At 34.8% G+C, this 72,089-nt stretch overlaps 6 protein-coding genes across 7 annotated transcripts; 2 read left to right on the plus strand and 4 right to left on the minus strand.

Annotated features, from left to right (window-relative positions):
- Positions 1-10,964: 10,964 nt before the first annotated feature.
- On the minus strand, positions 10,965-17,024 carry LOC145165951 (ADP-ribosylation factor GTPase-activating protein AGD4-like). The gene is made up of 18 exons (XM_079084869.1): positions 16,701-17,024; positions 16,264-16,340; positions 16,049-16,149; positions 15,801-15,871; positions 15,601-15,663; positions 15,121-15,165; positions 14,847-14,912; positions 14,503-14,550; positions 14,305-14,400; positions 14,185-14,226; positions 13,471-13,689; positions 13,254-13,385; positions 12,958-13,176; positions 12,590-12,673; positions 12,195-12,470; positions 11,898-12,107; positions 11,358-11,800; positions 10,965-11,264 (listed from the first exon to the last, which is right to left on the minus strand). Exons 1-18 carry the CDS (start codon positions 16,860-16,862, stop codon positions 11,150-11,152), a joined length of 2,469 nt encoding a protein of 822 aa, XP_078940995.1. The 5' UTR covers positions 16,863-17,024; the 3' UTR covers positions 10,965-11,149.
- Positions 17,025-18,630: 1,606 nt separating this feature from the next.
- Positions 18,631-21,600, minus strand: LOC145162390 (proteasome subunit alpha type-2-B). The gene is made up of 12 exons (XM_079081550.1): positions 21,482-21,600; positions 21,070-21,134; positions 20,889-20,965; positions 20,552-20,616; positions 20,410-20,456; positions 20,243-20,318; positions 20,074-20,141; positions 19,923-19,992; positions 19,681-19,766; positions 19,264-19,326; positions 18,996-19,061; positions 18,631-18,873 (listed from the first exon to the last, which is right to left on the minus strand). The coding sequence occupies exons 2-12, from the start codon at positions 21,108-21,110 to the stop codon at positions 18,825-18,827; spliced, it is 708 nt and encodes a 235-aa protein (XP_078937676.1). The 5' UTR covers positions 21,111-21,134; positions 21,482-21,600; the 3' UTR covers positions 18,631-18,824.
- Positions 21,601-25,550: 3,950 nt separating this feature from the next.
- On the minus strand, positions 25,551-27,827 carry LOC145165952 (Transducin/WD40 repeat-like superfamily protein). Of its 2 annotated transcripts, none has more exons than XM_079084870.1 (2): positions 27,704-27,827; positions 25,551-26,858 (listed from the first exon to the last, which is right to left on the minus strand). In XM_079084870.1, the coding sequence occupies exon 2, from the start codon at positions 26,831-26,833 to the stop codon at positions 25,826-25,828; it is 1,008 nt and encodes a 335-aa protein (XP_078940996.1). In that variant the 5' UTR covers positions 26,834-26,858; positions 27,704-27,827; the 3' UTR covers positions 25,551-25,825. The 2 variants fall into 2 exon arrangements, with proteins under 2 accessions (XP_078940996.1, XP_078940997.1); XM_079084871.1 differs by having other exon boundaries at positions 25,551-26,864; positions 27,704-27,800.
- Positions 27,828-30,004: 2,177 nt separating this feature from the next.
- NTMC2T5.2 (Calcium-dependent lipid-binding (CaLB domain) family protein) lies at positions 30,005-34,875 on the minus strand. Its single transcript, XM_079084872.1, has 9 exons — positions 33,689-34,875; positions 33,300-33,541; positions 33,185-33,203; positions 32,350-32,555; positions 32,101-32,210; positions 31,639-31,737; positions 30,957-31,398; positions 30,748-30,858; positions 30,005-30,266 (listed from the first exon to the last, which is right to left on the minus strand). Exons 1-8 carry the CDS (start codon positions 34,492-34,494, stop codon positions 30,770-30,772), a joined length of 2,013 nt encoding a protein of 670 aa, XP_078940998.1. The 5' UTR covers positions 34,495-34,875; the 3' UTR covers positions 30,005-30,266; positions 30,748-30,769.
- A 21,225-nt stretch (positions 34,876-56,100) lies between these two features.
- On the plus strand, positions 56,101-57,128 carry LOC145163667 (uncharacterized). The gene is made up of 2 exons (XM_079082470.1): positions 56,101-56,452; positions 56,758-57,128. Exons 1-2 carry the CDS (start codon positions 56,101-56,103, stop codon positions 57,126-57,128), a joined length of 723 nt encoding a protein of 240 aa, XP_078938596.1.
- Positions 57,129-65,578: 8,450 nt separating this feature from the next.
- Positions 65,579-71,710, plus strand: PRP40C (pre-mRNA-processing protein 40C). Its single transcript, XM_079084874.1, has 16 exons — positions 65,579-65,786; positions 66,802-67,028; positions 67,184-67,327; positions 67,587-68,202; positions 68,294-68,436; positions 68,577-68,614; positions 68,730-68,808; positions 68,906-69,349; positions 69,836-69,919; positions 69,998-70,138; positions 70,244-70,350; positions 70,422-70,545; positions 70,629-70,772; positions 70,838-70,984; positions 71,046-71,168; positions 71,278-71,710. Exons 2-16 carry the CDS (start codon positions 66,810-66,812, stop codon positions 71,596-71,598), a joined length of 2,874 nt encoding a protein of 957 aa, XP_078941000.1. The 5' UTR covers positions 65,579-65,786; positions 66,802-66,809; the 3' UTR covers positions 71,599-71,710.
- The last annotated feature ends 379 nt before the right edge of the window (positions 71,711-72,089 follow it).

The raw sequence follows: 72,089 nt of genomic DNA on the forward strand, positions 1-72,089 counted from the left end.
AGAAAGAGAACACGAACACCAGATCTATAATGTTACTGCTTGCATCGTCTTCAATGCATCTAGGTTCAAAGGGTTCAACTGTGATGATATTCTTCCCAAAATCAGTCCTAACCTCCCTTTTCCAATGATTATTCTTTTGTTGAATCCATCTGTGGCAACATCAATGTCCGATGGCTACTAGAAGAAAGGCTAGAACTAGGTGGTATGCGACACTTTCACCACGCCTCATGTTAGAGACTAAATTAATTAAGAAGTGTTCTAAACTCTTTGTGGTGGATACAGATCAAATATTTTTGTTGAATTTTCTTTTGGTTTGATGAGGGAGGGGTACAAGATGAGAAAAATCAATCCGAGATATATATTTTTTGGATTAGGTGTTTAAGCCCATAACTATTTTTAGTATGTGCTTGATTTGATTATTAGCATGGTCCTTTTGGGTTGTCTTCACTCATACAACTTGATAGGATGACAAATGGAGAGAGAGAAAGTAAGATTTATTATATGAATAATAAATTGGTACTCATAATGGTTTTATTAATATACTACAAGATTAATATATTATTTGTAAATCATAATATTAATTAGTAATTAATCAGAAATTAATTTAATATTAATTTTGAGATTAAAGGAACTGATTAATATATGAGGGACTGTTCTGCAAATCATTGATAGTTGCAGAATTGGGCTGATTGGACTCCTTAATTGTGGAGTGGACGAAATCCTATAGGAGGCCCTATAGATTTCGTCCAATGCCTCTAAAGGAGGTGTCCATGGGTTTCTTGTTGCCTAAGTAAGGTATTAGGGTTGCCACCTGAAAACCCTAGCAGCCACAGCTATTTAAAGACCCTTATACATGAGGAATTCAGCCCTATGCTTCTTGGAGTTACTTTAGCCGAATTCCACCTCTCTTCGAAGTCATCTTGTTGCATTGAGTATTTGTGACTCCATTAGAGGTGCAAAAATTGGGGCACTAGGCTTTCAGAAGTCAAGATCAAGAAGGATTATACTTGTTATTGCTACATAACAAGAAAGGTAACCTTCTAACCCTAGTTTATATGTCAATTTCGAATTGTGTATGCTAGTCCATAGGGTTATTGCTTTGGAGTTCATAATTGTATGTTCAGTAGAGAAAAACTTAGATCCAAAGCAATTAGGGTTGCATGTACACCATAGGAATGTTGTTATGCTCAAAACCCATTATATATATATATATATATATATACATATATATATATATAGAGAGAGAGAGAGAGGAAAAGTCTAGATGAGAGAGAGAGAGAGAGAAAAAAAAAAGAGATTCTTATTTTTAATTATTTAAATAAATAAATAAGTAGTATTAGATTTTATAAAATGAAAGAAAAATAGAAAATAAATACCCAATGGTATTAAAGTCATTTCAGTTTACCGAGAGACCAAATCCGCAACAAAACTAGCTCAAAATGACCATGAAGCCAAAAAAGTCGGGGTTTAGACCAAAACCCGTAAAAAATGCATACCATGGGGAACATTTTTGCAATTTTGTCATATATATATATATATATATATATATATATATATATATATTGTAACATCCAAAAAACATAAGTGAAAATTTCATTTTTTAATTCAACCCAAAACCATCAAATATTCATATCAACCATCCAGAAATATGTCAAAGTAAAAAATAGTTATCAGAGTATAATCCCAAAATCATAAAAGTGCGGAAAACATGGGTGGATGTGTTGCGATCAAGTCGAGCCCTTCCCCTTCGAACCAGAAGTACCTGAAACAAAACTTAAACCGTAAGCACAAAGCTTAGTGAGTTCTCCCCAAAATACCACATATCATACATACAAAGGGCCTCGCCCGGTATACAACGAGCCTCTCCTGACATTGGACCCCGCCCAGTACAGATCTATCAATAATATGTGATGGGCCCCACCCAACATACTCATCAGGCTCCGCCTGGCATCAGCCCCCCCCCCCCTCGGTATACATGCAAACACATACATACATGCAAGAGTCACACAAACAACTAGCCTTCCAATAACAATAATCCATGGGCCAGTATTGCTGCCTTCGACCCGCCAAAACACTGTGAGAAGACTCACCTCAATTAAATGATGAACAGACACACACACTCACACGTTGTTGCTATGATGGCTCCTCAACTGAACACATTCAAACTAACTCTAATAAATAATCAGGGTAATAACCCATAAAAGGTCCAGATTACCATCTAACATGCCAAGGGGTAAAAGACCATTTTACCCTTCCCTTAATAGGCCCCTCAACCCATTACTCAAGCCTAAAAGACCTAAGGACCAAAAAAGGCCCAAGAGACCTAAGGCCCAACAATGGCCCACAGGGCATAAGGCCCAACAATGGCCCAAACAACCTAAAGCTCACAAAAGGTTCCTGGTGAGTACGCTAAGCGTACCACCTAATTACGCCCAGCGTACGCATTTATTCGGTAAGGGATTATGGGTTGGAAATTTATACGAGGAGCGTACGCCTTAGTACCCCTCGTGTACTCCCCTGCTTGGCAAAAATCCATTAAGCACTAAATGCTTTAAGTCCAAACATCAAATTTTAAGAACTAGATCTAGGGAAATGTCTTAAACGATAAAGTCGTCAACTTGATGCCTTTGCATGGCTCAAAGAGACCCAACATGCATTTCTAACATTCTAACTTCATATTAAGACTATCAACTCATGCATGATTGAGCTTAACCCATCAAGATGTCATTTTTATGATTCTACAACTCCTTAAATACCAAGAAATGACCCATACATGTACTGGAGTAACTCGTACTCACAAGAACCAAACCAAGGGATGAAAACATGCCAATATAATCCTAAATCAAGATCTGAGCTAAGGAGTCATAAAGTTTGAAGCTTTATACCTCCAGAAGCTTGAAAATGTGAAGAGAGTGTTAGGTCTTCAAGCTGTAACACCCGATTCCTGGTATGTCTTTAATTCAAGAATTTTATGTATTTTCCTCTGGGACTCAACGAGTTGGTGGCCCAACTCGTCGAGTAGAGACGGGATCCGCGGGAAGTTTAAGTGACCTACTCGACGAGTCGGAGACTGACTCGGCGAGTAGGTGTTGTTTGAGTGAAACCCTAAATTTGAGGGTTTGCACCCTATTTAAACGTCTTATTGTAGCCTCCATTGTCCCTTATGCTCCCAGAACACCTCTTATCGAAACCCTAGCCGTTTTGAGTGATCTAAGGCCATTTTTGGTGCTTTTGGGTGGTTTGTGAAGCTTGAAAGAAAGGAAGAAGCTTGGGAATTCGATTTGGGGCTTGTAGATCCAGAGATCTTATTCCATCTTCAACTCAACCAAGGTAAATGCCCCCTGTTTTGGTCTTCCTTTTTGGTTGTTCATCTTTAGGGCTTAGATTTTGGGTGCATTTAGGGCTTTCTAAGCCATTTTCGGATTTGTGAAGTGATTCATGGGGTTCTACTTTCAGATCTGAGTCATTGGAGGGGTCTCATTGATGGGTTTTGGGTAAAACAAATAAACTAGAAAAACAATTCCTAAGTTCACACGCAACCTACTTTGGATCTATGTTTTAACTATTGAACATATAACTTTGAATTGCAACCAAGAACCCTAGAGGAGAGAGGCTAATTTCGAAATTAACAAACTAGGGTTTTAGAATTACATACCTTTCAATTATTATAGCAAACAATTGACAATCCTCTTGATCTTGATCTTGATCTTCTTGGAAGCTTAGCACCACAAATGTAATGCCTCTAATGGAATCACACCCAAGAGCTAGCAAGAAGGAAACTTATAAGGAGAGAGGGTAGGGTATGCACAAAATCGGCCTAGGATTTCTTCCAAGGTAGGAGTGGCCGATTTTAGGAGCTGGGAGGCTCCTTATATAGTTGAGGGATCTAGGGTTTAGGGAAAACCCGAATACTCCTTATCCAAAGCCCCTTGGACGAAATCCTTAGGGTTTCCCCTATAGATTTCGTCCACCTCCTTCCAAGGAGGTTCTGGAGCCTTCCACTCAACTATTAGATAATTGCAAACTAGTCCCTGCACTTTATAATTAATACTTTTAACCCCAAAATTAATTCTGATTAATTTCTGGCTAACTATTAATTAAACATAATGATTTCTAATTAATATATTAATCTTTTAACATATTAATAAATCATTTATATTAATTTATTAATCTTATAAATTAATATCTCTCCTTTCATAATTTCCTTGTCCAGTTGCTAGGTTGAGGGCAACCCAAAAGGACTATGCTGCTATCAATTCAAGTACATACCAATTATAGTTATGGGCTTAGACACCTAATCCAACACTCATGGCATAAATTTGCCAACTCTATGGCCATGAGAGCCCCATGCACATTGTAGAGCACCTTTTATGGACTTTTGAGCCAAAAACCCATGCATGTGCACCAAGTTTGGAACTTTACGTATAAAATGGACATTAGGGGGCCAGATCTATGGTTTTGACGTGTTAAGACCCATTTAAATCGACTGTATAGTAAGGTTCAAGAAGGGAATCGACGAGTTGTTCTTGGAACTCGGCGAGTCGGTGTGTAATGACCACCAAATCCCTTCTGTGGTTGGACCAGTGGTTCGGGAAGGAAGTCCCGTAAATGTTTAGACTCGTAAAGGGACCTGGAAATCATGGGACTCGACGAGTATATGAACAGACTCGACGAATCCAAGGCAATCTCCCAACCTTTGAATATGGACTCGACGAGTTGTTCTACAACTCGGCGAGTCATAGACTGGACACGTTCTTATGAGGGAGATGAACTCGCCGATTTGAAGGAAGAACTCGACGAGTTGGATAAAGATGGTCCCGATGGTTTGAATGAAGGAAAAGCTCGACAAGTTCTCGCTAGACTCGACGAGTGGTGTCGGGGTTGGATCGGGTTAGTGGGGCATGGACTCGACGAGTTGGTAGTCCAATGTTGACTTTGCCTGGTTTTGGTATTGACCCTGGTTGGGTTGAATGTTAAGTTGATGACTTGAAGGTTTTCGTGTAGGGATTGAGGAGTCGAGGAGAGCCGACCTTCACGTCGAGGACAGTTCAGACACTACACGACATCGAGGTGAGTTACCTTCCAGTAGAAATGGGTCTAAGGCACCAAGGCCGGCCTACTAGTAATTGTTAGTTAGGATGATTATCTTTGTGGTAATTGTCTGGTCTGTTATTGTTGGATATGCGAGTATGCTAGATTGCTATATATGTGAGTATGCTAGTTTGCTAGTGTTATGTTATGTGAGATAGTATCAGTAGTAGGGGACTAGTCCCCGATCCGGTCGCTAGGACCAATGGGTAGGTCGGACACCCCTGATATGTCTGACAGCATGATTATGATATGATATTATGTGTTAGTATTAGGGGTGAAATAGTCCCCGTGTTCGGTTGAGATAGACCGGAGGGTAGGTCGGCACCCCAGAATGGCTTGACATGGGTAGGTCAGCACTCCAGAATAGCTTGACATGGGTAGGTCAACACCCCAGAACAGCTTGACATGGGTAGGTCAGCACCCCAGAATGGCTTGACATGGGTAGGTCAGCACCCCAGAATGGCTTGGCATGGTAGGACGGGCGCCCCAGAATTGCTCGGTAGTATGTATGCTATGTGTTTGTATGGTATGTGGTATGATGGGGGAACTCACTAAGCTTTGTGCTTACAGTTTCAGTTTTGGTTTCAGGTACCTCTTCGTCCAAGGGGAAGGAGTCGGCGGTGTAGCAGCGCATCACACACACACATGGTTTCCGCATAGAGTTTTCTGGGAATGTACTCTGATTTATTTTACTTTTGACGATATGATTTTCAGACACTTTGTTATGTATCTTTTTACTATGAGATGGCATGGGAAATGTGTGGTAAACTGAGTTGTGAAATACTTAATTAAAAATGAAATTTTTGGGCTTGAATTTTGGGATGTTACACAAGCTCTAAGCAAACTAATTCTCTAATGAGCTCTTCTTCTTCAAGATGCACCAAACACACACCAAAACACACACAAGGATCAAATCTTTCTAAAATGGATTAGGGTTTCGAGACAATGCTTTTGGGGACAATGGAGGCTGGTAATGAGAGAGCCTTAGGGAATAAGGTGCTTAAATAGGGTCCAAACCCTAAAATTTAGGGTTTGCACCTGGCTTACGTATGCCCAGCGTACCAGGGGGTAACCTCATGTCCAAGTCTCACAAAGTACGCCATGCGTATCTTGATTACGCCCAACGTACTTAACATCAATGCACCATAATTAAATATTTTAAATTCAATAAATTTACTTGGGAACCCGGGCGTTACATATATAAAATTAAAAAAAGGTAAGTCAAGTGACCTACCTTTGTGATATGTAAACTTGCCTTTGACACCAAACTATAATAACAGTTCAACCATCACTTGATACCCGGATTCACATGCTACATGCAACAATGTGCACCCTTATAGACAATTTTTCAGGTTTCTAGAATCCTTTATTCTTTTACAGGATTTTTGATTCGAATCTTTAGTGGAATCAAGATCGTGAATCAAATCGTAAGGCTCCACGTCATCGTATGTGGTGTCATTCACAACATTTGAATTTGAATTTGATGTAGCAATCATGTGATATACCTCTTGTATGTTGTTTCCCTTAACTATTTCCCATATTCTTGTGGCATTTGAAGGGTTACCATTGGTGGTTTCTACAACCAACTTCTCCACATACTCGATTAAAAACAAACCAAAAAAACATGAAACATGATTAACGATTTATGAGTTTCAACCTATTAAGGTTCTAAATGTAAGAAATAGGAATGCATTTTCATTGATTTGTTAGTTATATCATATGATTTTCATTTATTTCTACTACAGCAATGTCAACGAAAGACAAAGTGGTTTTTCTAAGTATAAGCAAAGAAACTAAGAGTATAATGCTATAAAGGGGTAGATCTTTCATAGTACAATGCCTTAACAAGAAATTTTTTTGAAAGTACAATGTTGTAATAAAAGAAATGAAAGTGGGGAGATGCTATAATACAAAAAACAAATGGAAGTATGTTGCTATTTCTTGCATTTAGTTGTGTTTTGAAACAAAAATGTTTCATCGTTGATGTAGAAGAGAATCGAATGCAAGGGAAGTATCTATTGACAAACAAGGCTTAGTAAAAAGCTGATAGAGATGTTTTTAGGGTTGAATGAAATAAATAGCAATGTACTTCCATTGATATTTTATTATAGCATGATATTTTCACTCTTTCTTACTAAAGTAATGTCATCCAATTACGAAACAAATCCCACTGTTATAATCAAGTAGATTCTTCAAAGTGTAATGATCTAAATAATTAGAAGAAAAACTAAAAGTATAATGATATGATTTGGTTGATTTTTCAAAGTACAATGTCTTAAGAAAAAAATGAAACTACAATTTTGTAACAGAAAAAATAAAAATAGGATGCTATAATACATAATTAAATGAAAGTATGTTGCTATTTCTTGCATTTTGAAACATATAAGGTTTATCGCCAATGTAGAAGAGAATCCAATGGAGGAAACATCAAAAGAAAAACAAGATTATCTAAGTGAAAGGCTGATTGATGGCGCCTTAGATGTTTTTTCAAGTTAAATGTAAGAAATTAACAACCAACTTTCTATAAATAAGTAGTATATGAATAAAAGACGAAGTGTTTTGAAAATTCAAACTCCTTATTCATATATGAATAACAAATGAATTGTAACAAAAATCTGATAAATGTGTTATTTATATATGAATATGACTTGTGAGTAGAGCTAATACACGTTTTATTCATATGTGAATATAACATGTGACGAGAGCGGTTGTAAACTGTAAAAAGTTTATTACATGTTATATATTCATATATGAATGATACTTAAACTGTATAAAAATTAAGCATATTTTTTATTCATAAGTGATTAACGAATATACTGTAATAAAAATCTGATACATTTTATGCACTTACGAATAACGAAAGCTGAAACTATAAAAAAATAAATTTTTTATTTTATCTTAAAACTATATCGATATAGATTTCTATTTATAGAGAATAAAAAATTATGAATTTTGATATAATTAAAATAGTTTTTCGATAAAATTGCTCCTTAAAAAAAACTATATTTTTGTATATATTAAGGTAATGTTTAGCAAAGTTTAAGGGAAACATGTTTAGTTGGAAAACACACGTGTATTCCTTCTTCATTTCCGTAGGTACAATAGAGGGTTTTGCGGCAAAAATAAATGATTGTCTGAGAATTATTCCTTCATTCTCAACCATTTTTATTCTCTCTCTCTCTCTCTCTCTCTCTCTCTCTATATATATATATATATATATATATATATATATATATATATATATATATATATATATATATATATATATATATATATGAAAGACTTTGAACATGAGATTATGACGACAAAACTTTTATATATTAGCAAGTTTGGTCCCTATATAGAATAGAAATTACAAAAGATCAATGTGCAAAATTATATTTATAGAAATGGTGCATATACTTAAAATTTACATAAATGGTCATTCCCTGTAACAAATTTACAAAAATGGTTCCTAGGTTTCATATAATTATAGATATGGTCCTTATCCATAAGCAAATCTACATATATGGTCTCTCTGTGTTCTACAAAATTATAGAAATATTCACTACTTTTCACCAAAATACAGAAATAACCCTGTTAAAATCAAAATCTCAAAAAATTGTGCCTATGTTCATTTCTTTTACAAATTTGATACAAATCCTTTTTACAAGTTTTTCTCAACAGCCCAAAGGTTTCTAAATGTATTTTTTAATATATTAGCAATTTACAACACATCAACATTTGTTCTCTTTCGCAGCAACACGCGAATGGACAACACTCGTAATTATTATTACACATTATAAAAATAATAAACTTAAACCACCAATTCTTTCTTCTGTAATTTTAAATAACATGTATTCATAATCATCTTCCTCTTTGGGGAACTTATGATTTTGTGCTACTGCTACAAGCGGCGATCAACGTTGTTAATTCATTTGAGAGAATAATTGAAGAAGAAAAAAGCAAGAAGCAAAAAATGTGAGACTGAGATGAAGACGATACATACAAAGAGATCATGAAGCTACCCACTAACGTCTCATGCATGATTATTTTGATGAGCATGCGTTTTTTCGAGGATACTTAATCCAATGTCGATTCGAGATGCACAAACATTTGTTTCAGCGTATAGTCGAGGACGTGACGAAAGTGTGTTAATCTTTCAAACAACATCCGGATGCAAGAGGTACAGTTGGATTTGGTCCATTACAAAAACACACAATTGTACTTCATATTGACACCCCACCCAACGCACTAGATAAGAGTTTTAGAGTATCTTCACGTACCGCATGAGAAAGTCTTCACAAATTTTGCAAGTATATCATGAGGTTGTATGGTCCATGATATTTACGTCATCCTACTTCCAATGACATACAACAATTCTATGTTCACCACGTAAATATACATGTTTGTCCTTAAATGTTAGGAAGCTTGGATTGCCTTCATTGGCAATGTGCAAATTGTCCTACTGCATATCATGGGCAATATACACGAGGTAATCTAGGCTATCCAATCGTCATACTTGAAGTCATAACCTCACATGCTCTTTGGATTTGGCATGCCTTCTTTGGTTGTCCCAGTTCGCTTAATGACATCAATGTTATGAATAACTCACCAATATTCAATAATATTCAATAGAGTATGTAATGGTACTGCACCTATTCTTCATTTGAAGTACATGAAAAGGCAATACATATTCGGGTACTACCTTGTGGACGATATCTATCATGAGTGGTCGGTATTTGTTAAAACTTTGTTGTGTCATGATGATCATAAGATGAAAAAGTTTAAGAAACCTCAAGATAAAACAAGGAAATATGTAGAACGAGTGTGTGGAGTTCTTAAAAAGCGTTAGCAAATATCGAAAAATTCGGCAATTTTTCCTGAAAAAAAAAGATGATGGAAGTGATGTATACGTCAATCATATTACATAATATGATTTTAAAAGATGAAGAAAACGTAATATATGATTTTGACGAGCATGAAATCATTCCTAACACAACCACTAGAAATTTGTGGCGATGAGTTCATAGGAAGAAGAATGATAATAAATGATGTAAAAATCTATCACAACCATAATGATTTGAAATTTTTAACACAACACCTGTTAATAATTTGGAATGTCAATTTCAGACGAAGACTTCATTTAAATGATACTAGTTATGGATATTTATGTTCTTAAGTTTTAAGTTTTTAATTATTTTAGTTGTTATGATTTAATTTCTTGTTATGTAATTTTTTTTATATTTAATGGAGAATTTAGTTTTAGAAAAATTAATTGTAAAAAAAATTTATAATGTTAATCCACGCCACCTAAATGGCATGGTAAGATAGTGTGTGGCAAAACTCATAGGCATGGATGTGGTAGAAAATCTATATTCTAATAAAAAAATAATTTTATTCTCCTTTTGACATGTGTCACCTTCTTAGGCCTCCTAATTAATTTTATATTTTATTTTTTTACGTCTTCTAATTAAAACATGCAACTTGTCAACCTATTGATTCTCCATTTTAAATTTTAAATTTTAAATTTCTTACTCTAATTATATTAAATTAATAACATCAAAATAAAAATTAAAATAAACTCAATACAAATTATAAAGTGATATAATTTCACATATTTATTTAAATCAATGATTATAATTTTATATAACTAAAAAAATTCTTAATTAATAATTTATTTAAAATAATTGATTAATAATTTTAAATTTTTACTATAAAAATTTAATTAATTTTGTAACCGTGATTTCTATGGGTTATAAACTAGCAAATAAATAAATAAACAAATAACACGTTTCTTTTTTGTTTAGGTGGTTTACATTATAAAATTTTAAAATATAAATATGTCCCCTCCTATTTCCACATTTCCACACAGACACTCACGCCACATGACATGACAATAGAAACAGTATCGCCTTAAACAAGTGTACAACATACACACATCAATCTTTTTCCATACAAATCAAATCTAAACGACCAAAGCAAAAACGTATAAAGATATCAAACTTCCTCTATGAAACAACTCGCCAGTGTCAAAATGACTTATATACCCCCTCCTCTTGGATCTCCTGTCTCCACTTCACTTCCCATCAGAAAGCAATATTAGTAGCTCATCATCAGTAATCGCTCCCATCTCCATGGCTCTTTCTAGGGCACCCTGCCCACCCCCATCTTTAATTGACGGAATTGCCCCTCTGAAACCAAATTCAGATACACGTTACCAAAAGAAGTATGAATAATCATAAAAGCAAAGAAAACAGATATTTAAACATTTAAATATTTATTACCTTCTGAGCATATATTTGGCTAATTTGTTATTTCCAGAAAAGATACAATGATGAAGAGGCGTCCTGCCATGGTAGTCAGGCCTGTTTATATCAGCACCAAACTGTAGCAACAGTTCAACCATCACTTGATACCCGGACCCACATGCTAAATGCAACAACGTGCTCCCTTGAAGACAACTTTCCGGCCTTCTGGAATCCTTTATTCTTTTACACAATTTTGGATCCGAATCTTTAGTGGAATCAAGATCGTGAATCAAATCGGAAGACGCCACGTCATCGTATGTTGTGGCATTCACAATATTTGAATTTGAACTTGACGTAGCAATCAAGCGATATACCTCTTGTATATTGTTGCCCTTGACTGCTTCCCATATTCTTGTGGCATTTGAAGAAGGGTTAGGGTTACTACCATTACTGGTTTCTACAAACAGCTTCTCCACATACTGGTGGGATTAAAACAAACATGATTCACGTTTATTAGGGTTAAATGCAACGTGCTACTTTCATTGATTTGTTATAATTATAGATTTACTCATTTACCTTTGCATTGATATATTTCTCCCTCTGCTGAATTGCATCTTTAGGACTAGGCTTGCTAACCAAAACAGCATCTGTTTCATCCTCGATAAAAAATTTATTGGTTTGAGGTAGTTTCTCCCATATGGAATTGCAGTATTTATTCCCCAAATTTCTAAACAGTTCCATAACTGTAGGTTCCCAAACTTTCACATCTAGATTGATTGACCTCACCTGCACCGGTTGATGAATAATTTTAAATTTTTTTGGGGGAATGTAAGGGTAAAACGGTCATTTAGTCTTCCTTCAGACAACCTATACCTTTGATATGTGAACTCCAAGATTGCGGTGTACACCAGAGCATTCAATGCACATTAATATGCCAAGATTAAGAGACGCCCAATCAGGATCAAGTGCACCACATTCTGCACACAGATCATTTCCAGGAATCTCTCGAAGAATACTGGAGACAGAATCTGCTGGATTCATGTCCATGTTATCACCTGTAGATCCCCCCTCCTTATTAATACTCAACACAGTAAAATTGTCATCAACTGCTTCACTGATATTGCCCAAATTACTTCTTCCAAAATGTGTCTGTAGATAACACAATCACAATAAATAATATAATATAAGAATATATATATATATATATATATATATATATATATATATTAAAACTATTAATGAAATTTAACTATTTAAGAGAGTTTAACCTGGTTCAGGTGGGAGTTCAAAAGAGAGGCAATTACTCCTGTGATCTTGTTCATCCAGTCAGCCCTATCAGCTTCATTTTCAGCCTGCCCAAATCATTATATTACCAAAGATTTGATAATTCTTCACTTTATGGACTTAATGGGGACATGACTTATGGCTATTTCTGTTTTTACTTATTGGGCTTTTACATTAAGCCAAAGAACCTGGCTTCATGTATTCAGACACTAACCCTTTACCTATTTGTCTATTTGTCTGTCTTCTTTTTTCCTCTCACATTAAAATTAAAATTGATGAATAAAGTCAAATTAATGTGTATTGTGAAACTTGTTTGTTGGAATGCAAGGGTAAAACGGTCATTTAGTCTCACCTGCAGTGTGTAAGCTTTTAATGGAGAAATTATCCTGAAACATAAACGTAAATCCGAATCTTCAGCATCAAGTTTTATAATTGAAGTACGAAGATCAACAGTATGACAACTCAAATTTTCATCATCATGTGATGCTGCCCTTGTATGCCTTGATCTAAACCTCCCAAATACACGGCTTTGTTGTTCAGTAGATGCAAGTGAATTTGATGATTGTGAAGCCTATAAAACAAGATTCAACATAAAGATCATATAATTTATAAATTTTTATATAAAAAAGACCAAAAAATATTACTCACGATAGGTTTGTTAGGTGGAATCCGATGATAATATAAGTTCCCACGGCTATCAAGTACAAAAAATCGTCTCTTCCAATCTGCTCTTAAACTTGAAGACCTTTTTAAAAGATACCCTTGTTTGATTGTCTGGACCTAAAACAAATATTATAATTTTGTTATTATTTATTAATAGTAATTAGTAAATGGGATTTTTTTATTATTTATAAAATGTACTTACTGTTCCTTTTGTTGTGGACTGCATTATGGCGTCTATATTTTTATCAGAACTCATTCCGACACCATTTACAGTAACACCAGTTGTGGTTGTAGTGGGTCCCACATTAATAGGCAGTGGGACCTTTGTTTCTGCTTGTGTCCTAAATTCTTGAATTCTTTTTGCAAGTCTATCTTGTTCAATACTTGCTTGTTCCTTAGATTGTTGGGCATATGTCAACACCTGAAATCAAGTGGGATCCACATAAGTTGACAAAAGATAATTTTCTGTTATTCCACGAGTATTAAAGGAACTAAGGTCTAAGGGTTTGTTTCTTTTTTACTTAATGGGTTAAGCACTTAATCTGGACAGCTATACATGGTTGTTTCTTTTTTACTTGTTCTAGATAGAATTGACTTAATGGGTTAAGCCAAAAAAAACCTTCTCTTAATGAATTCAGACACCAACCCTTTACCTATTTTCCCTTCTTTTTCCTCCCAAATCCTCTCACTTTAAAACTGATGAATACTATTAAAATTTATGAATATTGTGAAAACTGTTTGTTTAATTGTAAGGGTAAAATGGTCATTTAGTCTCATGAAGATGGCTTATTCAATCTAGAAAAGAAACAGGCCTTATGGGGGAAAAAGACACAGCCCCTTAGGAAAAATAAAATCTATATAACAAAACGAAAAATATATGTCATAATTTACTAAAGGGAAATGGTGAAAGAAGAACCTGATGAATGAAAGGCTCCATTTGACTCAATAGTTCATACCCCTAAAAAGTCAACATTGTGGTTAGTCTAAAGACAGCACATCACATGCAAAATAAATTTGATGTTTAAAAGTAACACACCAGCTTAAAATATCTCAAATGAGCATCCATTATTGCACTAAGAGATTCCAAAAATGTGTATTTCTTTTTTGCTTCTATGTTCGTGAGAGAATTTACCTGCACTCCTTAAAAAACACCATGGAGAAAATCTTAAACCTCAAAAATGAATAATAGTCAATAGAGGAAATATAAAACGCACTACATATTTATTACACATACTAGATTGAATCTGCTTCTCTCAAATGTTGATTTTGAGTTCTGTAGGTCCTGCAAAAATAAGTAAAATTTAAGCTCATGTACATGTACTTTATACAGCAAGTCATAAGTGAATTTTGGTTTATGAATAAAAAAATATTCTCATGATTAATACAAGTATAAAGTATGTTTTAGTATATGAATTACTAGGATAATACTTTTGTGCTTCTATTTACACATATTGTATGTTATGTTTTTAGAAAATTCCATTCAACTCAAGCCATAATTCATGATTAAGGAAATTAATATAGTGAGCATAATGTCTGATGAGTCAACTCAGTTGAGAACCTCAATTGGTTATAAAATACCTCCTCCAATTCAGCAACAACTTCATCCCGTGTACTCTTTTTCAAAGATGCAACCTTTTCACGAGCCTGCAGTCATAATACAAAATCAATATGTTTTAAACTTTATGGATACTTCCAATATTTTAAAAGCGAACTACAAATGTGAACTAAATAAAGGAATTATAGCAACAGACATATCTTTCTACAAACACGCTATTATGTAATGTCCTAATTTGACTTATTAACTTTATAACTTTGTGCATAAAAATAAAGATATGTAAGCATATCCATATACCTGATCATACGAATGTGCAGCTTTGTCAAATCGTTTACGTGAGTCCTGAGCAAAATAAGATTGAATAGATTGACTATTATCAAGACAATTAAAAAAAAAGTATAATAATAAATATAACAAGAATCACATTAATTTGTTGAAAGGCGTTTAGGGTTTAGAGATTCTTGAAATTACAAAGACACGTGGCAAATCATAACTGGAGAAGTGCTTAACCGACTTAACTGTCACCACTATAAATAGGATTCTCTGTGTATAAATTTTGTTACTTACTTTTCACTAACAACTATTGTAACAGAATCTCTCATGATTTTTCTCATTATCAAATAAAAATCAAGCTGACATATTGGATACTAATGTCAGTGTGACCTGTGCGTAATTTGTTCATCTACATTCTTAATCCCACATCTAGTCATTTCTACTAAAAACAACACAAGTTTTTTTTTTAAATAAAAATATATATCTCTGAGAAGATAAGCACACCTTTGTATCTTGCAGATCCTCGGACAGAAACTGTGCTAAACGATCAACGAGTAAATGTTCAACCTGCAAATAGACACAAAGTTGTTTCTTAGATTTAAGAGTTTCAAGTTAATCTCACATAGAAAGAACAAGTAATTATCATAGAGAAGTTTAATTAGCCATAAATTACCATGAGCTTTAAATGCAATTTGTTCACTTACTTGGGAACGAAGAAGCTCTTTAAACGTTTCAATCTCGCGAAAAGCACTAACGAATTTAGTCATTATTGGACCTTACCAAATAAAAACCAAAAATAATCACATTATCACACACACACACACATATATATATATATATATATATATATATATATATATATATATATATATATATATATATAAGTTCTTTTCAGAAACAAAAACAAGATATGATTAACAGATTAAGCAAGATGGGTTACCATTAAACTAACCTCCAATCGATACACTGACAGGGTCATCTTGTCCACCACCAAAAGCCTCCACTGAGTCTGCAAATAGAAGGTCCATATTGCATGCTTCCCCAAGACCATCCCTGTGAAGAATGAGATAAGTGAGAGAATGACATTGACATTAATATCAGTCTATCATGTCCAGAAATGCCAGCAAAGAAGAATCAGATTGATGAAAATTGAACTGTGCCACTTACATATACTTTTTGCTTCCTTTGTGTAGTTTTTGACAACGAAGCTTGAGCTCATCTGTTGTCTGTTCAAGATAACGCACCTGTTTACAGAAAGTTGAAGCAATTTCAGATCATTCCAGATTTGGGAGATTTTATTAATGTACATTTGATTATTACTCCAACCAAAAGAGGTATCTATACGCAATTCCCAAAACGAACTACTCTTCAGATAGCGTTCAATTTTAGGTTTTCCCTAGATCACTAGTATCATCGACAAAATTGAACTCAGCAAACAATTGTCATTTCATAAGGAAGCACCACATGTGGTTCCATATCTATGGAAAATAGAAAACCAACTACATATATATAATCATGCGTGCAGGTAGATTAAGATGGAAGCAAAACCCCCCAAAGTTCAAGTTGAATTATAAAAAGAAAAAAACACAAAAAACACAAAGCACCTGCTTTTGGAACATCGGAGAATCATCGAGCTTGATGAAGGCAGTCATAGGGTTGTCCTTTTCTGTTGGGGAAGGAGGCAGATACTTAGCTAAATCTGGGAAGGCCAAACAATGGAGTACCTTGGGTTCTTGGACTATAGGTTCAGATCGCTTGAAGGTCATATTATTTTACTACTAAAAGAAAATTTAATAAAATAATAATGATTGATGACGATGACGATGACAACGAACGTGATTGTGCAATTAAAGGGGTAATTTGTGTTGGATGAACAGTGCGATGAGGATTGTTAAAAATTCCAGTTGCGATTTGATGCCAATCTTTCGACCTTTTTCATGTGTGATCTTGTTTTGGAGATTTTAGAGGCGAAAGGTTAAAAAAAACTTAATGAAATGTCAAAATTATGTTCTTCAAAAATCAAAATAGTTGTTGGGAAGTATCATTGGAATTTAAAGGTGATTTGGTTCTACTATTATGGTACCTGTTTATTTAGTGAAAAATGGTAATTTTACTTCATTTGTGAATGAATATAAATACTTTTGTCATAAAATAATAAGGTAAATAAGAAAAATAACCTAAATAATATACAAATATAATGTTATTATCGAAATAATTGTTTTATAAAAGAATGTTACTCCGGTTGGAGTGTATTTTGTAATGGTTATAAAGTTTTTATGGTTATATTGTAAAAGAATTTCTTAGGGGGTTAAACCAAAAGAAATACGAGGTTCCTATGGTTTTTATATAATTAATCAATAAAGAAAAAGTTAAAGTGATCGAATCATTTGTAAGTAGGTATATCTAAATGCATTAAACTTTTAATGTGTTTTAATAAATATAAAATTATCATTATTATAATGATAGTACTTTATAATCACACTAAATGGTTAATTAATTATAAACTTTCATGTTTTCTTTAACATAATAAACTTTAAATATATATATTCAATCTAAAAACCATTATAGATTTTTTGTTAAATATAATTAGTAAATTCTGATGTGGTAATATAGAAATAAAAGAGGATGATGATTGTAGATCCTTCAAGATTTCAAATTTATCCATCATTGATTACAATAATATATAAGTATTGATATCTTTGTAAGAAAAATAAGAGTTGTATTAAAATCAATAATAATATTACTTAAAATTTATATTTCATCGATTTGAACAAAAACCAAAAATATTATAAATTCCAATTCATTATAAATCTCTTCTCTCTATTTTAATAAATGAATAAGTTTATTCTCGTATTGACAAGTGTCACAATATTAGAAATCTTCATTAATATTATATGTCACATATCATGTCACATGTCAACCTATTAATTCTCCATTTTAAATTTTAAATTTTAAATTTCTCACACTAATTACATTAAATTAATAATTGATTTTTCATTTCAAATTTCAAATTTTAAATTTCACACTTTAATTACATTAAAATAAAAAATAAAATAAAGTTAATATATATTATAAGGTGAATAATTTCATGTATTTATTTAAATCAACGATTATAATTTTATATAACTAAAAATTATCCCTTAATTAATAATTTATTTCAAATAATTTATTTGAAATAATTTGATTAATAATTTTAAGTTTTTGCTATGAAAGTTTAATTAATTTTATAACCGTGGTTCTCACGGGTTATAAACTAGTATATAATATACCAATAAACAATAGATCCCATGAACCTCATTCCCGTTATATATATATATATATATATATATATATATATATATATATATATATATATATATATATATATATATATATATAATCTAAAAACCAAGCCAAAATTATTGATTTCAATACAAAACGATATTCAGGAAAGCATTTTCTAAGATTTGTCCACCTATAAAACACTTATGATTAATCATTAATATATGAAATCAAATATTCTGCCATGGTTTATCAACTTTTATTAAACTAAAAGGCCTACAACATGAAACTTTTGTAAGAGACACCCTGGAACCATGCATATTTAACAGCAAAGAACATTTAATCTATATTATAAATTCCAACACTTTTGAGAGAAAAGATCAGGAATTTTGCAACCAAAAAAGAAATCAAAAGTTCTCGGAAGATTTTGTAGAGGCTCAACCAAAAACAAAATAATAAGTTAATAACTATTCGACTTCTTGTAGGTAGTCTTCAATTTCTGCGGGTATCAACACTCTGAAACAAGGAAACAACACCATCTTTTATTAAAGGGTATTTTAGTAATTTGACAAATAGTTTCTAAAGTGCATGCCACATAAATATTAATCAAAATCGCATGTACAATAAATAAGACTTGCCTGAATACTTTGTCAGTGCCAATAATCCCAATCTCAATGTTTTTGCTAGATATTTGTCCTTCAAATCTACAATAAAACACATATTTACTAAATACTAAACTTAACATTACACGCTGACAATATATATAATATGGTGGATTATAAAAGTGTTGGGTATAAAGGTTATAAAACATTTCAAAACATTTGACGTGAAATAATACGAAACTAATTTGGTTTTATTATCTTTTGTATTGATTAGCAATAAGAATGAAGAAAGGACGATAATTACCCCTCCTTTAATGTCAAAATTGCGGTGTGTACTGCATCATCAAGTTCCATATCCTCGGTGTACCTAAAAAAAGCAACATACTTCTATTTATTTTTGTATAATAGCATCCTACTTTCATTTCTTTCTATTATAGCAATTTACTTTCATTTGTTTTTCTTATTAACACAATTCTTTGAAAAAACATACCATTATTAGCATTGTACTTTTGATTTTTTTTTTCTTATTAAGACATTATTATAGCAGTGAAAATTGCATTGTATTCGCTGGTATTATTGCTATAATTCGGTAGATTCTGTAGAGTACAATACTGTAATATGTATAAATAAAGTAGGATGCTATAAATTATAATAAATAAATAAAAAATACATTGTTATTTCTTGCATTTAACCCTATATATTAAAAACTATAATGGTATACCTCTTCTCTAGAAACGTCTTGGCATTAGATACATTCTTTCCCATGGCTGAAGCTTTCCAGGAAAAGTATGAACCTGAGGGATCCACCTGTGGGATACATATGTATTTGAATTTTTAGTGAAATAATAATATACTTGAAAAAGGGTGATTTTTTGGTTATATATCAATAAGGACAGGAATATACATTTTGAAACAATTAAAGCCATAAAATCATGAAAAAGAGCATCTCAATTTAGCTAATACCTGATATAGTTGAGGACCCTTGTCATCAAATCCAGCAACAAGAAGTGAAACACCAAAAGGTCTTACACCACTACAAGAAAAAGGCAACTATATATCAGTAGACTGAATTAAGTATTTGAATTACTTTTGTTAAATAAGTAACTCTACTTACCCTGACTGAGTAAATTCTTGCATAACAGCAGCAGTTTCCCTCACAAGTTGTGTAACTGGGATTGGTTCCTGCAAATACCAGAATCATAACCTTTTTAACCAACATAGAACATACTTTGTATAGTGTATGTGAAATGTGGTTCAAATTCATGCAGAAAATAGCCACATACTTTGTATAGTCTATGATACTGTTCAGCTTGCTTCCGACTTTTTCTAACCAAAACTCGAGAATCGGGCCCCATGCCACTGCAGTAGTAAAGAAAATAGCAACAAACTTTTTTATGTAGTGTTTTGCAGTGTCATGTTATTCCATGTTAATAGATATTATGAAACATACCTATATACCACCCCAATGTTAGGAGTTAATATCTGAATCTTTTGCACCTGAAGTCAACAAAATTGGATTTTAGAATCGAAGATTAACCTAACCCTCTTGTTATGGTTTTAGTAAAAAATAAAAGAAGGAAATTTGTACTCACAGATGTTTCGTCAACCAAAATGGATGGTAATTTCTTTTCTGTCGCAATTACAACACCATTGGCAGCTGCAATCAACAGGTAAAACATGTAAGCAATAGAACAATAAAGAATAGGAAACAATTTCAGCACAGCAGCCATGGCTAGATTCTAATAGTTGTAGAAAAATGATCCTAAATTTGAAGTCATCACTTAAATTATACCAGATGCAAATAGAGTTTTATACCACGAATTTCCAAATAGTAAACTTGTTGCTCAAGCCTCAAATGATATCCCATCATGGCATCATGCTATAGAAATTTATTATAACAAGAAATGCAAGCTTGTAAAGTGTAATCACCTTTAATTCCTAAAGAGGTTTGACCAGAGCCAACAGCTGTTAGGGCGTGTTCAATCTGAACAAGCTTCCCAGAAGGACTGCCAACAAGAAGTAGTGATAAGATGAAGGGTTCTAGCAATTTTGCAATTTCAAGTGAAATCAAAGTTGATCACCATTGGAGAAACTGGCATGTAGATTATACCTGAAAGTTGTTAGAGAGAAAGAGTACTGGCTATCACCCATAGTCTAACTGACTTCAAAATCGTCCTGTAGTGAGATCAAAAAAATGGTCACCATCGTCAGATTAACTGGTTGTCCTATCGTTCATGACGTCATAGATCAACAATTTAGTAAGGCCGAAGTTAACACATTGACTTGAAATCATGAGATACCATCCTAACTAGGGTTTCCAATCCAGTAATCTAAATAATCAGGATTTCAATTTTCAACGCTCACAATTTCTAGTCAAATGCGTCAAGCAACTAGATTATCAAATTAAAACGATCAACAACTAAACGTCTGCAGTTTCAAATTTCGAAGTGAAAGCAAATAAACTTTTGAACATAAAAGGTTCAGACATCTGAATGTACAGAAACGAATGCTATCATGCTTACCTCGTAAGTGCAATATCGGAGTGGGGTATCACGTCTAGTGATGGTGGAGTCTGAATTCTGATTGAGGGGAAGTGGCTTGGGTCGGAGGTTTGCCGTTGGTTGGGTCTACACTTTGGAAGTTTGGGACCATTTTTTTCTCTCGTTTCGTACAATTTAAAGTTTTTATATTCACAAAATGACCACTCAATTTTACAAAATTATAGTTTCTTCTCCAAATGACCCATTTTCTCTCATTTTGTACAATTTAAAATTTTTATGTTCACAAAATGACCACTCAACTTCCCAATTTACCTTTATTTAGATATCCACATTAAGCTTGTCAAAATCGAGATCCTATGTAGGATCGTTTTTAGGTTTGTAAGATTGGGATCGGGATCGAGATCCTAAGATCCCACAAAATAAAACATAATTTTAACTTATAATTTTAAAACATGAAAAATATCTCAGACATTCAGTTTTCCGTTCAAAAGCTATAAAAACTTCAAAACATTAGTTACAACTCATAACATAAAATAATAAACAGTAAACTGATAAAGGATAAAAAAACATAAAATGGTAAATTCATTTTTCTCCAAAAAAAACCAAGGGAAGGTAAAATCGGATTGGATCCCGATTCTACGATCCTACGATCTTACCCTAAATATAATTCGTATACGATCCGACTGGTTTTTTATAGCTAGGATTGTATGATCCTACGATCAAGATCGTGATTTGACAACCTTGATCCACATGGAAATACATATTTGTAAAGTTGAATAAAACAAATCCTAATATTTACGGTAATACTTTTATTTATTAAGAGGGATTCTCTTTTGTTTCCTTAAAGAAGAGGAAGAGCACGAAAGTCACGGTCGTATTGGCTATAAGTAGTTTCGAACCTTAACATTTGCTTTTCGTTATTGCATGACGATTTATTTAAGAATGGAATTAAACTTCAATGGTGTTTTTTGTCTGACAAGCTTTGTCTTATGTTGGTGGTGACCATCACTATATTACTAATGTGGAATTTACTTATGCATGTATCTTGAATGGCAATTTAGTTCATAATTCATAACTTATAAATATTTGACATAAATAGATGATTTATATTTATTTAATTTCTTACATACGATAGTATATCTCAAAACTTCTAACTCGGTCAGAATTTCTAACTCAGTCAGCTTCTAACACAGTCAGCTGTAACCCAGTTAGCAACTATCAAGTGACTTCTAAATTGAATTGAATAAATAAAATCAAAAGCATTTAAAGCAAACAAAAAAAACTTAAAAAATATCTGAACACAACATGATGACTACAACAAAAAAATGACCGTAAACATAAATCACCATTTGATTTAATTACAACAAAAAATGATTGTAAATATAAATCACCATTTGATTTACCCCAATGCAATGGAAAATAAGACCCACAAATTTAGATAAGACCAAAATTTGATCAATGTCATACTAAAAACAAAAAAAGTATAGGCATTTTTTAAAAATATAAGTAATTTTGTATAAATAAAGAAACTACAAACTATGTAACTTGTTATCTACCACAAACTAAATTGTGGATAAACATTTTTTAATTTCTAATTACAGACTATGAAATTAATAAATGTTATCAGGGGTTAGTACTATTTTAATATGTTACGATATATCCATAACAATTAGACACAAAGTACAATTATGTGTAATCTAAACAATGCGCATACTACATTTTTAAAATATGTAATTTTTATCTCTAAAAGAAATTATTATCCGGAATAAAATATAAATTTATACAAATTTATACTCCCTCCGTCCCAAAATTATTGTTCATCTTTCATTTTTGGGTTGTCCCAAAATAATAGTCCACTTCTAAAAATAAATAACATTTTTACCAAAATACCCCTTCATTATTACTTAACCAACTAAGCATTTAATGGAACATTAAATGCAAAGTAAGGACAAAACTGTCATTTTATTATATAAAGTTAGTGGTAATTAATGTTTTTCTTAATCTGTGTGTTTTTTGTCTGTGGACAATAATATTGGGACAAAGGGAGTATGTAAGTAAGCCATGCACACCCTCAAACTTCAAATCCTAAAGTTGTAAAGTGTAAACCTTAAACCTAAATCCTAAAGAAAACTGTAGAAAGTAATGATATTTGTTGATACATTGCATTTTTTTGAAATATAATATTTTCTGAAAGTAAACTATATTTCGATTGGAAACTAATCTCTTCATAAAGAAAACTAATGGCATGCCGAATAAACCCCTCAATCATCTCTATCTAGAATGAGTTTCATCTTTTTATTTTTAGCCTGCAACAAACTGCCGAAAGAAAATTAATCGCTGCCGGAAACTAATTGCCGAAAAAAACTACTTAGTGTCGCCACATCGTGTGGGTATCTTACTAGTAATAGAAATATTGTTATTTTGTTATTTATTTATAAAATAAAAAAATTATAAGTTAACACACACACACACACACACAGAGAGAGAGAGAGAGAGAGAGAGAGAGAGAGAGAGAGAGAGATTGTCGATTAAAACCTTGGTTGTAAAAAACGTTCAACAGTAGCTAGTTGGTCGAGTGGGGTCAAAAGATTAAACGGTATAGGGTGAATTAATCGGAGACCCTAAATTATAAAGGAAATTATTTAAAAATAAATCAATATTACATATATCCTAACAAAATAAATAAATAACCATAAAAATCATAATCTAGTGTTTAAGCATTTAAGTCGAGTATGATCGTAAACTAAATCCATGACCAATGTCGATATTGATATGAGGAGAGCAAAAAGTGTCTCAATCATATGAAAAGAAAAGAGACTTAGGTGGTGTTTGTTTTTTGTCTGCAGATCTGCGTGGCCTCTTCTGTCTGCGCCGCGCAGACCACGCGTAGACATTAGTCTTCGCAGACTGTTTGTTTTTTTGAAGACTGCAGACCTAAAAATGTCTGCGCACCCTTTTCTTGGCGCAGATGTGGACCAGAGTCTTCTAACATCTTCAGACATCTTCTAGACTAAAAAAACACATATATCTATATTTTTTTAATTTTTTTTTATTTATATTTTTCCAACTTTATTAATGATAAAAAATTTGAAAAAAAAAATTAGAAAACTTAAAAAAAAAATGTTCGACGATACAAACATGATATTTTTGACAAATTTATAAATAAAGATTTATTACAATAATAGTCGTTGAAGTTGTTTATATAAATACGAAAAAAAAATCATAATATATTCTTATATTTTTTTGCTAAATTTTGTAAAACATTATTTAATACATTATCGTCAATTTCTCAAGAAAATATTTATGCTACGTTTTTAATTGATTTAATTGAAAAAATCGAAGTTTATTTTCATCCATTTATGTATCAAATTCTTTGATCCTTAATTATAATGTTTAGTTATAACTTTGCAACCAAAGTTGTTGGTTTTTATCAAATATATACGTTAATTCATATCATTTTTATTTTTATTTTTTATACAATAATACATAAAAGTTGATATAGATTTGTTAATTATTTATAACAAAGTCATAAAAATATTAAAAAAACACTTTGAAGTTTAAAAAAATCAGTTTATTTAGATTTCAGTTTATTTTAGTAGCTCGCAGATGTTAAAAAAACAAACAGTCTTCTTTTTTCAGACTACAGACGTTTGGTCCACACCTTCTACTGCAGAGGTCTACAGATGTGGTCCGCAGACTGCAGACATTTTGCCTCAGAAAAAACAAACAATACCTTAGTGAGAAGTGGCAACTATTGCTTAATTTTATACTTTTTTCAAATCGATTTCTTGACTTTTTTTCTACTTTTGTTGACTATTTTTGTTAATTTTGAGCTTTTAATTTTGTTAGACAAATTTTGGCCGATTAAGGAGATTAGGATCAAGACCGACTAGCATTAATCGTAAGCGGTTAGAGACCGTTTAGCATTTTCGTGCCGATTAATCAGCTACCTAGATTGATGTTTTTTTACATCAGATTAAAACTAATAAATAACAGTTAAAAAGACATGTTCTATTTCATTTCATGATAGAACGTAAAAAGCACCCCTAGATTAAAATACTGAAAGTAAAAACTAAATGGATCGCATCGATTCCACAAAGAAAATAAACAATTTATTCTCCCTTGTAATGCAACAAATCATTCTATTTCATTCCTGATTCAATCATAACCACTGGAATAGAAAAAGATAATCCACCCCACATATACAACTAAGACAGATTTCCATCAATTCCTAAACTACAAAGAGTAAGCAAGTGAAACAGTACACAAAACAATACTCAGAGAAGCATAAAGTCATGGAGAGAATTCACATTGACAAACACAAACACAAACACATTGGTCCCATTGAAGTGAAGAAAAGAAAATTCAGATCTCCCCAAGATATATCTGTTTATCACTGCTGCAAGATCCAATGATGGGTTCAGTTGGGTGGAACACACATTCATTAACCGATCCAGTGTGACCAGGAAGCTTATAAAGTATCCGCCTTGAAGTGGTATCCCAAATATACACCATCCGATCAGAGCTTCCAGCCGTAACCTTACTCCCATCAGGGGACCACCCACATTTCAGAAGGTTCTGCTCCACATTATGCTGGTGTCCCTCCATTATCTTCACACACCTATTCTGTGGGGCGTAAGGGCGCATGTCCCAGATCCTAAGCGTAGAATCCATCCCATTGGTCAAAAGATAAGACCCATCAGGGCTTAGCTGCATACCCGTTATCATGTTCTGGTGACCTTCAAGCGTCATTGTCACCTCGTTTCTCCTCAGATCCCATATTTTCACGTCGTTGTCGATTCCACCCGTGTAGATCTTGTCCGAGGCATCAGAAAAACCAACCGCTGTGATCTGGTATTTATCTGGGAATGTCTGGATGGCGCCCCTTTGGCGGAGGTCCCACAGCTTGGCGGTGCCGTCGTCTGAGCCGCTCACAACCAGCGGAGGTCCTCTGCGCGAGGGACAGCATGAGTTCACGAAGGACGAGTGTTCCGCCATTTTCTTGATCTGCTTCCCGGTTTCCACATCCCATGCGCGTAAGGTTTTGTCTGGACTCGCGGAGATTATCTGGGACCCGTCTGTGGTCCACTGAAGATCCAAGATGGCGTTTTTGTGACCTTTTAGAACCATGAAGTTTTTGCATTCCCCACTTACGTGCCATAGAAAGATTTCTCTGTCGTGGGACCCTGAAGCCACCACTGTTCCTGATGGATTAAACTTCATGGTGTATATGCCACTCTGGTGACCTGTCAGCAGCATGATTGGTGATAATAAACTTGATGTTCTTTGTTTGCTCCCACTATACGGAGTAATGCTGAATAAATCCATTGGGCGTGGGCCCATCACAGATAGGGCACCTTCACCTGCTTGCATTCTTCACTCCACCGCTTTAATATTCCTGTTCCTCAAGACAAGTGCAAAATTGAATCACTTTAAATCATAAATAACAACTATATTGTCTAGGTTTATAATGTACTGTATGCCATGTCCTTCTTTCAACTTAAGTATTGTATGCAAACAATACTTTGTAGTGGGTATAAGTTGTATCATCAAAACCAAAAGTAGGAACTTAAGGGTTCATAGGCAGCTGCTCCAGAGTAGGTAAATCTTGACCAACTGACAGAGTGTTCAATCCTTGTTTTTCCATAAACAAGAAAAGAAATTCTCAAGTTTCAAGTACAATACACCCACACAATCCATGTTTAACAATTATAAAGTTACGGAAAAACCTAATAGTTTGCAGAAATCAAATCGTTGTAAACAACAACTTAACAGCAGACACAGTTTAAAAATTGGAATAATAGATAGAACACAAATACAAACATCTATTGGTAGGATGAATGTCATGCTAAGAAGAAAAAAATCAGGCATGTACACACGCGGATCAGTGGAAAACGGGAGAGGAAATGGAATTCCGTGGTTATTCGATTTTCTCCATCAGACTGCTAATGAAATAAGGTTTACAAAGTGCAGTGTATATGAAACGTATCTAGGTTTTCTAACAATAAATTGGGGGATTCTATTTAGTAAGCAATGGACAAAACTACTTCACATTTCGAAAATTTGCAAGGAAAAGTTCCTAGAAATCCGAAAGTATAGGCAATCAAGTCGAACAGATTAGAAATAACATAATTTTTCTCAGGCGGCGAGATCAGGAATACTTAAGCTGATAATCACTAGCTATGGCATCGTAACATACATATTGCTTAAGCAACGAGCTACACGAAGCAAGCATAAAGATACCTTGGAAAGAGGTGATGCCGACGAAGAATGAGAGAGATGCTGTTGGCGGCCACGACGGGAGCTAATTCGCACAGAGGACGGAATGGAGAGGGAGGGCGCAGTGGTTTACACTTTACAGAGAAAGACCATATTATTGGGCTTTAGTTAAATCTACAATAACTCAATTGGGCCTTTTAAGTTCCTACCTGTCCAAAGTTAGGTGCTCATTTAACAGGTTTCGGCTTTCTAAAAATAGGTCCAGATTTTGATTGGTTTTGGATAACTGTGTGGTATTGTTAAAGTGAAATTGAGTTTAAAAAATTTGATATTTTTCGGTTAAAGCTAGCTTGGTTTGGTTATAGTAAAAACTAGTATTTTAGCCCGTGTTTACCGCGGGTTCTTACGTGTGTTTTTCTTACGTATTAAGCAAGTGAATTGATTAAATTAATATAGCATATCACAACTTTAAAAAAACACTAATATTAAAAGAAATGAATGTATGGTGATTTATCAAGAGTTAGGAAGTGTTTAAAAACTATTTTTATAAGTTGGATGTATTTTGAATAATCCATAAGAATATATGGCCATAACTGTAAAAAGAAAAGTAGTTCAATGTGCATTATAAGTAAAGTGGAGAAGAGTTTATAGACTATTTTTGTAAGATGGATGGTTTTTGAATAATCCATAAAAATATAGGAGTCGTAAAAAAAATTGTATATTATGCATTGTAAGTAGTAGTACTTTTAGATATAAGTTGGATGATTTTTAAATAATTTATAAAAATATAAGGGCTGTAGCTGAAAAATATAAACGTTTGCACATTACTCTAATAGATAAAGATCTTTTTGTCACATGTCACATTCTCATTCATTTTGTCGCATGTAATTTTGTGGTAATTTTAAATTAATTTTTATTCCACATGTCATTTTATGGTTTTTCTATTTTATTAAATTCTACATAATATTACATGTACTAATAAATGCATATCAATTTCATTAATAAACTTTCCTTTTAATTTAAAAATTACCAATTTAAAGTTTTATTAATTCCTTTTATTTACTTATCTAAATTATTTGTTTAAATTTAAAAGAGAAAAAAACACTTTAATTTTTATAATTCAATATTTTTTTCACTTTTCTTATAAATTCAAACTTTTTAAATGTTTAGAATTTTATTTAATTTTTATTTTAAATAAACTCATGTAATACATGGGTATCACACCTAGTTTAGCTATTAGCTATAGTATTTTACACACACAAACCAAAAGTGGGTGTGTATATATATATATATATATATATATATATATATATATATATATATATATATATAATTTCTTCAACGATTATTTCTGTTTTAGGAACAAAGAATAAGTAATATAGCAAAAAATACCATTTACAACTAAATTTATATTTATAATGTACTAGTTTATAACCCGTGAGAACCACGGTTATAAAATTAATTAAAGTTTAATATTAAAAAATCAAAATTATTAATCAATTATTTTAAATAAATTATTACTTAAGAGATTTTTTTAGTTATAAAATTTTATTCGTTGATTTAAATAAATACATGAAGTTATATCACTTTATAATTTGTATTAATTTTCTTTTATTTTTAATAATGTTATTAATTTAATATAATTAAAATGAAAAATTTTAAAATTTAAATTTAAAATTAAGAATCAATTATTAATTTAATGTAGTTAGAGCAGGAAATTTAAAATTTAAAATTTAAAATGAATAATTAATAGGTTGACAAGTGGCGTGATAAGTAACAAAATATTAATGAGGAATTGCAATATTATGACTTGTCAATAGGATAATCAATCTATTTATTTATTAGAATAGGAATGTGTGGTTGTTTTAGGTTAAAATTTAAGCGATGTTGCTATTTTAGGTTAAATATAAAAGTTGTGGATGTTTTAGGTTAAAAATAAAACTACCTCGTTGATTTAGTTCACGGGATTCATGAATAATTCTTTTGCAAACAATCCAAGCAATTGGATTTCTTTATTTCTTTTTTTTAACAATAGTGAAACTAAAAACACACCAAATACCGGGTGACCCCTTCACTTTCTAGAAAATGGCCTTAAAAGTCGGTAAATGTGAATTCATACCCTTATAAAACCAAAAAATAACAATATGGAGCTTTTAAACCAAAATGTGTAAGTTCGTGAGGCAACAGTGACATTTTCCCATATATAAAAAGCCAAGCCAAGGGCATGTTATGCCAATTTTCAAGCCTATAAGGTTGGGAATCTACATAACCATACCAAATACCATATATGTAACAAAAAATGCTACAAGTTGATAAAAAATAATATGACAAAAAATAATCACTTTATGCTCTCGACAAATTACTCATTTTCAAGCCTATAAGGTTGGGAATCTACATAACCATACCAAATACCATATATGTAACAAAAAATGCTACAAGTTGATAAAAAAAATATGACAAAAAATAATCACTTTATGCTCTCGACAAATTACTCAATTCAAGCCGCCAAACAATAACAAACATTCTCTTCTTGATGAAGCAATTAAATTTTCAACTCCCACATTTGTGGAGAAGTCGTGGAGTTAACCTGCAAAAGAACTAATGTTACATTGTTGTTTTTTTTTTTTACTTAAAGGAGACACTACTTAATCCATAATGGCTAAGTATGAGTGTTTTATTTACTTAATGTAAAAAAAACGAGCACTTTTACTTAACACAAAAAGAATAACTTAATAGAAAAAGTCATGGTTTTTCCATTAACTCCTAACTTTTTATAAAATCAGCCTCATTTACTTTTTTCTTGGGCACATCCACAAATCTTCTTTAAACATTTACTATTTGTGACATTGACACCGGTCCCACCATTTTGGATGACACAAAAATTTTCAATTCTTGTCCCATTCACACGAATCTGACTTTTGGTCCACCTTTTCGGATGGCCTAGAAAATTTCAATTGTGTTCTTTTGACATCAGAGTCCCGGTCCCAGTCCAAACGCATGTCAAACACAATATCTTCATCTTTATCTTGTACATTCAAAAGTAGCCAAAAAGATAAAAAGATACTTACTATAAAACCCGAAGCTTTCACATCACGGGTTAAAAATACTTGAGCCACCCACATTGAGCGCTATAAGGATCGAAATACTCGTGATCACAGCAAGCCAAATCAACACCGACTCTGCAAAAAACATCCACAGTCAAATATTACAAAAAATAATTTATAAAGAAAAAGAAAAAAAAAAAAAAAAAAACATTTGAAAGACAACAAATTGCTACCTCTAGACCCACTCTGAGAATCAGAAACTTCGGGTGCTACAACTGCACCACGTGATCTCTCTTTTAACTCGGAGTTGATAAAATCATTAGAAGATTTAGCATTTGCTGTTTCAGAAGCCACAATGCCTTGAAACTCTTCACTAACAAGTAGAGCTGCTAAAACATCCATGAAAGGTTCTTTACTGGTTCCATTTGATATATCACTTACACGTTGCCCATATGTAAGAGCAGCTTGTTCTAAATCAGACAATTCATCATCCGATGCATCTGTATCTTTTTTTGTGGATTCAGTCTTTTCGTCTTCTTCATCTTCAACGTATGCTTTATATGTTAATCTAAGAAGAATCTCTCCAGCATATCCTTTTCTGAATAGGCCCCACCCTCCTCGAAGGGCTACAATTTTGTCTGTTGGAACCGTGTCTTTTAAAGATCCAAGATCAACCTGGAAACATGTTTAAATTTTAAATGTTCCATGTCAGCAAAAAAAGATAACGCCATAACGGTATGACTTATCCATTGATATGATGATCTTATCATGATTAAACACCAACTAATATCATCAAAAGAATTCGATAAAACTTCAGACCCATAATTGCATACGTGAAGTGTTAGATTTATGCCAAAACAAAATATAAATAAACAATGTTCAAATGGTAGCATAAATAAATAAATAAAATGTTACCTCTCCTGTGCCAACAGTCGTATCTGCAAATCCAAGAGCATCCTTCACTTGAATCGACAATTTTTGTCTTCTAGGGTTTGTAACTAGCATGTAAAAATCCTGTAATATAGTAAAGACATATTCATATCACTTTTAAATTTCAAAGGGGTAAACTCGCATTTACACAACATTTCACTTTTTTCCAAATTTATGCAAGAAAGTGATCTTTTATATGAAATACTCAACTATCAACTATGTGTCAGTTGCATAAATTGGTAAAAAGGTGAAACATTGTTGCACAAATAAGTATTAAACCAGTGTCACCTATTCCCGATTATAATGTTGCATATTTTGGTCTTAAAATGACACGTGATTGCATATTTTGTCTAAGAAACCACTTTGTTATATAATCTTATAAAAAAAAAATGGAACTTTTCCGCATTTATATCTACAAAAATTCAAACCAACATTTCAAAATCTCACCTGATTCCATATTGGCTCACCAGGAGGCCCAATGACAGTTGTTTGACTGTTCTTTTTGCTACGTATTACTTGATCTCCAAGCCTTAGAACAACATACGGATCCGTTTTTCCTGAATATGATAAGGATCCAGAAGTGAATATTTAGCAAATTATATGTAAAAAGTGAATTTGGATGTATTAGGGTTAAAGGTTTAATATACACAAAGGACTTTGTTGGGATAAAAAGGGTATATAAGAAAGAAAAGATACCAAAGAAGGCATAAGAGAGCTTTCGAGCATCAACAAGAGTAACTGATAATTCACCAACAAAATCTTTATTTCCTTCTTGCATTTCTCCTGTCTTGAAATCATTTCGAATGGGGCCCACTGCTTTTCCTTTTTGAAAGTCTAATACAATCTTGTTGGGGCGAACAAATAGCCGTGGCAAATCCTCAGTCAAAAGTTTTGTCAAAAACCTTAAATTTCACACAAGATCAGATTAAATATTATTAGAAAACCCAAAACTGAATTAAATAAATCATACATGTGACAAAGAAAATTCTGCAACAACAATTAACGAATACAGTTGTAACTGAAATACATCAATTAGAATTGAATTGGAGAGTCTCTCTTCCTCAACTGGATCATAAAAAACCCACAAAAGGGCAACTAGTTAGAAGGTGGAAGAGACAAAGAGTGAGATGCTTCAAGGGTAGTATGGGAAATTGTCACAGGTAAGTTCTAAATAACAAATGGCCTCCCTCCTTAAAAAATGCAACTTGTCCTTTCTGGGATTTCCCAAATAAATTGCAGCATCTCCTTTTTTGAAAAGATTCAAAACTAAACTTTCCCGTTGCACCTATCTTTATTACATATAAGCTTTTGGTCCACAAAGTTCCTCGTTTGTCTTAATTTGAGGATATTTTAGTTGATAATTTGGATAAACAGACAAAAAAAAAAATCCAAATACTTGATATACGAGGGATTACTTTTCAGTTTATTAAATAAATTACTAAGGTACAGAAGATTGTGATAGAATAAGATGGAACATAATTGCAAAGTCAATGAGAAATGATGATAGTCTCAAGAGAATAATATCACTCACATGGAGAGCACAGGGATGGCTGATGTGGCGTCAGGACATGCATGAAAGAAACAAGTTATATTCCATAAATTAATTTTAGGGTACTAAGATAAAAAAGTGTAAAGAAATGACATACCCATTAAATTAAACAAGCGAAAAGGTGACAATTCAAATTTAATTTTTGGAAGTGAAACAAAAGCCCATGAAACAGCTCCCACCCATGGCTCTGATGGAATCAACCTCAATTTAACCCAAAGTTCTCCATCAATGTCAAAATCTCTAACACCCACAGGGACCTTTATTGGAACTATGCCAAATTTTAGTGATAGCATTAAAAGCATACGGGCCCCACCAGTGTAACGAAGTCCTATTTGGTACCTTGACAACAAACATAATAACAAATCAGTCAAAAAGAATTAGATTAGTCTAAACTTAAACTAATAAAAGAAATAATAAGTTATCCTCATAGTTCATTACCCACTCATAACAATGAAAACTGCTTTGTTTCAACTGGGAAAAACTTACTGTAAATCATTGACACGACGAGAAGTTCTGCGTTCAACATTCCTAACAGATAATGGTTCATTCCCTAATGAGAATTGTTTTATTTCAACTCTCTCCACATAATCAGGTTTCTTTAGGTTATCAATAACTGGTTGAAGCAACCCAATTACCCAATTTTCAAGTCCACCTCTATAAACCTTCCATAACTTCCCCAACACCATGTTAACCCACTCTACTGACTCTTTTCTCTGCAAATCTTTCTCAAGGAACAAAGAAAAACTAGTGGGAACCTGTGGCCATATCCCTGGTGTCCCTTCATCCCTTGATTTGCTCTTTTTTCTTGATGTCCAAATTTTATCGAACACAACTCCGACAAAGAAAAAGAATACAAATAATCCAACAATGTTTCGATTTATAGGAGGTGAAGGGATAGGGTGTATGACCCCAAGTTGAGTTCTAAGCTTATCTACAATCGGGTCCTCTCTGAAGTTAGTAAAGCTATTTGAAGAGCTCAAAGGAATTGAACTTTCAGATGATGATGAATCATCCAAAATTTGCTTCACAACATAGTGTTTAGCACCACGTTTTGTGGAATTCACAAATTCTAAGTTTAGATTATGTTTCGTTCCATCATTGGGAACCACACAAGCCCGAATTAGCGAAAATTTTCTTCTCTTGGAGAGCCTCTTCCCGCTGATGAAGCAATTGAGCTTTATTGAACTACAAAAACTCGATTGGGTTCTTCTCTTACATGGGCAAATTGATGGTGAAGACACCCATAAAATCTGTGAGAATTCACAGCTTGTGGACGATGATTGAGAAGTCATTTATGCGTGCCCGATACTTGACGCATATGGAAATTGAAATGAAATGAAATGAGATACATACGTTCAAGAACCCTGAACAGACAGAAATTCCAGATGAATTTATCGTTTAGATTTCAAGAATTTGATATGGACGTTGCAGAAGGTTCAGGAAAGACATAACCTGGAATCCTGGATAGTTTCGGGAGCAGACAAATGGGATTGAAGTTAGGAGTTGTAATAATTTCCATGAAAACTTGAGGTCAGGAAGTTGAAGGAAGAGTATTTTGAGACGCTTTCGAAAGAAAGAGATTGGTCCACTGGGAATTCGGTAAGTCGGCGAGGAAGCATCATCACGAATTGGGATTCATGAGGATCATGTTCACAGTTCAAAAATAACAACCCCCAACCCACAAAATAAAATAATAAATTATATTTATTTCTAACCCTGTTTTGCAAGATTCGAAAAATAACAAAAAAGAATGAGGCGTGGTTTAAAGAAAAAATAACTGAGAGAAAACAGATTTCGGAAATTAACCAAAGGATCCGCAAAGCACCCTCTGCGGATCGTCTACAACTCTGCGGATTTTATGTGGCATCGACTTGTTATGCGGAATTACAGGGGTAAATTTGTAAATTAAAAAAAAATACCCCTTTACGTTACACAGCTCCGCAGAAGGAGGCTAGGGCATTCGATTCGCGAAGGAAATTGCGCGGACGTCGAACGGAAAATGTCGCGGCGATCTCGATTCCTGGAGCAGCTGCACTCCGATGTGTTATCGGATGGATATGGAACTCAAGTAATATTTCAATTTTTTTCCCTAATCTTTGTATAAACTTTGTAACACCGTAAATTTTCAAACAAATTTATTTTATTTAAAATCACATAATTTCTCATAACACGTTTCACAAAATCTCATTTATTTAATTTACAAAACGCAACTCCATAATTGTTTGATTAATAATCCAGGATCCTCAAAACATAACTCTTTCTCTGGTGTGTACAATCGAGCCAGTGCCTTCCCGCGATCCTGAGAAAAACCTGAAACACATATCACATAACACGGTAAGCACGAAGCTTAGTGAGTTCCCCAAAATATCACACATATCTCAATAGCCTCTCATGGCTATACTCAGATAAGACCCTCCGGTCAATGTGTATCAGTGGGACCCTCCGGTCCCAAAACTCGGGTGGACCCTCCAGTCCTAACTCAATAAGCTCATAATAATAATACTCGGCACAAATCACAAAGACATAATGCAGAATATCACAATACACAGGTAAGCACATAAGACATCTCAGTCACACAAAGATACCACTCATGGTAAGTATAGTGAGAAGACTCACCTCGGATGATGAACAACTCCTATAAATGCTGCTGCTGCACACCAGCCTCTAACACTGTGCCAAACCCACAGTTAACCCCATTAGGATCTAAGACCATACCCTCACTCATTAGGTCTAAAGATAGCCCACCAACTCGGTCCGCAAATAACCCAAACCCCTTGGGCCCACCAAGGCCCAATACTAAATGGGCCCACCCAAGGCCCAACCCTTAAAATTAAGTCAAAAAGGCAAGCCCAACACAAGGGCCCACTAATGGCCTAATCTTCCCAATTGGGCCCAACCTTAAATGGACCTAACCCTAAAGCCCAAAAATCCTTTACTAAATCCCAGGAAGGTGAAAAGAGCATTTTGCCCCTCAAAGTCCACATTTGCTCGAAACCCTAAAAGTCAACGGGTGGTCAACACTAGATGCGTACGTTGGGCGTACGTCCCTCTACGCTGGGCGTACATCTAGCCATGCATGCAACGGGGGGTGGCTCGGTGCTACGCTACGCGTAGCTGGGAGTACGCTCGACGTACGTCCCAGACTCGCTTATCCCACTCAATTGGTCTTAACCCAATAAGACAAAGGCTACCATCTCAGATCTCGGTCAAATGAAGTCTCTTATAGCATAAAGTTGGTGACTTTAATTCCTATCAAGGCTGAACAAGTCAATATCTCATAAACTCTCACTTTTTCACCATAAAATCCTCATATCTCATAGATGGGGAGATCTTGATGACCAAGACTCCATTTTTATGAACTCTACCGTCCAAAGACATCAAGGAGGACAGGTATAAGGCTCTGGGGTTAACTAACTCATAAAGCTTCAAGCTTTGGGGACATAAACCCTAAAATGGACCATTAAATGAACTATGCAAAATAAGAGCAAAGCTTTGAGCTAGATACCTCTGAATGATGCTCCATCCACAAGGAAATTCGGATCCAAAAGCTTGAACGTCAACTCTTCTTCCTTCAAAGTTCCTTCTTCTCAAAAGAATTCCACAAGATCACTCCATAAGCCTCCAATGCTCACACAAGCTAAGAAACGAGATTTAGGGTTTTGAGAGAGGTAAGATGCTGGAAATGGTGGCTGAATATGAAGACATATTGTTCCTTAAATAGGGATACTCCAAAATATTAGAGTTTTCTTTTAGGACCTAGTACGCCCAGCGTACTAGGTGGCCTTCGCGCCCCTTCCACGCATATGAGTACGCCGAGCGTACACATAATTACGCCCCGCGTACTCAACTGCCACACATTTCAAAATAAGTATTAAACTTGCCAAAACTTCAAACTGTCGTAGCTGTTGGATTAGTGTCTAAGCCCGTAACTATATTTGGTATGTACTTGACCCGGTTGTGCATGGTCCTTTTGGGTTGCCTTCACCAAAGCAACTTGACATGATGATTTATGGAGAGAGAGAGAGAGAGGTTATTATGGTTTATTAATATATTATATGAATAATATATTAAAAGAGAAATCATATAGTTTAATTAATATTGGACAATAATTAATTAAGAATTAATTATGTGGCTAAAAGAGATTAATTAAATAAAGGGGACTGGAACTGTCAATTGTGTGATAGTTGGTTTTGGGCTGTGAACTCTCTTGGATATAAAGGGGATGAAATTAGGACTGGAATCCCACTCTAATTTTGGCCAAGGAGGCCTTGTCACACCCCCAAACCAAGGATGGCGGAAACGTCCGGGGGTGGAGGACTTCATGTATAGTATCACAACAACGAGTATAATAGTGCTCAAAGTAAATACAACCATCATAAATATAATTGAAAATTTTATACCATAGTATGTTTTTACATGTTTCAAATCAATTACACTATGATGACAAAATGAAATGTTTGACGATTTAACGTCCCATCCTCAAAAGCGGTTGATTTCTTGTTTCACTGAATTCCTGAGAATACAAGTAGTTTGAAAATATGTCAACAATTAAGTTGGTGAGTTCATAAGAGATTTATTTGAGAAAAAAATCGTTTTCTTTGTAAAAAGCGATAGAGTATGATTCCAGAAAATTCAATATTTTCTTTATTAAACGCGAAATGAACTCTCCTATGTTTTGCAATAATGTACCCTAGAAAGACCTGTAGATTCCTTCTATAATCACCCAGTGTATATAAGTTATATAAAATTTAAGTTAAATAAACTGTCGAATATAATGGGTCTGCCCTAGGTCCACAACCAAACAAGGAACAGGAAGTCAGGCGGGCCCACCAATTCTAGGTCGATTGCGACTAAATTCATATATAACTCTAACATGCACTCTTAGCAAATTATAGCTGGAGTCTAACAATTCTAGATGAAACGTAGTTTTAATATCATGAAAGCCATTTAGTAATAAATCGGGTACTTTGTCATGTATACTTCAAGAAAAATCCCTTATTTCCTTATAAAAGTTATGTAGCCTTAACTCCCAAGACCGAGAATATGAGTGTGTGTTTTGTACTTATGATGTTTATAATCGTAATGCGTTTCCAAAGAAAATCCCATATTTTCCTTATAAAAAGTTATGTAGCCTTAAATCCCAAGACCGAGAATGTGTGTGTGACAACCATCAATTTTTTTTGGCCAAGTCAAAGTAACCTAAAGTCAACAAGTCAAACCGGTCAACTTATCTAACCCTTGTATATTAGGGTTTCCATTATATTTCTTATTGTACTCGCAATCTTAATACAAAGTATCACTTAGAGTTTTCACGTGTTCGGAAATTCTAAACCCTAATCAGGGCAAGTGATGAAACTACTCGATAAAACATTATTCCTTAACCCTCGGGGGCATATAACAACCATAACGAGACTTAACGGGAATGTACAAACCTTGCGTTACAAACCCAAACACTTAAAAAGGTCGCAATCGAGATCTCTCTCAAATCTCTCCCAAATCTCCCTAAGTATGCGAAATCTCTCCCAAATCTCTCTCTGTATGAGAAATCTCTCCAAGAATGTGAAATCTCTCCCAAATCTCTCCAAGAATGTGAAATATCTCCCAAATCTCTCTCTGTATGAGAAGTCTCTCCAAGAATATGAAATCTCTCCCAAATCTCTCCAAGAATATGAAATCTCTCCCAAATCTCTCTCTGTATGAGAAATCTCTCCAAGTGTGTGAAATCTCTCCCAAATCTCTCTCTGTATGAGAAATCTCTCCAAGTATGTGAAATCTCTCCCAAATCTCTCCAAGAATGTGAAATCTCTCCCAAATCTCTCTCTGTATGAGAAATCTCTCCAAGAATGTGAAATCTCTCCCAAATCTCTCCAAGAATGTGAAATCTCTTCCAAATCTCTCTCTGTATGAGAAATCTCTCCAAGTGTGTGAAATCTCTCCCAAATCTCTCTCTGTATGAGAAATCTCTCCAAGTGTGTAAAATCTCTCCAAAATCTCTCTCAAAATCTCTCTTAACTTTTTATAATCACTCGGGGCATCCCGACCCTCGAATTTGACGAAAACAGCTCGAAAACGGAAGTCTACGCGAAAAACAGCCTTAAGGAGTCGAACCCTCTTAAGGAGCCGAACCTCTTAAGGAGTCGAACCTCCCTTAAGGAACCGAAACCTCTTAGAGTCGAAACCCTAAGAAGCCTCCTGGACCGAACTTTACCTTCGCTTCTGACAAGAGTCGGTTCTGACAAGAATGACCTTCGGTCCGAGAATGCAACCTTCGGTTCCGAGAGGCAAAGCTGAGACCGAACCCTACTCTCGGTTCCAACACACAACCGAACCCTACCTTCGGTTCTATGCTCCTAAGGAGCCGAACCTTCGCACCTTCGGTCCCTATTGCCGGTTTTTGACCCAAACTTCGTTTTAAGCCCGTTTTTCGAGATTTTAACGCGGCATTTTCACCCAAACTCGTATTTTAACATAATAAACCCTAAATATTCATATTTTAACTATATTTTGGGGAAAATCCTTGCCTAAGAACAAAATCTATTTGGTGAGATATTTAGGTGGAGTGTTGACTTATCCTTTGGACAAGGACACAAGCAACCTCCCCATACCTTCATAGTACAATCCCTAGTCACTATCCACCCATACCTGGTCATTTCAATGTTCTTTCCCACCATTATTCCAGCCACATTCTTGGTCAAAGGCTGAAAACCCTTATCCCTCCTCACATTTCTCTCATTCTCCATCAAAGAACAAACTCCATTCTCTCTCACTTTCTCTCTCTAAAATTCGAGATTCAAAGGCTGGTCTTGAGCTTTTCCTCCACATTTGGTAAGTATCTTCCTCCTACACTTAGATATTCTAATATCCTTCATCCAAATCATGGATTTCTTACACAAATATCGTCATATTTGTTGCTAGATCTTCAAATCTTCAAGCATCTCCCGAGTGTTCTTGAGCTGAACACTTCTTTTCTCCACCATCCACCTTCTGAAATCACTCAAGGTGAGTTCATACCCCTACATTTTCATGTTTTCTTCAAGTTTTAGGGGGGAATACAAGTTAAAACACCAAGAACACAACTAAACTCAAACAATAGCTTTCATCAGAAAAGTTAAGTCTTATTCACGGACTGTTTTGACCATCTTAAACTTAATATCTTTCAAAACTGTATAATATGCAAATAGTTCAAGTTCATACCTTTAAAATGACTACTTGCACATGTCCATACGATTTTTCTACGATTTATGGTGATTTTTACAAAACTACCTATCATTTCAGAAATGAATTCGGACCAGTCTGTGAATATGAATATTTTAACACAAGTTAAAGACTTCTAAAAATCATAATAAAAATTATGAATAAACTAGACACATTTTATGAACTCTCAGAATTTAGGGATTCAGTTTTCGACTTCGTATGATTTTCTATGAATTTTCTAAAAACAGCGCAGAAAGGTTAAAAACTACTTAACAACTTATAACTTTCATAACACTTTGTATTATGTTGAGCAAAGTGTATAACACAATAAGTTCTAAATAATGAATGTATTTTATTGTTAGTTTATTATCATAAACTGAAATTTAGTCATTCATGATAAGGATTCTTCATTCATTTCAAACACATATAATAACCTATAATAAGCATAGTTTATGGATTTTTACTACATGAGAAAGGTTTTACTTACAAAAGAAATGGGTTTTTCATATACTACATAATGGTAATACTTTATGGACTCATAGCACTAATGTATTTTCATAAAAGGGGTTCTTTTACATTACCAACGTTTTGGATAAACTATAATAGGTATAGTTTATGTTTCATGTACATTTCAAACTCATTTACCAAAGGTTTTCAGTTCACGTAAATCTATTAATGAATAAATTTGTGAGACATTCGCTTCGCGTTACTACCAAAGTAACGAAATCAAAAGTCATGTAATTGTAACCAGAGTCTTTTGTAGGGAGAGCGTGATAGTTGTGTATAGATCTATATCGCGTCTGACAAACCCACACCTCGTTGCTAGCTACAGCCGGACCGGCAGGTCTGCGGGTGACAAGTGTCATTTAACGTTGCGACGCCTGAAGAACGTCGTATTACAAGGCCGTCTGAGTCATAGTATGGTTATAATAACTCACATGGAGTATTAACAAAACATAAGATTTACGGGTTTTACTTTTAAATTAAACGAGTTTATGTCGATTTAAACTCACATGAATTACTTTAAGTATGGAAAAATACTTGTATATTTCGGTCTGGACATTTAAGACTACATAACTTTTATAAGGAAAATATTGGATTTTCTTTGGAAACATATTTCTCTTAAAACTACATTTCATCTAGAATTGTTAGACTTCAGCTATGATTGCTAAGTGTATATGCTAGAGTTATATAAGAATCTAGTCACAATCGACTTAGAATTGGTGGGCCCGCCTTACTTCCTGTTCCTTGTTTGGTTGTGGACCTAGGGCAGACCCATTATATTTGACGGTTTATTTAACTTGAATTTTATATAACTTATATACACTGGGTGACTATAGAAGGAATCTACGGGTCTTTCTAGGGTTCATTATCGCATAACGTAGGAGCATTCATTTCACACTTATCTACGAAAATATTGGATTTTCTGTAAATCATACTTTATCGCTTTTACCAGGAAAACGGTTTCTTCCTCAAACAAAACTCTTATGAACTCACCAACTTAATTGTTGACACTTTTTCAAAACTACTTGTATTCTCAGGAAATCAGTGAAACAGGAAACCGACATCATTTTGAGGATGGGACGTTAAACCGTCAAACAGTTCATTTTGTCATCATAATGTAATTGATTTTGAAACATGTAAACATATACTATGGTGTAACCTTTTCAATTATATTTATGATGGTTGTATTTACTTTGAGCACTATTATACTCGTTGTTGTGATACTATACATGAAGTCCTCCACCCCCGGACTTTTCCGCCATCCTTGGTTTGGGGGTGTGACAGTGTGTGTGTTTTATACTATTAATGTTCAAGTAGTTTTAAATAGATAAAACCCCTTTTCAAAGTAGAATTTTCCCTGTAAACTTGAAAGATTGTTAACTCCTTATGTGAGTCGTTATAACCATACTACGACCGGATGACCTGCTGCGACGTTCTTCAGACGTCGGAAACGAAATGACATTTGTCACCCCCGATCGGCCGATCGGACTTATGCAAGCAGCATGGGTGTGGGTTGTCAATCCCAATATAGATTTGTACACAATTATCACGCTCTCCCTACAATAGACTCTGGTTATAACTAATTCAAGATTTTTAACCAGTACTCAAAGAGTACAATGAAGACATGTCTCACAATTTACGTTAACTAGTTTACATATAGTTTGAGTATTAAACCCCTTCCGTGGTGGAAGTGAAATCACCTTTTATGAAAATACATTAGTGATATGAATCCATAAATGTGACAATCCGAAATTTCTAGCTTATATAAACATTCAAATTTATCAGAGTTAGTCTTGTTTGTTAACTTTTAGCCCTATTTGGAGTCTATTCGAGTATTCTAAACTTAGTACATCAAAGGAATCAGTGTTAGGATGAATTGGTTGAAGTTCTAGTCATGAAGCAAACCGAAAACCTCCTCAAAAAAGAGTTTTCGGTCAAGATCTTTGGGTTTTCGGTCAAGGTGACCGAAAACTCCCTTATACATATATATTTCATGATCATTTTGATCATTCTTTCCTTTACAAGTCAAGAAAACTTTCATTCTCTCTCAAGTATCGTCGAGTTCTTCATTCCAATCTTCAAAATTATCTTCAAGAACACCAAGAACACACACTAGTGTTTTGGTCAAAAATCAACTCTATTAGCCTCTAAATCGTAAGTATTACTTCCCTATACTTGTTGTCTAGTTGAAACTCTTGATTTAGGGCCTTGAAATCATCATTTATCCAAGAACAAAAGGTGTTTTCGGTGTAGTGCATCTCCTTAGACCGAAAACCCTTATGAAGGGTGCAAAATGACTTTAAGCCTTTCCTAATACTTAGTATTGAGTCTAGAACGCTTCATTGATTTTGGAAAGCCCTTAAAAATCACCAAACATCATGAGTTTTCGGCCAACCATTTGGACCGAAAACCTCTTTGGACCGAAATCCCTTTGGGCCGAAAACCTCTTTGGACCGAAAACCCTTTGGGCCGAAAACCTCTTTGGACCGAAAACCCTTTGGGCCGAAAACCTCAAGAAACATACTACTTGGACCGAAAACTCCTTTAAGTGGCTATGCAACCCTTTTATGCAATCCTAAGTGATTGTAACACTTCCATTTAAGGATTTCTTAGTCCTTAAAGTGTTATTCTTTACCTTATTAGTTGAGTAAACACTAATTGTATTCATATATGTGTCTTTATATGCTAAATAGGATCCGTGTGTGCTCAAGTCTTCACTTGACACTTAGCATCCTTTTTCCGATCTTACATTCGCATCACTCACTTCAGGTGAGTTCATACCCCTTAATCAACCTTTTAAATGATTTTAAATGCTTTTATGGGGGGGAGGGAATACAAGTAGATACATTATAGTTATTATATCAATCACATGTGATTAATGACTATCAAACATATGGATTTTCTTACTTTTCAAATTGGTTTATCAAACAAACTACTTCAAAATGTTTATCAAACACTTTTACATGTTAAACTCTTTATCAAACTTGTTTCTTTATGCCAAACTGCTTTCAAATCGCTTTATGAAATGACATCAAGTCATCAATATTTATTAAAACTCTTCAAAAGGTTTTACAAAACTTCTTTGTCTTTTAAACCAATATATTTTGTTAAATGTGTATCTATGTAGATATAGTTATATAAGTAGGATTCAAAGGACTTAGGACTGATAACTCACCCTACCTCCTGTTCCTTGTTTGGTTGTGGTCTTAGGGTATCGGTTGTTTGTCCGAAGGTCGTTTGAATCTTAGTTATATATTATGTATATGTGTATAGATAAAAAAGTTCCTTCTTTCAGTCCAATACCTTTGGGTAGCAAAGGTATACAAACATGTTCATTTATACAAACAGCATTGCTAGTAAGCTATAACAGGTATAGTTTAGGAAGTTACAAATACTATTACTAGAACAATGAAACATACAATGAGTCAGTTCATTCATGAGTCATAACATATAGTGATGAGAAACAAACGATAACATACAGAGAGAACATACATACATACTAGACAGAGAGAGAGAACATACAATACAACTAGTACATACTATACATTATACAAGAGAACATACTATTATGAGAAACAGAGAGAACATACATACATACCAGACAGAGAGAGAACATACAATACAACTAGTACATACTATACATTATACAAGAGAACATACTATTATGAGAAACAGAGAGAACATACATACATACTAGACAGAGAGAGAACATACAATACAGCTAGTACATACAATACATATACAAGAACACTACAACAGTTATGTGAGCCACGTAACGGGGCATGGCATCACCTGCCATGGCTCGTTTTGTATCCAGAGTCTCCTAGAAGGAGAGCGTTGAATTTGTGTATAGATCTATACTGGATTGACTATCCTACACCTTGTTGCTAGCTACAGTGGGACTTGCAAGTCTACGGGTGCCAAATGTCATTTCTTCCGACGTCTTTCATCGTCGTGTTTTTAGTCGGTAGTATGGTACAGGCATATCACATGGTACTTTAAATAACAATTGGTTTAAGGTAGTTAGTACAACAGTAGTTACTTAATACAACACTACAGTACTATTTTATTTCCCCATTGCATTCACTTTGTGATCTTCTCACAATAAACAGTAATGTAAAAACTATATTTTTGGTTAATGATAGTCAGAATTGGGAAAATACATACTCTTACAAAAGATACACATACAAGCATTTGATGCCTTGGTAGAAGGCTACTTTTAGTAGAAAACATAGGGTTTTCTAGGAGATACAAACATTTACAAACATTTACAAACATTTACAAACTTATACATCAAGTACTTACAAACACTTTCATACAAACAATGACACTAAAATACTCATGATCTCACCAGCTTTAAAGCTGATAAACTCTTTCAAGATAACTTGTATTCTCATGTCACCAGTAGGCAGGTACCGGTGACAGGTTTTTCAGAAGATAGAGCTCGTTCAAGACTCATCTTTTATTTTGATTTACATTTTTAGTGTCTTATACACTTCACAGAACACACTTGTATTAAATTATATTATTAATGCAATGGATGATGTTGTTGCTTGTTTACTACTATTCATTGTTGTGATACTATACATGACGTCCTCCACCCCCGAACGTTTCCGCCGTTCTGGTTTTGGGGTGTGACAGATAAACTATTACTATTATAGTTTATCAAGTAGTATATGAAAAACCCATTTGTTTTGAGAGTAAAACCTTTTCCATGTAGTATGCTTTTATCGAAAATTCATAAACTATACTTAATGTAGTTTATTATATGTGTTCGAAATGAATGGAGGAAAAACCTTAACATGAATGACTAATTTCTGTTTATGATGGTAAACTAACAAGAATGCATCCAAACATTTAGAAACTTATTGTTATGCACTTTGCTCAACATGTTACAAAATGTTATGAAAGTTCTAAGCTGCTAACTAGTTTTTAACCTTTCTGCACTGTTTAAGAAAAAATCATATAAAAATCATACGAAGTCGAAAACTGAATTTGTAAACTCTGAGAGTTCATAAAATGTGTCTAGTTTATTCTTAATTTTTAGAAGTCTTTAACTTGAGTGAAAACGTTCATATTCACAGCCTGGTCCGAATTCATTTCTGAAATGATAGACAGTTTTGTAAAAATCACCTTAAATCGTAGAAAAATCGTATGGACATGTGAAAGTAGTCCTTTTAAAGGTATAAACTTGAACTAATTGCATATGAAACAGTTTTGAAAAACATTAAGTTTAAGTTGGGTAAAACAGTTCGTGAACATGTCATAACTTTTCTGTTGTAATCTGTCAAGTTAAGTTTTGAATATGTTTGGTGTTTTAGCTTGTATCCCCCCCCCCTCCCCTGAAAACTGAAGAAAACTAGAAAATGTAGGGGTATGAACTCACCTTATGTGATTCCTTGAAGGACGGGAGGTTGAAGATGATGAGTTTCAAGTCAAGAACACTTGATGAACACAAGAAGTCTTTTTTTTGGATGATCCTAAGAACGATTTCGTGTTAATATGTGTGTAGATGATCCAAGAGTGTTATGAAGACATGTTATAGCACTTGAGTTAGAAGTAAATACTTACCAATAAGTGAATAAATGACTCCAGAACACATCAAAAGTGTGGCTGAAAGTTGAGAGAAAAGAGGCTCTCTTGATGGCTTGAGAAGTGTATAAGTTTGGAGATGATCAAAGTAAATCAAGAAATCCTCCAGAGATTTCTTTATATATGAGGTTGCTGGAGCAAGTTGCAAAGATGAAAATATGTTTGCCTTGGTTTTTGTGATGTGGATATGGTTTGGCTAATGAGGAAGTGACACATGGAGGCAAGTGGGCACACTTGACCCACTTGTGGTGTAGGATACTCTTCTTAATGTAAAATAATGATTTATAATTAATAAATCCTTGAAAAATAATTAAAATGGGCTTTCCCAGTTCCCTCTATCAAGTTTACAGGACCTGATATTATATGTATGACTGTTTTTGTTGGTACTAATTCTGAATATTTATTTGATTTCAGAATAGTATGCGTACTACCATTATTTGCTATACAAAGATCTCTAACCTTTTCTTGGTGTTGTGCTCCAGTTGGACTCATATTAAACTTCACATATGAAAGAAATAATAAGTGAATAAACATAATCATAATAATTATTATAAAAAAAGTTCATTTATTTTAGGAAAGACATTACATGAAAAACAAATGAAGGAAAAACAGGTGTACTAGAACAATGAGGTTTGCTTCTTTTCCTTTTCCTTTAATGGACTCTTGATAAAATTGACAAAGATGTGCAGGTGTGCGACAGGTCCTTGACCAATGGTCTATGCTACCACATCTATAACATGAACCATCAGGTTTTTTGTGATGTTCCAGCATCATGCCTTGCCACTTTGTCATTGTCTTGTGTATGGACATTATTTCTTTGTGAAGATTGATAATTATTCCTTTTCTGGCCACGACCACGATTATTACCTTGTCCACGACCAAAATTATGGTTATGATTATGGATTTGGTTTCAATTAAAATAGTCATGGCCTCGTCCTCGACCACGACCACGCCCTCGTCCACGTGTATTGTTTCGATGACCATCAGTATTTGTAGCATTTGTTTCAGGAAGTGCTACTGATCCCGTTGGACGATATTCATGGTTTTTCATCAAGAGTTCATTGTTTTGCTATGCAACAAGCAGACATGCATTCAGTTCAGAATATCTTGTGAACTTTTGTGACATCCCCATTTTCACGGCCAGAAAAGACCGATTTTGTTTATGCTTTATATAAAAATCAGAGTAACCTTTTAAAGAAAGTGTTACGGAATTTGTTCCCAAAAGAATATGATAAGGATTTTATCAAAGCATTTCTGAGAAAATGTATTTCATTTTATTAAAACCTCGAGATGTCATTGTCAATACAGATAAAAAGACCGATTTTGTTTATGCTTTATATAAAAATCAGAGTAACCTTTTAAAGAAAAAGTGTTACAGAATTTGTTCCCAAAAGAATATGATAAGGATTTTATCAAAGCATTTCTGAGAAAATGTATTTCATTATATTAAAACCTCGAGATGTCATTGTCAATACAGTTCGTGAACAGGTCACAACTTTTCTGTTGTAATCTGTCAAGTTAAGTTTTGAATATGTTTGGTGTTTTAGCTTGTACCCCCCCTCCCCTGAAAACTGAAGAAAACTAGAAAATGTAGGGGTATGAACTCACCTTATGTGATTCCTTGAAGGATGGGAGGTTGAAGATGATGAGTTTCAAGTCAAGAACACTTGATGAACACAAGAAGTTTTTTTTTGGATGATCCTAAGAACGATTTCGTGTTAATATGTGTAGAGATGATCCAAGAGTGTTATGAAGACATGTAATAGCACTTGAGTTAGAAGTAAATACTTACCAATAAGTGAATAAATGACTCCAGAACACATCAAAAGTGTGGCTGAAAGTTGAGAGAAAAGAGGCTCTCTTGATGGCTTGAGAAGTGTATAAGTTTGGAGATGATCAAAGTAAATCAAGAAATCCTCCAGAGATTTCTTTATATATGAGGTTGCTGGAGCAAGTTGCAAAGATGAAAATATGTTTGCCTTGATTTTTGTGATGTGGATATGGTTTGGCTAATGAGGAAGTGACACATGGAGGCAAGTGGGCACACTTGACCCACTTGTGGTGTAGGATACTCTTCTTAATGTAAAATAATGATTTATAATTAATAAATCCTTGAAAAATAATTAAAATAAGAGTTCTGGGGGTTAAAAATGATAAAAATATGAATTTGGTGAAAAAATCTCGTCAAAAAGGGGCTTAGGAAGCGAAAGTGGTCGAAAACCGGGCAATATGGACCGAACCTGCGAGGTTCGGCTCTTAGAGGGTGAGAACCGAGAGGGGAGAAGGAAGGAACCGAGAGGAGGAGAAGGGACCGAAGTGTAACACCCAAATTTTCAAAACAATTTTTCACATTTTATAAAACACATTTTCATTCAAAATCGTTATAAAAACACCATTGGATCACATAGTCAATCATAACATCATATCCCAAGATCATAATAAAAATCTCCCCGTGTGTGTACTGATCAAGCCGGCGCCTTCCCGCGATCCTCGCTGGTACTTGAGACACATAACACAACACTGTAAGCATAAATGCTTAGTGAGTTCCCCAAAATACCACACACAACACATATTAGCCACTCGAGGCTATAACTCTGATGACCCTCTGGTCAAGGTGTCTCTGTGGGACCCTCCAGTCCCATAACTCTGTGGGCCCTCTAGCCCTAACTCTGTGGGCCCTCTGGCCCTAACTCTGTGGACCTTCCGGTCCTAACTCTGAAAACTCTGTAACATACATAGCATATAACACATAGAAATCACATCATGCAAAAGCATACATCATACTCTGTCTCATAGCTCTAATTACCACTCTAGGTAAAGTATAGTGAGAAGACTCACCTCGGGTAACTCGGTAAAGCTCGAACTCTGTAAAATCAGGTCTAGCCTCCGCCTAATCATGTAAAATAAATACTCTCAATCAATACATCTCTCAAGGCTAGACTATTCCTCCTCTTAGTACTCTCAGAAGGGTAAAAGACCATTTTACCCCTCTCATAACTCAAAGGCCCCACTATAGACCAAACCCTAAAAGTTAACCAAAAGTCAACCCTCCAGGTTACGCTGCGCGTACCAGATGTGTACGCTGGGCGTACCCGGCAGTCTCTCAGAATTGGGGAACGCCACCCCGTACGCCGCGCGTATTGGGATTACGCCCGGCGTAAATCCCAGTTTCAGTCCCTTAGCTCTTGAGGTCTTAAACAGTTAAGACTCACGTCCAGCTTTTAGATCTGACCATTTTTAAGCCTCTTAATCCATAAAGTCGATGACTTTAAGCCTTTGCATGGCTGAACAAGTCACTAACATCCAAAATATACCATTTCCTAACACTAGAAAGCCCAATACTCAAGCATGATCTCATATCCACGACCAAGATGGGAACTTTATGGATCTATAACACAAATACCACTGAAATGGGATAGATCTAGGTCCATGGAGCACATTACGCTCATAAAGTCTCCACCTTTGGGACTTTTAACCCTAAAATGGTCCATGAAGCAACAAACCAAATGAAGAGGAAAGTTTTGAACTTTATACCTCCAAATGCAGCTCCTTCCTCTGTAGATCTCAGATCCAAACTTGCACTTCAAACTCTAGTCTCCACAAACTCCTCTCCTTCTTCTTCACTAGCACACCAAGGCACTTTTAGCTCCAAAATCACACACACTCACTAAGAACGATGAAAAGTTCTCTCTTAGGGTTTTACTCACTGCTATGGAGGCTGAGTAATGAGCCTTAGCATCCAATATATAGGGCACAAGTCAGAAATCAGGGTTTGCACCTGGACACATTACGCCCAGCGTAACCCTGAGTACGCCCAGCGTACTCAGGCGAGTCCGCGTCCAAAATAAGCGCATGAGTACGCGTAGCGTACTCTTGAGTACGCCCAACGTACTCATTTGCTACCAATTCCTCTTAAGGGCTTAACTTGACACTTTGAATAAAAGAAGGGCTAAATAGTTGTACCTGAATTTCGGGATGTTACACGAAGGGTGCTTCGCTTCTGACAAGGGTGCTTCGCTTCTGACAAGCTCGCTTCTGACAAGTTCGGTTCCTAAGAAGAGTTTCGGCTCCTAAGAGGTTCGGTTCCTAAGAAGGGTTTCGGCCCTAATTAGCTGTTTTTCGATATAACTCTCCGTTTCAAGCGGTTTTTGGCCAAGTTAAGGGTCGGGATGACTAAAAAAAGTTTGAGAAAGATTTTGGGAGAAATTTCACATACTTGGAGAGATTTGGGAGAGATTTCACATACTTGGAGAGATTTCACATACTTGGAGAGATTTCACATACTTGGAGATATTTGGGAGAGATTTCACATATTTGGAGAGATTTGGGAGAGATTTCACATACTTGGAGAGATTTGGGAGAGATTTCACATACTTGGAGAGATTTCACATACTTGGAGAGATTTGGGAGAGATTTCACATACTTGGAGAGTTTTAGGAGAGATTTCACATACTTGGAGAGATTTGGGAGAGATTTCACATACTTGGAGAGATTTGGGAGAGATTTCACAAACTTGGAGAGATTTGGGAGAGATTTCACATACTTGGAGAGATTTGATCTTAGCCATTATTATCACATAATCTCGTAATGTAAGGTTCGTGAATCCCGTTATACTTTGTTTATGATTGTATTAAGTCCCAGAGAGGGTCCTCAGTCGTGTTTTGATGCGTTTAACTCCCTTTTTAGGGTTTTTACATTGTTAACACTTAGAATATCTGAAACACTTGAATCCTTGACATACAAATGCACATTTTATACATAGAATAACTTTTAGCATACAAGTACTAATTAAGTTTAACTTGTTGATTTTGACTTTGACTAGATGATTTTGACGGTTGTCACAGGCCTTATTCCAGAAGGTTCTCAAGCTGCTTAGGGCCTAAGTCATCCAATTAGGGTTTTGACTGAAACCCTAGCAGCTCAGCTATATAAGGAACCCCAGGGTTTCAATTTCGGCTACACCAAGAAACCCTAAGGTTACTATAGCCGAAATCTAGCCTCTCTCCTTCTCTCTTCTAGATCATCCTCTTGCTTGTGGTATTTGTAAGCCATTAGAGGTGTTACACTTGTGACACTAAGCTTCTTGAAGATCAAGGATTCTTGCAACCATTGAAATGTATTATCTAAACTTGTTTTGTTATAGATTTCGATTTCAATATATGCTAGATTAGGGTATTCAAGTCTTGGATGAATTTCATGTACAATAGAGAAACCTAGATCCAAGATTTACGGTTTTGCATGAGCACATAGGATTGTTCTTTTGTATAAAACTCATCAGTGGTATCAAAGCCTTGATTGGTTTCTGTTGTATTTGATGCTTTGTGTTTCATTCATGCTTGAAAAATCGAGTTTTTGGTCTTCTTCCTGATAGACTCGTCGAGTCCCAAAGTGGGCTCGCCGAGTCAGATGAACCCAACGAGTCCATAAGGGGACTCGACGAGTCGGGCTGTCAGACAGAGGGAATTTCGGGATTTCATGCCTATTTTGTTGTGGGATAATTACCAAAACGTTTTTAATTGATAAAATACGAATTTTATTGATATTGTGTGATTATCATTGCCAAAATAAAAAGATAATTTCAAATTAATTGAATAATTACTTCCTTATATGATAAATGTTAATTATTTGGATTATTTGATCATTATCTTGTATGAAATTGGATTAGGTCAAAATTTGATAATCACCATAATTAATTGTTTAATTATTTATTTGAATTTTGATCTAAATAGTTTTGAAATGTTTCAAAACTTGCCCTCAAGTTTTGGAATTTAATTTTTAGATTAAAAGTTTAATTTTGAAATAATTAAATTCCAAACCCTAGAATTTTACAAGTTTAAAATTCACCGTATACTGTTATAATATTATAAGAATAATTATTATATATGTATAACATAAATGCAATTCATTTTCGAAACAAATGTTCCCCAACAAAGTAGTCATTTGGGAGATTGCAGTGTTTTTGTTTGTATGTTTATGGAACAATTAGTTTCAGGCCAACCAATACGTGAACTTATTGACCCAAGGAACGCAGCTTTAGAGTTTCGCCAACGGATGGCAAAATTTTTTTGGGGGTCGAGTCTTGGTCCTATGTAGTTGGATTATATATTTCTATATGTAATTGAATGTTGGATTTAATGACCTACTAATAAATTCAATACTTACAACATAAGAACGACACCACCATTTGTTTTAAAGTAACAAGTACACTGCTCTAAACATAACAACAAATACAACAATTTATTGACGCAACAACTTCAAAACTATCAAAACAATATTAAAAAGCTTACAACTTGTAAACAATAATCGCCAAAAACAACAGCCAACTACAAACCAAGGCTATCTTTAACTTCTTATTTTCTGATTGAAAGTGCTTATTACAGTTAGCTATTTTAGCTATTACCATAGATGATTGGTCCTTCTCTTCATCAACCCAACTGATAAACCCGCATTATGGTCCCTGTAAATTTAAACATTGACAATAAGAATTGTTGTCGTATAATGATGAGGGTGTAAATATGAATGAAGTTAAGAACATGATACCATATATGGTGTGACATCCCCAATTTCACGGCCAGAAAATACCGATTTTGTTTATGCTTGTTTGAAAATCAGAGTAACATTTTAAATAAAAGAGTTGCGGAATTTGTCCCAAAACAAAATATGATAAAGATTTATCAAAAGCATTTCCAAAGAAATGTATTTCATTAAAAGACTCGGGATGTCATGTTCGATACAGATCAAAAGCATAAACAGTACAACATAAGCCTTACTACATTATTTCGTATTTACAGGCCTATAATCCCTTATCTCTCATCCAAACATCTATGCTCATGCGCCACTACCTGTAATACAAGAAAATGAGTGGGTCAGGCTTGGGAGCCTGGTGAGCACATAGGGTTTTCAACCCACAATAAATAAGTTTATTAACTTTATCAAACCAAACAAACCCGATTACCCGTTCCCGTTATCCTCACTTTACGTCCCTAAAACATCTAACACAAGGGACCTAGTCTAAGGACTTTCATCGAGGTGACAACACATGCTTCGGGGATTCCTCAGCAATTCATGTCAAAATAAGGCAACCATGTGGGGGATGGAGTACTGCTGGTGAGCACACAGTTCAAATAAACACCTACATGTTGCGAGCCTGCTAGCGTTCCACTGGACTGTCTAGAATAGTCCGTGGTCGTCATCTATACTCCGCTATATGACTGGATCATCAATAACATCTATAACGAGGCCTCTCATTATTTTATTTTGTAACACAATTTCTATTACATCTACCCATGTTTTACCCAACACATTTTGTAGATATAAAATACATATACAGTTTAAATCATTTAAAACATGTATAAAATCGTTCATCCAGCATAGATAGCAAGTATACAGATAATATGCACACGTAGCACGTAATTTATATAAAATACTTCATATCTATGTGTAAGATGAAAGTAACTATGCACTCACTTGAAAAGGTGGTGAATCCGAACTCAGACAGCGCTTCGCTTCTTAAAAATAATTTCCTTCGACGAAACCTAGTATTATTACCACTAGAGTTTAGTCTATTATTCGCCGAGACTAATTAATAGTCTAGCTATTATTACTATTATATAAGCGTTAAACAATACTTATATAACCCATAATAATAGCCCAAGTACTTATTATAAGTTCCTAATAACGTTACTATAATTAAATAAACTATATATTAAAAATAGCGTAGGCGTAGCTCACTTACAGCGGGTTTTATAGAAAACCGGGCTTTGCTTGGAGCAGCGTTCCCGAGCCGAAAAGCTCTTCTTCTCGGAGCCGTCGAGCACTCCGGGGCTTCCGCCTCGTGCTAGGGAGGTTCCCTAGGCTTTTCGGGGGGTTTCGGGGCTAGAGAGAGGTTCTAGAGAGAGAGTAAAGAGAAGAAAGAATGGGAAAGGTGTGAAGAAAATGAGGGTGGGAGAGGTTCTATTTATAGGGTGAAAATGGCTGAACTTGGTGCCACATGTCACCATCTACTGGCAAGACTTGGGGAGAAAGCAATGTCCAAGATTGTGTCACATCACCCATTTTCGCACAACACACTTTCGACTTCTAAAATCCGTAACTTTCACATACGACCTCTGTTTTTGACGTTCTTTATATCCACACGTAGGTAAAAATAAGATCTACAACTTTCATTTTGACTCCGTCGGCTAATTTTCGACCGATCTTAAATTTAACAGTACGAGGAGATTATACTGTTAAATGTCCGCGTAAAATTCATAACTTCTACATACGGACTCTGTTTTCGTCTGTCTTTTTACCGTTGAGTTCCTATTAATGAGATATTCAATTCTCATTTAGGTCGCGTAGGCCAAAAACCGCTCGATCTAAAATTCGAGTTTCGGGCTGTGCACTGCTAAGCCAAATCTTAGAAAATTCATAACTTCCTCATACGAAGTCAGATTTGGGTGTTCTTTTTTTGTATGTTCTCGGTTTAACGTATTCTACGGCTTTTGTTTAGATCGCTAAGGCTAAAAATTGCTCTATCGTAAATTCACTATTTACGCTTCATGGTATCGTGCCGGTTCCGTCGCGAAACTTCGACGAGTCATAACTTCTTCGTTATAACTCGGATTTTGGCGTTTTTTATATCTCCGGAATCCTTGTTTCGACCACTACAACTTTATGTAAATATATCGGGTTTATCTCACACTTTAATTTTGACGCTTATTTTTATTCTTTATTTATTATACATTTATAAATAAATAATAAACAGATAAATTCACATAATACTCAAATATTTCATTTTTATTTCATCAAAAAGAGTTACAATAGTTGACCTAGACTATTACATCGTCTAAAAATGCTTAGCCCTGAAACCCGGGCATTACATATGGGCAAGCGTAAAATAATCTTCCTAGGTTTTTAGCTGTACCCGAAATCCTAATGATACGTTCACCTCCGCAATTACAGTATGTCATTCGCCTTTTTTATTCTATCAAATATGAATTACTTTCACAGATAAATTTCATGGAGTTACTTTACACCCATTTATAGAAGAAATTTTATTACAGACAAGTATGTTTGACTATGAAATGAACTGGTTTGACTATGAATTTAAAAAGTTGAACTATGAACTGCATACAAGTACATTGTCTTGTCTTGTCGGTCAGTGATGTTTGACTATGAAATGAACTGGTTTGACTATGAATTTAAAAAGTTAAACTATGAAGTATGAACTTTTGAGAAACACCAATTTGTATATAATTATAATTGTATTTGTGTGATTATTGTAAAACACTTTCATTGCTGTTCAGAATGAGTACTTACACCGAAAGAAGCTTTTCTCAGCTACCAATATTCTTTCATAATTTACAAAGAACAAATCCTAATACCTTCACATCCATCAAGAAAACGGATACCAACCGCTTTCAATTCTGTTTTGTGGCTTTAGGTTGCATGTTATAACATATTTGTTTTATTGAGTTAATTAATATTTCTTGGTAATGTATCTCGTTTACTCTTTACTTATCACTAATTTATGTTTGTTTTTTATGCAGATTCGTACCTTCCTTAGGTGCATGATACCGTTAATATATGTGGGTTATTTACCCCTTCTTGGGGGGTATCTGACAACAATGTACTTTGCAGTGGCTTTGGATGGAAACCATGAACCCCTATTGTTAGCAATTGGTTTGGGAACCTTAGAGTGTGAAGGTTCATGGAGATGGTTCATGATGAAGTTAAAAGAGTGTTTAGGTGAGGATACAGAGGTTGGTTTCATAAGCAACCTATGTGATAAAATAGACTTTACTGTTCAGAGTGTCTACCCAGATTCGTATCATGGATATTGTCCTAAAGATATAGCTCGAAAAATACGTGACTCTGTCGGACATAATGATACGGAAGTCGAAACGTTGTTTTGGAAGTCATGCAATGCATATAGTGTTCATGATTTTTACATGTGTCTGGAAAGGTTGCAAAGTGCCTGTAGGAAACCACCTTTCTGCACCATGCTTAGGAGTCCAATTTTCTGGCTTGACGATATAGCAATTTCAAAATGGACACGAGCATTTTTCCCAAAGGTACGTTACAATGTTAAATCGATTGATGTCCCTGAAATGTTGCAAATTATATCCACGTCCACACATGAGTTTCCTATAACAACGATAATTGAGTTAATCAATACGTCGATACAATCAAAGTATGCTGAACGGGCTTAAGTGGCGGGTAAGGGAGATTGTTAAATTTAGTTTTTTCTTGTATTATTATTTTAAAATTAACAAATTTTGCAGGGAGGTTGTCTGGTGGGGTGACCCCTTATGTTGAGAATAAGGTTCAAAAACGTGTCAACAAGTCTTATAATTGGATGTCAAGACGTTTGTATGAGGATATATTTGAAGTCGATGGCAATTTTGCCACCAGCAAAGTACAACTTGAACGTAGGGTATGTAGTTGTGGGAAATGGCAAAAAAGCGGTATACCATGTGGCCACGTTATAGCATCTCTAAGAACCCCTACGTCTGAAGCCATTCACGAAATGGTTGATTATAAGTTCACTGCTTTCGTGTATCGACTTGCATTTGGATCTGAGTTGGTGAATTCTATACCATCACATGTGCACTGGGAAATACCAAATGAAATGGCGGTCCTGTTACATCCCTAAAAGAAGTAGTTATTCATGTACCCCGTTTGCATTTTATGTCCTATTATGTATTAGTTATTTATGTACCTGTTATCTTAATTGATGTACCACGTTTGCATTTTATGTCGTATTATGTATTACTAATTTATGTACCTGTTATCTTAATTCATTTTTAATTGCGATTGAGGAAACAACATACATTAAAAGTAAGGTAGATTTATTAACTAGTCACAAAACACACGTACAACAACAAGCAACTTAACTAACAAAAAACAATTAACTTAACCAACATGCATATTAAAAGTGAGGGACATTCTTTAAAAGATTCTATGCATCTCCGTGGGTAAACTCTCTACCATCATATTCGAAACGGTATAGTTCCAAAGCCACCTGTATGAGAATGTCTTCATCCATATTCGCATGTTCATTATCCAGCTCGTTATGAATACATTGAAAATGCTTGACCTTTCTTTTCAAATCCAGAAACTTGGCTTTGACATCTCTTCTTCTTCGATGTTGAGTACGCCCCATTTGATGGTGAAACAAATGACAAACACGAGATCAAAATGATCCAGCGCAAACTTGTGGCGGACCTGGTGGAAAATCCTCCTCTACAGTTACGATCCAAGCTTGAACCAAAGCGACCTCCTCTTCGTTGCTCCATCTATGTGGTACAGGTGAGTCCATAGTTGCAAGGGGAAAAGTAATGCGATACAATTAAAATGGATATGAACAACTATTAATAACGACTCCTTATTTTCCCGGTGCAATGGCTTGTCAACTCAACTAGCAGTGTATTGTGTTGTCATTCGATACAATGAGTTGTCAACTCGAACAGTGATATGTTGTGTTCTCAGTTAGTATATTGCGTTCTTCAGTTAAGTTGGACTATGAATTGCAGACAAATTAGAAGATTGGACTGCGATATTGTGTATAAAATACTATAAATTGACATTAAGTTAAAAAAACAGTTTACAAAACGATGTTACAGTTATTCATATATTATTTTTTAAATTTTACTCTCTTTGTTTCACTACAAATGAGTTCTATACCATGGAGCAATGAAGAGTTCTTTGTAACGCCCGTAGATGCGGACTAGTCAATTTAGAGATAATAGGGGTCGAAAACGACTTTTCGACAAAAGATTATTTAGAATAAACCAAGTTGTAGAATATGTCTCAAGGGTTCCGTTCATATAAAGAACGTCGAAATCCGAGTTATAACGAATAAGTTATGGCCCGTTGAAGTTTTTCGGCAAACCCGACACGACACCGGGAGACGTAAATAGTGAATTTACGATAGAGGACTTTTTAGCCTAAGTGATCTAAACAAAAGTTGTATTATATGTTAAACCGAGAACATACAAAAAAAGAACGCCCAAATCTGACTTCGTATGAGGAAGTTATGAATTTTCTAAGATTTGACTTAGCAGTGCACGACCCGAAACTCGAATTTTAGTTCGAGCGGTTTTTGGCTTACGCGACCTAAATGAGAGTTGAATATCTCATTAATAGGAACTCCATGGTAAAAAGATAGACGAAAACAGAGTCCGTATGAAGGAGTTACGAATTCTTCGCGTTCATTTAACAGTCTAATCTCCTCCTACTGTTAAATTTAAGATCGGTCGAGAGTTAGCCGACAGAGTCTAAATGAAAGTTTTAGATCTTGTTTTTACCTACGCGTGGAAAAAAAAGGAACGTCGAAAACGGAGCTCGTATGCGAAAGTTACGGGGTTTAGAAGTCGGCAGGGTGCTGCTGCAAAAGGGGTGACGTGGCACAATACAGGCCACACACGTTTGGCCACCAGAAAGCCGACATGTGGCATGGACTCGGCGAGTCAGTACTTCGACTCGGTGAGTCGATCAGGAATTCAGCCTATAAATAGAGGTGTCGGGTTCCCTCATTTCCTCACCCCTCAACCCTCTTCTTTCTCTCTCTATACTTTCTCTCTAAGCTCCTTAAGCCCCCCTAAAGTCTAGGTAAACCCCCTAGCACCCGAAGGAAGCCCCGAGGCTCCCGAAGCCCCGAGAAAAGAGCCTTTTGGCTCAGAAACTCTGCTCCGGCGGAGTCCGGTTTTCGAGAAAACCCGCTGTAAGTGAGCTACGCCTACGCTATTTTTAATATAGTTTTTAATTAATTATAGCAACGTTATTAGGACCTTAAAATAATTACTTGGGCTATTATTATGAGTTATATAAGAGTGTTGCTTAACGCTTATATAATAGTAATAATAGCTAGACTATTAATTAGTCGCGGTTAACGTTAGACTAAACCCTAGTGGTATTGATACTAGGTTTTGTCAAGAGAAAAATTGTTTTGAGATAACGAAGTACTGTCCGAGTACCGAGTCACCACCTAATCAAGTGAGTGCATAGTTACTTTCATCTTACACATAGATATGAAGTATTTAATATAAATTACGTGTTATGTGTGCATATTGGCTGAATACTTGCTGTCTATGCTGGGTGAAAGACTCTTATACATGTTTTAAATAATTTAAACTGTATATGTATTTTATATCTACAAAATGTGTTGGGTAAAACATGGGTAGATGTAATAGTTGTTGTGTGACCAAATAAAATAATGAGAGGCCTCAATGTTTAAGATGACCTAACCATCTAGCGGAGTATAGATGACGACCACAAACTATTTTAGACAATCCAGTGGAACACTAGCAGGCTCGTAACTTGTAGGTGTTTTTGAACTACGTATTCACTAGGTATTTTTGAACTAAGTGTTCACCATACGTTTTGAACTACGTGTTCACCATACGTTTTGAACTATGTGTTCACCATACGTTTTGAACTACGTGTTCACAATATGTTTTGAACTACGTGTTCACCAAATGTTTTGAACTGCGTGTCTACCAGATGTACCCTGTTGTATAAACCCTGGCGACTATACGACTTAGTGCCTGTTGTATAAACCTTTGCGACTATGAGACTTAGTGCCTAAACCTTGGCGACTATGCGACTTAGTGCCTGTGGAGTAAACCCTGGCAACGATGGATTTCGTGCCGATTCCTTAGGATGATCCTTAGGAATTAATGAATGAGGAATAGCGAATTCTTAGGGCAGATCCTTAAGAGTAAAGAAGATAATGGGGATGGGTAATTGGGTTGATTGTTTGAGGTTTAAACATAATAATTATATTATTGTGGGTTGAAAACCCTATGTACTCACCAGGTTTTCCAACCTGACCCACTCAAGCTTATTTGAATCACAGGTGCCGATACGAAGTTACATTACACTGAGAGATTAAAGAGGTGTAGATCACTAGTGTAAATGAATGTAAGTTCTGTTTATGCTTATGTTTCTGTATTGACAATGACATCCCAAATGTTTTAAAATGAATAAAAATACATTTCTTCGGAAATGCTTTGATAACATATTTATCATGTCTTACTGGGAACAAATTCCGCAACATTTTTATTAAAAGAAGTACTCTGATTTTTATAAAACATAAACAAAATCAGTCTTTTCTGGTCGTGAAAAATGGGGATGTCACATTCTTGGTTCTTACACATGCATATATTCATGTGTACGAGACCATCAAGTTGAACGATCCTATGTTTTGGACTCGTTTAACCAATATCTTCAACACTGAAAACCGAATGACTACAGCAAACGACCGTGACGAACTAGATTGTTGGATTAGTGTCTAAGTCCATAATTGTTTTGGTATGTACTTGACCCGATTGTGAGCATGGTCCTTTTGGGTTGCCTTCACCATAGCAACTTGTAGGATGAATTAAGGAGAGAAAGGATTAATTATGATTTATTAATATATTATAAGAATAATATGTTAAAGGAGAAATCATATTGTTTAATTAATATTGGTCAATAATTAATTAAGAATTAATTTTGTGGCTAAAAGAGATTATTTAAACTTAAGGGGACTGGAATTGTAATTATAAGATAATTGCAATTGGGCTATGGATTACCTAATAATATAGGTTGGACGAATTCTATGGGAAGCCCATAAGGAATTCGTCCAAGGGATATTCTAAAGGGGTCCATGGGCTGCTTAGGGCCTAAGCAGTCAGATTAGGGTTTCCTAAGTTCAAAACCCTAATAGCCTAAGTATATAAAGAACCCCTAAGCCCCAAAAACGTGGCCAACCTTTTCAAGAGGGTTTCTGGACGTTTTTGGAGTTCTCATTCTCTTTCTTCTCCATCTAGTTGCTTAGTGGTGTTTGTGACTACATTAGAGGTGCAACACTTGAGGCACTAAGCTTTATGAAGCCAAGGAATAGATTGTCATTGCTATATAACAATCAAAGGTTAGATCTAAACCCTATTTTATGTTAATATGATTAATTGTATGCTAGATCTAGGGTTTATAGCTTTGGATGTTCAATTGCATGTTCATTAGACAAACTATATCCAAATGTTATTAGGGTACCGAGGAGGTCATCTTGGAAGCTGCCAAGGAGGAGTACAAGTCATTAAGTGACGGGTTGGAATTCCAGTTTGAAGCCCCTTGGAATATTTTGAAATATATCCCATTTATTTAATATCTATTTCAATTTATTAAGTGAGTACTAGGTTATTTTCATGTATTACATATGTATTGGATGCACCTCCTATGTTTAATATTAATTAATAAATGTTCATTGCATTAGTTTTCATGATACATTACAATACATTACTGAAACTAACAACCATTACATGAAACAACATTACATGAAACATTAAACTTATAACATTACTACAAACAAAGCATTAAAATAAAAAACAAGTCCATGGGTTATTTTTAACGGAAAATAGATCGGTCTACAGGAAATACTGATTATTTTTAACAACCTTCCAAACTTCCTCATATTCGAAGTCTCTGCCTTCACGCTCACAGATGTAAAAATCTGTAACAACTTCCAAGAACTCTTCTTCGTCCCGACAATGAAGTTTGGTACTTTTCGCATAATTAAACGCTCGATTGAACCATGTGACTTCTTCCTTTACATCTATCCATTTACTAACAACATCTGGTTGTTGTCGTTGTTGTCCTTCTTCCATCTCATGGTTGAACAAAGCTGTTATGCGGGTCCATTCATCACCTACTAGGCAATGCGGGGGAGCAAGTAACGGTACACCCTCCTTAACACTTAGCCAACATCGTGTTAGAACCAACAACTCATTTCTCGTCCATGGTCGTTCAGAATTGGAACCAGGTAGTTCATTCGAAGAAGTTGCTGCATTCGACGACATTTCTAAATATGGGAGTTGGTTTCGTTTAGGTGATATGGGTGTTTGGTTTGTAGATCTTAAACATCTATTTATATTAATAAATACAGGACTATGAATTACAACTTTGACTACGAAATGGTTGCATTTGGACTATGATTTGCAGGTTACTGCAATGACTTATCATGTCAAACAGTCATTTATGTCTTGTCACTTCAGATTTTGACTACGATTTGCAGGTTACTACAGTGACTTGTCATTAATGTGTAGTCATTTCAAAGTTCGACTATGAATTACAACTCTGACTACGAAATGGTTGAATTTGGACTAGTATGTATAAATACCACTTATAGCATCAGTTTATTATAATCTCGACTTTATTATGAGTTCCTCTCAAAAATTCGAAGCTTGCACATGCAACGAAGTAGATTGTTACTACTTTGATTCAGTCGACCCTTTTTTTACACCCTCTTCCGCCGGGCCATATATGTCAGATGAAATTTTTGAAAAATTGAAGAAGGCTGAAGAACAACAAGAACAGGACAAAGAGTCATCCCGACTTCTCACTCAACATGGTAATGATATTGCATCAGAATGCAAACAAGCTCAAGAATGGGTATACCTCAATAAAAACAAAATCAAAGAGCATGAAGAATGGATAAAAAAGACTAAGAAGGCAATCAAAACGACTGAAAAATGGATTGCTGAGAAGGACGAGCAGTTGATACACATTAGGGTGCAAAAGGATCGTTTGGAAGATAAAATGAGAATTAGGGATGACTATATAACAATCGAGAAAGAGAAGTACCCATTGCAGTTCCCTGAGTTTAAAAATTAGTTACAAAAATGTTGTAATATTATCATGATACACCTTAGGGTGCAAAAGGATCGTTTGTTTTTTTTTTAAATAACATATTGTAATTGTTATAATCTGCAAACTAAATATTATAATATAAAAGCTTCATTAATTGTTATAATCTGCAAACTAAACTAAAATATGAAAGCATAGCAATGTCTTGTAAGATTTAATACAAAAATTACAATACATAATAAGTTAACAACTCTTCATTTCAAGGCTGTTTTATATCAAAATCAGCGTCATAGGTTTGCGAGCAACTCGCCGAACCACCAATATTAAATGCCATTTTTGCAGTAGAAATTGTGTGACGCGCTCCACTACCGGACGCCCTTCCAGTACAATTGTTTCTCGTGTGTCCTAGTTGACCACATGTACAACACTCTTTTCTAATTGGACCCTCGCCTTGGGATGGAATGCGGTCTGTGTTTCTTGGCCTGCCTGGCTGACATTTATCCATTATAGGTGGCTTAACAATCATCAAATCATCGGGGATATCCCATTCAGATGGATTTAGCAAAGAGTTTATTGATTCCTCATACGTTTTCCTCAGTGTTTCGGTAAAGCAAGCATTTAATGCATACCTCGAGCAGTCTTGGTAATTGTTCACTGTTAAACATCTTATGACATGACCACAAGGTATCCCATCGAGTTGCAAATGCCTACATGTACATGTCATATGTTGGAAATCAACAATCACGTTTTGTGCCCCCTTTTTGACCTCGCATTTCGTATTTGAGATCATGCGAACATCCCACTTACTAAAAGTTTGTTTGTTTGCTTGTCGATGATTAGGTTGCAAAATTGTTGAAGAACATGTGTGTACATCAACAAATTTATTCACTTGGAAAAGTCCATCAGAATTTTTAATTGTTTTTGCTCTTAGTAACCAAAAACAATTTTTCGAAACACACACAACCTCATACCTTGATTTGGTGGATCTACTTGTCCTCGTCTGAAAACCTTCTCGAAGACATTTTTTACCAATACACCGCTTTAAAAGTTCTTTGTTCTTAAATATACTCTCTCATTCAATCTTTTGAAAATTGATATCTACCATCTGTGTTGGGATATCTTCATTAATATCAACTGGGCATGTTGGTAGAGGGGGCATACCGTAAAAAGGTTATCGGGAAACTTAGCTTTATCTTCATCACCCAACTCATCTCCATATGAATTGCTTTTTAAGTCGGTTATATCTAAACCTACATCAACAACATCAACATAATCCCCGTAAACATGGTTCTTTTCATCTTTTTGACGCATAATTTTTTTCTTTTTACTTTTATCTACTACACGCCTATTCATAACTTTAACTTCTTGTTCGGGAACATCAACACAACGACCACCCACGTCATTAAGATATGTACCAACATCATCATCACCAACATACTTGTAATTCTCAGGATCCACATAGTGAATAGGTGAATAACTAACATTAATATTTTCAGCAACACTGTGAAATTGAGGTACACTGGGAGTATTGAAAGTACCTATCGGATCGTTGCTCCCTTTATAGCTGCATAAATTACCAACCGGCTGATTTCCACTGTGACCAGCCTCATTAACCTCATCTCCTTCATCAACCACCATAAACACTTTCACAGCCCTTCCTCCGCTACATTTGATTACATTTATCAACATTCTAACATCCATATCTTCAACTATAGCTATATAATATTTCAATTCAGGATGATGGAAACGAAGACTAATTCTATATTTGTCTAACAAACCAATTTTGCTTCTCACCAGAGATACAAATTCACTATAACTAATATACTCAGAAAATATCAAAGCGAATTCAGAAATACCTCCCTGTGGACATACATATTCCAGATTTGTTTCAATAACTTGTCATCTTCCACCGGTTACAAGACAAACCAAATATTCAATCATTTTTTTGAGAGAGATTTTAAAAAAATTTCCTAAAGAAATAACAACTAAACTGATAATTTTCTACAAAAGTTTATATATAGTAAGGTTATTTCGTAGTCAAACCAAATGATTTCATAGTAAAAAAAAACATAATTTCGCAGATGGAAATAGAGAGGAAATCGCAGATGGACTGTGTCCATCTGCGATTTAAGCCTGGTATAACCCCTACATATACACAAAAAAAAATATAAAAAATACCCCACCTGCGAATGTACAAGTGGCTAAAGCACAGTTGTGCTTTACCCACTTGTACATTCGCAGATGGGGTGTGAAAATCGCAAATGGACCATTCCCATCTGCGATTTATGTGGCAAATTTGCAATTCCTATTTTTTTTTTACTATTTTCCACAAAGTAATTAGTATATTCGACTATTTTTGTCATTTTCTCAAAATAATTATGTAAAGCTGGAAAGGAAACACTTCAATCGGTCGGACGGACCGGGGCTGTAAGAACCCGAACAGGAGCCATAAGCATGTGATAGTACTATAATTCAACCCAATGAAGCGAATATGGGTTTAAAGAAATAAAAAAGCCCTAATCGAATCGACAAGAGTGAGCAAGACAGAGGCCCGTGAACCCCCTCGCCGATCGCCGTGCGACTGCTCCGTCGCAAGTGTGCTCCGCCTCTGCTTCATTTTCGCCTTTACCGTTATCGCTTGCCCCGGCGTCTGTTTGGTTCTCTCTGCTGTGGGCGTACGACACAGGTTGGTTTGCATTTACAAGTGTAATATCTCTGCACTGATAAGAATATATTAAGTATTTATTCATGTTACAATACTTAATTCCTGATAATTGATTAGAAATACTTGTTTAGGATCTTGAATTTTTATGAATTTGTAACCTTCTGACTGTTGAGCTCTCCTAATTATCTAAAAGGTTCCGAGTCAGACTGCTCTCTACTGTTTATGATTAAAAAAAACAGTATTCAATTATTTGGCCCATGATATAATTGTTGTTGAAGCTGGTATCACTGACTGGTTCTGATACGTTCTAAATGTCAAATCACTGATTTAGTACACTGCACCTGTGTTTTTGAGGAATGAGGATAAAGTGGCACTGCACAAGCTCTGTTCTATAAGTGTAGATAAATCTCTCTAGCGCTTGTTGCATACTGAATCGTTCTGATGGGTTTTTAATATCAATATTTTTTGCTCAATGGTTGAGTAGTGAGATGGCTGTGTTTTGTTGTATTATACAATTTGTGACTCCTGTTAGATTGAAGTAAATGAAATACACATGCAAATTGTATATTGCTGGTTACTGTAAAGACTCCATTTGTGCTTTCTCATATTTGCATTCTAGTGCTTTGTTACTGCCTTACAATCCAAATGTCAACAATACTCATGGTCATTGTTTATAATTTGGGATTTTGTAATAATAATTAGGATAAATTGTGATGACTGGGTGCATCATGCATCACTCTTTACTTTTATACAGTCTGTAGATAATTGTGCATTTGAGTTGGTTTAAGTGTGGATCCTATGACCTATGGTGAATCTAGAATACTTGGATTAACACCAGCTTTGATTCTGTTTTCACCATCTTATATAAGAATGTCCGTGTCAGATTGGATTCAACATTACACTTCAAAATCGAGACACAAATCTTTAATTGGGTTTGAATATTACACTTGAAATGGAAATAATAGTTTTAGTTGTTTTAAAAAATCGATATTTGATGAACTTAAGTAAATTTTCTTTTTCCAATTTCATTTTGCAGATCAGATTATGGAACCATCATCACCCATTGAAGGAAAATCTTCAACACCATCAACTCCAACTACTGCACCTGCTTCAGTTGTCAGTACACCCACCTTAAAAGATGGAGACACTGTCAGCACTGAGTCAATGCATGGCTCTGTTGCCTCCATCCCTTCTCTTTCATACAGCGTGCCTCAAAATGCTAATAGAAACTCCGAGAGCCCTCATCATTCATCATTTAACACTGTTAGTGGATCCCTCTGAAGTCTGAACCTATCTTTTTTCTGCTTGTTGGAAGTGTTTTTACCAATTACTTCATTACCCAAATAGGCAAATATTGTTGTCAAGTTGTTGCAAGCCTTTTGTGCATATAGTCAACTAACTTTTGATTATAACTGCAGGCAATGATAAATTCACCAGGTTCTTCTTCATTTCCAAGACCTCCTGTTCCTGGTATTTCTTCTAGCAGTGCTCCTTCATTTTCATATAACATTCCACAAACTGAAGTTGCTGTGTCTGGTGGTCAGTCATTCCATTCAAGAATGGTAATGATGAATTTCTCTATACTTCCATCCAGACATTTACTTGTTATATGATTTGTTCTTATCATGTAAACTCTTCTAAAGTACGACCTTTTACATTCGAATGAAATGTCAATATTCTTTTCCAGTTGGATGTAATAGGAATCTATAAAAAAACTTGTGATTTTATTACAAAGAGTGGACCATTAGAACCTTTGCCTGTTTATTTATTTATTTAATGCTTTGTTCATTGGTTCTGAAATGTAATAAACATCCTTATCAGGTGGTTGCCTCTGAAGTGCCAAAGAATGTCTCAGTTTCTCCTACATCTTTGCAACCTCCTGTTTCTGGACAGCTGGCACATCCCAGTTCATTTATACGAGGAATGCCACCACCTCCACCTGTTGCTGTCCCTAGAGACACTTCATCAAATGCTGCTAATTTCTCTTACAATGGACATCATCAGTCTGTATCTTCTGCGCCACCTGTCCCTCATTCGACTTTAGGTCCCACATCTACAAATTTTTCACCAACATTCTGGATGCCATCTGGACCACCTTTTCAACAACCTCCAGGAAGAGCTGCATCAGCACTACCACCCCCTCCTAACACCACTGTTGCCTCTTCACAGCAGCCAATTTATGGTTCCTATGCTTCCAATCCTCCTCCTCAAGGAGTCTGGATTCAGCCTGCACCAATTGGTGGCTTGTCAAGACCCCCAATTTTACCATATCCTCCTCCTGCTGCTTTTCCTGGTTCCTTTTCATTGCCAGCTCAGCGTATGCCACCACCATCTGATGCTCAGCCTCCTGGTACTTCCACTGGAGTTCCTGGCATAGCTTCTGACAGCATGCCATCTGTTGCTTCTGTGATGCCACTTGAATTACCTCCAGGGACTGGTATGTCATATGTGCGAGTTAATTGATAATGTCCAGAAGTGAATTTGCTGGGGTTTAGTTGAGTTATTTATTTATGTTTGGGTTTTTGCAGACAATAGCAAGCATGCAAATGCTGTTGGTGTTGAACAGTTGGATGCATGGTCAGCCCACAGGACTGAGACAGGAATCTTGTACTATTATAATTCTGTGACAGGACAGTCTACTTACCAGAAACCTCCTGGTTTTAAGGGAGAGGTAAGTACAATGTTTCATGTCAACTGTTCTTTGGTGTATTGTGCTGATTTTATCCTTTCATGATTTATATATGTGCTTTCCTAATTAAACTAATTTTGCATTTTTTTTCTTTCACATTCTTGATATGTACTTGTTGGCAGCCTGAAAGAGTTTATGCACAACCGACTCCAATTTCGTGGTGAGTCTTCACATGCTTCAGTTGGATACTCGTTTTATTATTTTCGTCACTCTTAGCCCCTTTTAATTGTCAAGTATCTGCCTTTTTCATTATTTATTTGTTATATTTTGTTCAGGGAGAAGTGTGCTGGCACTGATTGGTCACTGGTTACCACAAATGATGGCAAAAGATACTACTACAATGCTAAAACCAAGGTAAAGTGAGCTCTATTTTCAACTTGGTATTAGAAAATTTTCGTTTTTAAAACATGATGATTGTTATGAAAAATATAATCTTTATCTGGTTGATCAGTTGAGCAGCTGGCAAATACCAACGGATGTGGCCGAGCAAAGAAAAAAGCAAGAGAGTGATGTATTGAATTTGAAAGAACAATCAATGTCAGTGCCAAATACTAGTTTAACTGAAAAAGGATCTGGTCCTTTAAGCTTGAGTGCCCCTGCTATTCACACAGGTGGTCGTGATGCAATATCAGGTGTACCTGTGACGTCGTCATCTTCATCTGCACTGGATTTGATAAAAAAGAAACTTCAAGATCCCACAGCCCCTTTACCACACCCAACCCCACCAGGAGGAGAAAAGTCGTCTGAATTGAATGGTGGTGATCAAGTAGGGAGTGAGAATGGAAAAGATAAAGTAAAAGATGAAAATGCTGATGGAAATCTATCAGACACTTCTTCAGATTCAGAGGATGTGGACAGTGGACCAACCAAAGAGGAACGTGCCCTTCAATTTAAGGTATCTTCTATATTCATTTTATTATTGTCATCTTAGGGGCTGTTTCTTGTTTTTTTTTTTTTTCATCAAGTCCTGTATGGGTAAAGTAGCTGAATCTGTAATGATGCTTATATGGATAAACTGCTGTACACACAAGGTCTGTTTCTTTTTCTAGACTGAATAACCCGTCTAAAACTCTGAATGAGTCTAAATGATCGATTTACCCTTGCATTCCAAAAAAAATCACAAATATTTGTCAATTTTAACATGATAAAAGTTAGAGGAAAAAAGAAGGGCAAATAGGTAAAAAGTTAGTGTCTTAATGCACTAAGTTGGGTTTTTTTGGCTTAACCCATTAAGTCATTCTGTCTAGTTTAAGTAAAAAATAGTCATCAAGTGGTTAACCCATTAAGCCTATTAAATAAAAAAGAAACAGCCATTTAAGCAGACATTGCTTTAGACTTGTTTCGTTGATGCACTGGCATTTAATATTTATGGAATATTCAGGAGATGCTCAAGGAGCGTGGAGTGGCTCCATTTTCAAAATGGGAAAAGGAGCTTCCAAAATTCGTGTTTGATCCACGTTTTAAGGTTTGTGATTCTTGTTTTTAAAGTTTTTGTTTACTTTTACTTATTGAGTGTAAAAAAAAAAACAATATTGTTTTGCAGGCAATACCGAGTTATAGTGCAAGAAGAGCTATTTTTGATCATTTTGTTCGAACACGTGCTGAAGAAGAACGCAAAGAAAAACGAGCAGCTCAGAAGGCTGCAATCGAAGGCTACAGAAGGTTACTGGATGAGGCGAAGGAGGTTTGCTTTAAGTCTGTCTCTAATTTTAAGCCTCAAAATATTTTCATTTTTTATATTTTTCATAATAAAATAAATTGCCGTTGTAATTTGTTATCATCCTGTCAGGATATCAACCACCACACCGATTATCAAACATTTAAAAGAAAATGGGGTCATGATCCACGGTTTGAGGCCTTGAACAGGAAGGATCGTGAAGCTTTATTAAATGAAAGGTGATTTCTTTTATTGTGTACTTTTTTTTTTAGTATGTTGGTGAAGCTAAAATATATTGTTTCTGTTTAAGGGTTATTCCTCTAAGGAGGTCTGTTGAAGAAGAGGCGCGTGCAAAACGTGCAGCCTCTGTGTCTACTTTCAAGTCAATGCTGAAGGATAACAAGGACATTTCCTCCACTTCTCGTTGGTACAAGGTTAGTAAAAATACCTTTGAGTTTCTAAAAACCAAAAGTAGATTGTGTATTTATTTTATTTTTTTCAACTTTTGATCTTGAAGGTTAAGGATATTTTAAGAAATGACCCTCGATACAAATCTGTTAGGCATGAGGATAGGGAAGCTATATTTAATGAATATATTTCCGAGTTAAAAGTTTGTGAAGATGAAGCTGAAAGCATAGCAAAGGCAAAACGAGATGAGGAGGTACACCATTTAATTATTATTTATTATTTGAAAAACATGTTCATAAATATATTTATTAAATACAGGAGAAGTTGAGGGAAAGAGAACGGGCATTGCGTAAGAGGAAAGAGAGAGAAGAACAGGAAGTAGAGAGGGTGCGTTCAAAAGCTAGAAGAAAGGAAGCCATTGAGTCATATCAAGCATTACTTGTAGAAACAATCAAAGATCCACAGGTACTTTGGATACAGTTTTATGATAGTATAATGATTCTATTTAATTAATTGGATGATTTAGGTTTCATGGACGGATGCAAAGGTTAAGCTAGAGAAGGATCCTCAAGGGCGTGCAGCCAATTCATATCTAGACCAATCAGATCTTGAAAAGCTTTTCCGTGAACATGTCAAGTCATTGCATGATGTAAGTTAGCCTCATTAACAGCAGTACTTCTCTTCTGAGGGTAAAATGGTCATTCAGTTAAAAAAAACAATATCTTTACGTAAATGATTTTATTTTGTTGTTGTCTCAGCGATGTGCACATGAGTTTAAAGCGTTGTTATCGGAAGTGATAACGAGTGAAGCGTCTACAAAAGAATATGAAGATGGCAAGACGGTTTTGACTTCATGGTCAACAGCCAAAGAGCTTCTAAAAGACGACACCAGATACAACAAAATGCCTAGAAAAGATCGTGAATCCTTGTGGAGGCGACACGTGGAAGATCTCCTCCGTCGAAAGCGCAAGTCAACAGTTGACCAACAAGACTCATCAGATAAACATGGAGATGATAGAACAGCTGATTCTAGGAAATACGTTTCAGCTTCTAGAAGAAACTACGATCCTCGTCGTTAGCTTTGTTATTTTAGAGCTATATATTATATATCATTTGAGATTTTATCCGCCTTACATGTGATCTTTTGTATTTTTTTTGGTGTACCATGGCTAGAGTTATTTTGATTGGTTATCATATCATGTCATAGCGCTTCTATTTAAAGAACATTTGTGTCCAACCAAGCAATTTCACCAAAAATTGAATCCTTGTCGAAATGTTCACCAAACAATTTCATTAGAAGTTACTTTATCTGAAAATTTAACAAAATTGTTTGTAGTAACTAACAATCATATACAAATAAGCAACTTTAATTGAAAATTTTGCCAAAAAGTTGCAAGTTTGAAGCAAAAAGATCCCAAATTTATTGCAACTTTCATAAAGCCAATGAAAACTCGACGGAAGTTTCAAAACCATAAACTTTCAGGCCACAAACAGCAAGCCTCACTGGTTTCCTCAAAACTCGACTCCAAAAGAAACAGAAGCAAAAACAATTCATCTTTTTTCAATAAAT

This window comes from Lactuca virosa, chromosome 3, assembly GCF_052849685.1.
Source record: "Lactuca virosa cultivar CGN04683 chromosome 3, Lactuca_virosa_CGN04683_v6, whole genome shotgun sequence".
NCBI classification, from domain to species: domain Eukaryota; kingdom Viridiplantae; phylum Streptophyta; class Magnoliopsida; order Asterales; family Asteraceae; genus Lactuca; species Lactuca virosa.

Bases quoted from the DNA above. Each gene is read 5' to 3' on its own strand.
- LOC145165951 (XM_079084869.1), bottom strand. From the start codon at position 16,862: ATGACCTTCAAGCGATCTGAACCTATAGTCCAAGAACCCAAGGTACTC. The intron at 13,690-14,184 runs GTTCTTCTTTCA...ACTTGATTTCAG, and splicing joins TGGAGCCTTTCATTCATCAG to GTGTTGACATATGCCCAACA. The intron at 11,265-11,357 runs GTAATAAATATT...ATTTGGTTTCAG, and splicing joins GCCAAATATATGCTCAGAAG to AGGGGCAATTCCGTCAATTA.
- LOC145165952 (XM_079084870.1), bottom strand. From the start codon at position 26,833: ATGCAAGCAGGTGAAGGTGCCCTATCTGTGATGGGCCCACGCCCAATG.
- PRP40C (XM_079084874.1), top strand. From the start codon at position 66,810: ATGGAACCATCATCACCCATTGAAGGAAAATCTTCAACACCATCAACT. The intron at 68,809-68,905 runs GTAAAGTGAGCT...CTGGTTGATCAG, and splicing joins ACTACAATGCTAAAACCAAG to TTGAGCAGCTGGCAAATACC. The intron at 70,773-70,837 runs GTACACCATTTA...TATTAAATACAG, and splicing joins AGGCAAAACGAGATGAGGAG to GAGAAGTTGAGGGAAAGAGA.
- NTMC2T5.2 (XM_079084872.1), bottom strand. From the start codon at position 34,494: ATGACTTCTCAATCATCGTCCACAAGCTGTGAATTCTCACAGATTTTA. The intron at 33,542-33,688 runs GTAAGTTTTTCC...TTTGTTGTCAAG, and splicing joins CGTCGTGTCAATGATTTACA to GTACCAAATAGGACTTCGTT. The intron at 31,399-31,638 runs GTAACATTTTAT...ACATGTTTCCAG, and splicing joins CGACTGTTGGCACAGGAGAG to GTTGATCTTGGATCTTTAAA.
- LOC145163667 (XM_079082470.1), top strand. From the start codon at position 56,101: ATGTACTTTGCAGTGGCTTTGGATGGAAACCATGAACCCCTATTGTTA. The intron at 56,453-56,757 runs GTAGGAAACCAC...CAAATTTTGCAG, and splicing joins GGAAAGGTTGCAAAGTGCCT to GGAGGTTGTCTGGTGGGGTG.
- LOC145162390 (XM_079081550.1), bottom strand. From the start codon at position 21,110: ATGGGTGATAGCCAGTACTCTTTCTCTCTAACAACTTTCAG. The intron at 20,319-20,409 runs GTATGTTTCATA...TTACTACTGCAG, and splicing joins AACATTGGGGTGGTATATAG to TGGCATGGGGCCCGATTCTC. The intron at 19,767-19,922 runs GTATTAGCTAAA...TGTATCCCACAG, and splicing joins AGGGTCCTCAACTATATCAG to GTGGATCCCTCAGGTTCATA.